This window comes from Perissodus microlepis, chromosome 8, assembly GCF_051167445.1.
Source record: "Perissodus microlepis isolate ML-2025 ecotype Zambia chromosome 8, ASM5116744v1, whole genome shotgun sequence".
NCBI classification, from domain to species: Eukaryota; Metazoa; Chordata; class Actinopteri; order Cichliformes; family Cichlidae; genus Perissodus; species Perissodus microlepis.
In genome coordinates, this window is record NC_140468.1 from 29,046,703 (window position 1) to 29,101,473 (window position 54,771).

At 41.8% G+C, this 54,771-nt stretch overlaps 2 protein-coding genes and 1 pseudogene across 2 annotated transcripts in view; 1 reads left to right on the forward strand and 2 right to left on the reverse strand.

Annotated features, from left to right (window-relative positions):
* Positions 1–3,297, reverse strand: part of naglu (N-acetylglucosaminidase, alpha) — an 11,581-nt gene extending 8,284 nt beyond the window's left edge. Inside the window, exon 1 of the mRNA XM_084938522.1 lies at positions 1–3,297. This exon is cut by the window's left edge and continues 474 nt beyond it. The gene's annotated coding sequence lies outside the window, so the exon portion shown is untranslated.
* LOC146382170 (serum amyloid P-component-like) lies at positions 546–3,907 on the forward strand (annotated as a pseudogene).
* Positions 3,908–5,982: 2,075 nt separating this feature from the next.
* LOC146382171 (signal transducer and activator of transcription 5B-like) lies at positions 5,983–46,919 on the reverse strand. The gene is made up of 19 exons (XM_084938521.1): positions 46,719–46,919; positions 41,398–41,532; positions 40,980–41,136; positions 38,585–38,674; positions 37,534–37,711; positions 30,743–30,873; positions 29,512–29,663; positions 27,056–27,211; positions 25,819–25,998; positions 25,634–25,721; positions 23,741–23,863; positions 23,527–23,619; positions 22,824–23,030; positions 14,817–14,911; positions 14,464–14,606; positions 14,034–14,189; positions 13,885–13,936; positions 12,626–12,733; positions 5,983–11,198 (listed from the first exon to the last, which is right to left on the reverse strand). Exons 2-19 carry the CDS (start codon positions 41,523–41,525, stop codon positions 11,075–11,077), a joined length of 2,361 nt encoding a protein of 786 aa, XP_084794647.1. The 5' UTR covers positions 41,526–41,532; positions 46,719–46,919; the 3' UTR covers positions 5,983–11,074.
* Between the last annotated feature and the right edge of the window lie 7,852 nt (positions 46,920–54,771).

Consider the following 54,771-nt stretch of genomic DNA (forward strand, 5'->3'; position numbering starts at 1 on the left):
CTATTTGCGGAGAACCCGGAAGCGTTGTTTTACCACAAGCCTGCTGGCCAATCAGAGAAAGCGCTGCGGCCTCCGTTGACTGTCAGCCAATCGGCGAGTGTTGTTTCCTTAAAACTTTTTGGCACGTGATCAGTTTGTCACATGACCGTAAACTTAGAGAAGTGTGCGAGTTACTGTTAAAGCCAGTGTTACCGACGGCACCGACGCTTTAAACACAGCTCAGCAGAATCACAGCGGTCATAGCAGCAAATATACAACAAACATCAAGCACTCAGAAAATCAGTGTAGAAACAGACATGCTGGATAAATAGGTACAGAGATAAAGGTGTAAATATAAAAAGAATAGTATGTGTCGTGGTGTACAGTGACAGTGGGCATTGAGGTGTTCTTAGTTCTGTTCCAAATGTGTGGATCTGACCCAAGTGGGTGAATGAAAGAGTCTGATAGCAGCAGAAGGAACGACTTCCTGTAACGCTCCCTCAGACAGCCAGGCTGAAGGAACCTGCTGCTGAAACTGCTCTTCAGGTTGTCCAGTGTTATGGAGGATGGGAGTCATTGTCCATGATTACCAGCAGTCCTGTCAGCAGTCTGTCACTGATCACCTCCTCCAGGGTGGAGAGCTTCACGCCAACAACAGACTCGACCTTCCTGATGAGTTTGTTCAGTCTGTCCTTTGCTTTGATGCCTGCGCCCCAGCACGCCACAGCAAAGACGATGGTGCTCTCAACAACAGACGGATAGAACATATATCAGCAGCCTGCTGCACCATGCAGGGAAGAGCAGCGTGTTGTGATTCATGAGCTGAATCATCATGTGTACATCCTGAACACTGAGTTGAACTTTCCATAATGATTAGTCAACACAATAAAACATGCTTTTCATGCAAACTACTGCAAAACAAAAAAGCAGCATTTTTGAATCAGAGTGCAGCATCAAGGCAGTTAAACGTCTGCGATACTGCTCTGCTCAGCAGAGGCATCACCTGTAATGGTGTAACAGGTGGAGGCCTGACACGTTTTCCCTTCATCTTTTCTGACATAGAAATAAATAATCACCAGTTTTGCATTTAGCTAAACAGTGGGCCCAAGGATATTTCAGCAAAATAGTCCACGTCATCAGCTGTTTACTTTTCTTTTCAGGATGACTTTGAATTCTCTCTGTAGGTTCATCATTTTCATTTCCATCAGTCACAGCCAGTCTGCATCAGCATGATACAGACATTGAGATCTGATGTGTTGTCAACGTGTTCCTTTCATTTTTTTTGAGCAGTGTATTTAGAAACTGGGTGTTCTGGAGACCCACATTTATAAATGTGGGTCTTTCAGCTGAATGTTTTTGTGATTTCCTGCCTCTGTTTAGTACATCAGGACTTGGTAGGGTAGCTCAAATAATTCAAAACATATCGACCAAAAAGTCCATTACAGAGGACATAAATGAACAGGCTGGGTCTCAGGGGCTCCAGCACTTTGGGTCAGCTTCTGTTTTAAATGTGTTATTTAAATAAAACTGAGTAATAACAAATTCTAATGTCTTTCTATTCAGACAATGTTCATAATTCCTGTTTGAGGTATATTTTATTAAACACAACTTAGTGGGCTTAATATAATATCTGAGTGTATGAATATCGTCTAAATGTAATCGAGTCGTGGTCTTTGACTCAAGTTCAAACACAACAGAATCATTTCCATATTTGACCGTAATATCTTTCAGAACATGAGCTGCCAGCTACTGTTGCTTGTTGTTTCAGTAAAGTTCAGCTGGTTGACGTCCTAGCTTGGTGATACTAGGAGGCTAACATATGCTGATTAGCTTATGAAACAAGCGTAACTTTATCAACCGCCAGCAGGCTAACACTCAGTTACTATCACTGTTCAAAGGTTTGTTATCATCACACAGCCATCAATGATTCTCCAGTGTTGTGTTTGACCTCAGCTCGTTGTGTACTTCACACAGACACACATGGACAGCTCAACTCTGAAAGAGAAAACAAGGTCAGATTTGAAGTCGTCCATTTAAAAAGAAAGAAGTCGTATGAACTCTGGTGAGGATCAAAATAAACTCACCTTACTTGTGGAGGTGAAAAGAGGACGTGCCAAACAGTCAGGAGCCAATCAGGAGAGGGAGAGAGGTTACAGACGAGTAAATGAATAAGTCTTTACTTCGATCACTGTCACCTCAAATATGACTCATACCCCGTAGTTTTCCTTTCTCTCATCATGACTGATGTAACAAAAAGTTTGGGGATAACTCAGACGTGGGGACGAGCACAGCATCTGTCTTACCTGAAAAGACTGATTGTTGTGTCATGGCTGACTTTTGATCCCAAAAGCAGGTCGAGCAGCCACAACATGTCACTATGACAGTAACACAAGTACACACAAACAGCTAACCACACACATCCACAAACACTTGTGCAGCTCTGGTCCATATCAGGGAATCTCTTGGTGAACTGAGTCATTTGACTTGTTGTAACTGCTCAGAATCAGTTCAGACTTTTTTAGTCTCCAAATTTTCTCCAACAAAAGCAAATCTTGTGAGATTGTCCAACAGCAGGAGACGATGGAGGAGCTCAGTCTGCACAGCTTATGCTCAGCACCAAGGTGAGAGAGCCGGTGACTGAAGGTAACGAGGACACAGGTTCTGACTTTGTACTTTTAGTGCTGCACAAAATAATGAGAGTAAGAATGAAGTAAGTATGATGTTTGAAGAATATTTGTAACAGGTTTTCCTCACTTTACAAGCTACAGTTACCACTTTAGATTTTTATCTACAATTTATTTCTTTTTATTAGAATCAATAAAGAAACAAAATCTCCATCAGACTCAAACAAACACAAAAAGGACATAATGATGTACTTCAAATGCTGAACATTGACAGTGCAACATAGAAAGCTCATCACAGGTTTAACAAAATGTACCGTTTGAAGCAAAACATTTAAATCTGAGGGTCGGCAAACAGCAGGCAAAGACATCCTGGCAGCGTTGAACTAACCCTCTGAAGTAGTGGGTAACGTCTAACAGTAGCATTTGTCTGGGTAACATTTCAGTCCTCTGCTGCATCCCAGTGTGCGCCTGAAGTTGGTTACCATGGTCCCGTCGTTACCAAAGTCAGACTCCGCCCCACACACATCACAGATAAACTGAAAAATGTGGATTGACACATCTGAGAAAATTCCACAGGAGCCACGCGTGTTTGTTGCTTTGAAGACTGCACAATCATCTTTTAAAAAGAAATGCTAATTATTATAGACACGAGTCCTGACAGGGTCTCGTCTCTTCTGTGATGTCTGAGGTCCTCCTGTTCCTTTGCAGGTCTTTCACACAAGGTTTTCACCTCCCACTGGAGGGAGAAACTTCTTATGTCAAACTCACCACCAGTCCGTCACAGCTTTGTCTCTGTGCATGAGATTTTATTCTTCACTGGACTGAGCGCAGACTCCGTTTTCCCTCGCTGTCCCGTCTGAAGCTAATGGCTTCTTCCTTTTAAAGCCCTGTGAGGGCGCGTACAGGCTGAACGATAAAGGGACGGCGCCAACTATGGTCGGGCTGCCTGACAGTGAAAATGAATGGAACTCCACTCGCTCTACGTGGAACTCAAGCGGGATGACAACAATGTGGGTCAATGGAAAGCACAGCGACCGGAAAATCCTTCAGCATCACTCTGACCGGCACTCCGAGTATCATTCTGGGTCAAGATCAAGACACTTGCGGTGGAGGCTTCAATGCAAAACAGTCCTTTGTAGGAGACCTGACAGATGTTCACCTCTGGGACAAGGAGATGTCTCTGTGTGATGTCAGCTCCGGTATGCAGGGTCACTCCTTCACTCCTGGTCAACTGGAAAAACCTGCAGGATCTCATAAATGGCACTGTGTGTGGACCAGAGATGGGCAGTAACGCGTTACTGTAATCTGATTACTTTTTTCAGGTAACGAGTAAAGTAAGGGATTACTATTGCAAAAACGGTAATTAGATTACCGTTACTTTCCCGTAGGAACGCTGCGTTACTGTGTTACTAAAACCGTGATTTTTTTGCAAGAATGTCTCATGACAGTGACGTAAGCGAGTGCGACGTTCGTGACAACAGCTGTGTGCAGATCAACAATGGATCATATATCGAGTGCGGGAGAGAGTATGAGCGTGCAGCGTTTAAAGCGTGGAAGTACTGACCTTACTTTGAGTTTGATTCCATAAAAAGTCACAAAAACATTAGCGTCCGTTGTGCGTGGGAAGAAAACTTCTTTTTAAAGCGAAAAAAACCCTAAACTTCCGAGCAAGCACCGAGTAGCTACGACGTAATGGGAAACTCACAGAGAAACTCGCGGATTCTTCCACTGACCGCTGCGGCTCACCTGCACCAGGGTAAACCTCCACCTACCCCACTCCTGCTTTACAGGTGAAAACAGAGCAACAGGACCACTGAGTCTTTGACTTTATTTATTTTCTGCTGTGTTTTACTTGCATCTATTTGAAAGACTGAGTGTAAACACACACAAAAAAAATTTTATTTTATGTGCTGGAATGTGCAGAAAATAGGTTTAAATGTTAAACTAATTTCTTCCAGTCAGAGAATGGTGCATGTAATTTAATTTTTGCTTGATGCATAAAGTTAAAAGATTAAAACTAATAAAACAAGTTTGAAAAAGAGACTTTTCCATCTGATTACATTTTGTGATGGATTATGCAGAAAAAGTAGAATTGGGCTGAAAGATCTATTTATCACCTATTCAGGTTGTAAATCGTGTTTTTAAAAAGTAACTAAGTAACTAAGTAATTAATTACTTTTGAAAATAAGTAATCAGTAAAGTAACGGGATTACTTTTTTGGGGGAGTAATCGGTAATTAGTAACTGATTACTTTTTTCAAGTAACTTGACCAACACTGGTGTGGACTTTGGTACCCTGTCCTGTTAAGAGTGCAGTCAGCCTGCACAGACGTGCTGCACGGTGCCTGAAATCCAACCAACCCCTCGCGCTCTCTGTCAGGCTGTACACGAGGAGCTCTCGCCCAGCTGGGACAGAAACCCTGATACGTGGAAGAGATGGACTGAAATCTGTCATCAAACTGCTTTTCATCAGTTACCAAGAAGTGACGTGTCATTTAAAAAGCAGTGTAACATTTCTAAATAACACATGATTAAAAATGACTTTCTTCTTATTGTGCAAATCAATTGCATTATTATACATAAAATTTTTTCTGTTTCTGTGTAGCTCGAAGTTCCATTGAGAGGTGGAACATTAGAGTTATTGTATTGATTTATCAATAATCACGATCCAATACTACAAAGTACTGAATATAAATTTGAAAAGGGTCTACATAATAAATGCATGTAAAAATCCCGTGATTAGTTCATTATCTCTGGAAACATGAGACATGTTAAGGATGTCATTTAGCCGTTTAAATCGGCTGTGTTGGATCATCATCTAAAACCTGCTGGACCCTCGAGGCCTGGAGTCCCACATCCCTGTTTGAGAACAACACGAGAGTCAGAGGGAGACAACCAGGCCACATTAAAAAGTCAAGAATCAATGTTTTAGGGAGAACTAAGGCTAATAACAGAACCTTGGGTAACACAAAGTGTACAAATTCAAGCAAGAAAAGTATGAATGCATCCCACGTGAAACATGCAGAGGCTCAGTTTAAAGCACGGCGACTTTCTCCTCTGTAAACTTCAGATCTCTGTGAAGCTTGAACACATCTAGTGGTAATGTCTTTGCTGCTGCCATTGGATAAAACAGATAAATACAGTCAGATCTACTCCACGCCCTCGTCTTTTCACTGTGATCCATCTCGTAGTGACTGCGCTCATGTTTCTGTCATTTTTCTCCACAACAGAATCAAACAAGAAGCCACAAACACTTTTTATTCCCCCAACAAACATTTTGGTCAAAAAACACTCGTAAGAGGCCAAATCATTTCATCAAACCTGCACACAAACATCTCTGATGTGTGCCAGGACAAGAACAGAAAAACACAACGGAAAGATTCATTAAAAAAGTTTATTGTCATATTTCCAATCCCAACATCAAAGTTCCAGTAAACTGTAGGAGAAATTCAGTAAAACAGACGGAGCACAGAGCTAACAGAAGCCAGCAAACACACAGACAGATACACAGACTGATTCAGGACATTGGAGAGACTGCTGCATCAGTGATCAGGCTCAACCACACTGACTCACGTGACTGATCCACAGCTAACGTGGACTCGGCTGAGGTTCAAACCGTTTCAAGAACAGCTCGGTGTGGCCGGTATTTCTGCAGAATTATATAACAATCTAACACAAACTAAGGTACGACTCAGTGCGAGTTGAACATACGGAGTCGTACCTCACACTGTCGCCCCGTAAAGAAAATGAAGACTTCCCAAAGCTACCTGGAGTCGGACGTTTCGATAAAGCAACAGTAGTCCAAACTGAAGAGAGGCTGCAACAAAACAGTGAACCAAAGCAAACGAGTCAAGAAAAGAAGAGCGACCTGCGACGGCCCGAATGCTCTCCGCACATTTTAAACACCCACAAACACCCAATTTGTTCTTGAAGCTTGAAAGAGAAATCCAACATACGAGAGCTACAACATCTGACCAGAAACTACGCACACGGTTAAAACTGCTTAGTAACAATCAGAGCAGTTCTTCATCATCTACCCGGGCCCACATTCACAAAGCTCTCCTGCTCCCAAACCTCTAAAGTTTATCTCTTTAAAGTTTGGACTGAAATCTGGGAAGAAGTGAGAATAAACTGTGACAAGGCCTGAAAGAAGAAACACTTGGGAGTGGAGGAGACACGGCATGAAGATGGAGCGCACACCTACACTCGACAACATTCTGCACGTTCTTCCCTCACAGGGGAACATGTATGCATTTGGTATAATCTGGGTTACTCACCTTTTTACACTTTAGAGCACTCAATAATAACTGAAGGACGACATGCCAGAGAGCAGTCTCGAAACGTTGGACGTGACAGGTTGGAAGCAGCTGCCGATTACCCGCCAGCGCCACGGGGAGTTTACTTCTTTCTGCGGCGTGTACAGCGGCTGACGGACACGTGGATACACTGAGGACTTGTCTGCTTGTCCGTCTAACATTTGACTGCGTGCTTGTAGCCTATACAAACTTCATACGATAAAGGCAGCGATTAACTGTAACTGTGCACGCATGCACATGGTTGCTGCACAGGTCCGATATTTACTGGGATAACATTTCTTGGGTTCTCATTCTAGATGCAGTGAGTTAGAGAAATGACAGTGAACGCCATGTCACTGACACGCCACTGACACGCCACTGACAAACAAACATGAAGAATGGGTCAGCGTGAGAAACGGAGCGATTTACAAATAATCAGCTAGACGAGGTGATGGTGGGTAAGCAGTAGAGAACTATCAGCCCTTTTCAGTGTGCAAGCTTAGTTATGGCTTTTTAGATCATTGTACAGAGACGCGCATCACATCAGATAATATTTAAAATTATATGCCTAAGAAAAGTTTAACAGTATGAAGAGGTCGGAGAATTTCACCATCCATCCTTCTCATTGTCACAAATTTATAATGAAACAGTACATCACACACACACACACACACACACACACACACACACACACACACACACACTCTGAGGTAAAAGTAAGTTTTGTCCCTTCTTTGCTTTCAGGTCCTCGGTGAATGTTCCCAAATCTGCGAGTCGTCTAATAGGACGGCTGTGATGGTTGTGATTACGAGCCGTGGTCGTAACAATCACTACGGTGGCTTCACTCTCTACATTGGTACCGTTTAAACAGAACTGAAAACACTATTCACGTGAAAACATCAGATATGCAGAGAGCAGGCCTGGGTACCAGTTGCTGAAATAGCCCTCATAGAAATGCTGTCCAATCAAAAGCCGACCAACACCTTTGACACGGCACAAAAACGTCCGTTTTCTTCGTCCACAGAAACACAGGACGTCTCCACCATGGAAAGTTTTTGAATCGCTGTTTTTTTGGACGCGGCTTCAAGGCCACCACACAGAAAGCTGCGTTTAGCACACATTAACATGTGTCACTGATTAAACTTCAGATGTCATTAGTTAAACATGCCAACGTGCTCTAAGGCTACAAGTTTGTTACAATGAACAGATCCGTGCACACCTCCAGATATCAGGCCCAGTTCACACACTGTGAGAACTTTATCAGCTGTAAGAAAACATGTCGTGTGACTGCCTACATGTATTTTACAGCCAGAGTGCTATTCAAACCCATGTTAAATGGCACAACTTGGTTTATAATTAGACAAAGGCACTGGTTAGACTTGAGTGTGATCAGCCCTCCAGTTTGAAAAAGGTGTCGGGCTGGAGACTCCAGCTCATACAGCCAACATGTGGTTTGTGTCTCTCACCGTGGTATCCTCTGTGTGTGACAGCACAGTGGCCATCAGATCACTCAGAAATATGGACAACTGTTTCTCTGATCGATAACTGATGAATGCAGAGTGTGGAGAAGCTGTGTTTGTGTGCAGCAGTCTGTGATGAAGTTCACTCAGGGAGACGTTTCCATGGACAGAGCACATTTTGCTTGCTGATGCTGATGGTTTAAAAATAGTAAATGGTCTGTATTTGTAAAGCGCTTTACTTGGTCCTAAGGACCCCAAAGCGCTTTACACTACACACAATCATCCACCCATTCACACACACATTCACACACTGGTGATGGCAGCTACATGGTAGCCACAGCCACCCTGGGGCGCACAGACAGAGGCGAGGCTGCCGGACACTGGCGCCACCGGGCCCTCTGACCACCACCACCAGGCAACGGGTGAAGCGTCTTGCCCAAGGACACAACGACTGAGACTGTCGGAGCCGGGGCTCGAACCGGCAACCTTCCGATTACAAGGCGAACTCCCAACTCTTGAGCCACGATCGCCCACGATCGTTTAACATACATGCCAGGTGTACTTTTGATGAAAGTCAAGCTGAGCAGATGAGGAGGCACAAAGTGAAACAGAGACACACCCACACATCCAGTCCACACCAAAGACTCGCTGCTATTCGCTCACTTTGTGAAACACATGTGGCTGCTTTAAAGCCTTGATGGACCGAACCTGCATCCCAAACATGAACCCCGCCTGTAGGCTGGACTAGCGTCCTGTCATTAAATCCACCAGCCTGGAGGTGTGGAGATGCTAACAAGATGTTTTGGAAAGTAATTGTTATCACCCTTTAAATATGAATGAAAGTGGAAATTACCACAAATGAATTTGTACTGTTGAAGCGCTTTGGGTAAACAAACTGTTTCTTATTCAAATGGCATTAAAGTTCTCAGGGGTCTCAGGCCACTCTGTACAGTTAAAACAACAACAAAAGATCATAAAAAATAAAATCTGTCTGTGTTCATGTCATTGCTATAATATAAAACTCCCTCTGAGAAAAGACAAACAACAAAATTCAAATCAGTGAGCAGTTATAGTGATAGCACCTAAGTGCGCTGTGCTGTAAGGCAGCTCGGTTCAACGTCGTCACAGAGAAACAGATGAATTGGTAGAAATGTTTTAAACACGGCTCTTACAGTTTGTTGTCAGGACTTAGAGGAAGACCAAGTAACCTCTGAGGGAAGAGATACAACAAACCGCCGTGTTAGCCAATCGACATTCACAATTTAGAGTCGGTGCCAACAAGCCCTACATCCACAGCTACCTCACCCTACACGGTCACTTTACTAACGTTCAGTCTCCAGCTGCTCTCAGGTGTGTAGCATGTTACAGAAACAGCAGCTGTTACAGGTTCAACCAAACACTGAAACAGCTGCGGCCCACAGACGCTGGCTCACACTGAGCCAACAGGGAGCTTTAGCCTCCTGAGACCTGAACTCTTCCACAGCAGCATTTTTAATTTCTCTTTGATATTTGGTCACATTGGGGCCCGATCAATGTAAAAACAAAGAATTACCAGATTTTAATTTTTTTTTTTTACCTTATTTTTGTTTTTAAGAAAAATGAGAGCCACGTATGAGGATATTCGTTTAAAATGTTGATAGAAGAGTAGCAGGATAATGTCCTCGTGAGTAGATATCAGGCCCATGTAGAGCACAATTCAATATTTTGGTCTAAATAACCCAAAATGTGATGTCCACATATGAGGACGGCAGGTCCTAGGAGGGTAAACCTGTCCTCAAGCTTAGGCCACAGCTAAGCTCAGGAGCTAATTATAAATAGGTACCTTACTAGGAGACAAGTTTGTTTCCTTCTGGCTGTCCTTTTCTACTTTAAGCTATTACTCAAGATTTGGAATAAGTTACATCGTCTTTCTTTAAGTCTTGATTGGAAATCTTCTCATTTTTCTTGACAATAATAAAGAAAATCATCTCTGTAATACAGAAAATAATACATTTGTTAACTATGTGTCACAGTAACCAGTACTGCCTGTGTACTGGGAGAGAGAGCTCCTCGCAGTGATATTAAGGCCCTTTCAGACACGCAGTGAGGTGTAGCTGAACTTCTCCACAGTGAGATCAGTGTGTGTGACAGCTTCAGGCTTCCTGATTGGGAAATGCATCAGTCTAATCATACTGTAAAATAGAAACAGGCGAGCAACAACAAACAGGTCCAGGACACAGAGTCATTCCTCCAGCTGTGCCCATGTGCATTCAGACGTTATTGTAAATGAGCCGGCCCTTACCATCACAGCTGCAACAGAAAAGTGAGTGCGTGTCTGAAAGGGACTTAAGCTGTGTGTTATCTGTGTCGTGCACGTCTCCTGATGCTCAGCGGGCGCATACAAAGGCAAAGCTTCTGCTGAGAACGACCCGTCTCAGTTTTTAATAAAAATCCAACTGAAGCAAACTACCTCCAGATAGCAGCAGTGAGAAACTACAGGACGCAGGAGAGGATCTAAAGCTTGTTGAATGGCAGTAACATTGACTTTACTTCTTTAAAAAGTCTTGGGCGAGTAGACAAGGATTCTCATTTTGGACACAGCTAAAGAGAAACCTGAATAACAAAATGTGACGCAGATCTGCCCGACTTGCCCTGGTTGCAGTCCAGTTGGTTTTGCAGGCGTGAGTGTTTCCAGATGGAGATGACCTCGGGGCGTGCCGCAGGTGCGGGTGTCTGGTTTAGGACTGCTGGCTGTTCCACTGGTTGGCCATAGGCCTGCGGAGCAGCTCCTCCACATGACGAGCCACATCCATGGTGTCCTCGAGATCAAAGTCCCCATCGGGATCCAACATGCCGTCAGCCCTGACAGGACAGCAGCGAAGATGGTCAATGGAAAACAATGTTAAAGCATCTTCATGGATGGTTTACATTCCTGAATGAAGCAGTGACAACAAAGACACCCAAAACCAGTATTGATAGTTTGCATTGTTTACTGTCTGGACTAGGCTGCAGGCTGCGATTCATTATTATCAGGAAGTCCTAAAAACTCCCTGAAAAGCCTTCAGTTAATCCAAAATGCTGCAGCAAGAGTCCTGACAGGGACTAGAAAGAGAGAGCAGATTTCTCCTGTTTTGGCTTCCTGTTAAATCCAGAATTCAAAATCCTGCTCCTCACATACAAGGTCTTAAATAATCAGGCCCATCTTATCTTAATGACCTTGTAGTACCATATCACCCTATTAGAGCAGCGGTCCCCAACCTTTTTTGCGCCACGGACCGGTTTATGCCCGACAATATTTTCATGGACCGGCCTTTAAGGTGTCGCGGATAAATACAACAAAATGAAACTAGTACCGGTACCGAAAAAAATAAGATTTATTCATAACACACGTGAAAAGACCCAGGGAAAGCGAGTAAACGATCAAAACGATAACAAAATAACGCTGAAAACCGATAAAAACCCTGAAAACTATACATTTCACACCTGAGCCTCAACTCTCGCGGCCCGGTACCGAACGACTCACGGACCGGTACCGGTCCGAGGCCCGGGGGTTGGGGACCGCTGGATTAGAGCACTTCGCTCTCGCTCTGCAGGCCTACTTGTTGTTCCTAGAGTATTTAAAGTAGAATGGGAGGCAGAGCCTTCAGTGTTCAGGCCCCTCTTCTGTGGAACCAGCTTCCAGTTTCCACTCCTGCCCGAGTTATGCTGCATTATGCGTAGGCTGTTTCTTCTTCAGTCACCTTTCTCACTCACTACGTGGTTACATGCCACTCTGCGTTTAATCATCACCATTATCAATCACTGGCTCTTTTCCACAGCGTGTCTTTCTCCCGTCTTCCTGTAGATGGCGCTCCTCCCGGAGCCTGGCTCTGCCACACAGGTTGTTGGTTCAATCCCAGGCTGCTCCAGTCTGCATGTTGCAATATCTTTGGACATGACACTGAGCACCAGCTTTCCCCTGATGCATTTACTGAACGCCAATATTGATCATGTAAAATATATGCATTACATCTCTATTATAAATATTATTGTTTTAAATATGAGCATGATGATTATGACCACAGAATTTTGTTACATGAAGCAATGATCATGTGTGTACATGCTTTGCTGCCAAACCTCAGAGTTCTTGGTGAATCTGACTTAAGAAGAACAAACCGTTTCCTGGATTTGTGAAGGTTATGAAGTACTATTGCACAAATGTCAAAGGCATTCTGACTAATTTTGTGTTTTCACATGTTTATAAGAGTTTTATTAAACATATGCACACGTGCAAAAAGAAAGCTGCTTACATGGGAGGGTAGACATTGAAGTTGTTGGGGTGGGTCACAGAGGGAGAAGCAGTCTGGTCCATGAATGCAGTAGCTCCTGCACTGGGTTCAGGGTTCGGGGTGGTGAATCTACCAGAGACATGCCACACTTTACTTTAGCCTACTGCAGCATTACTAGAAGAGCACATTTTACAATGATATTCATTTTTATTTATATTACTAATATATTTATATTCAGGTTAATATTCAGATAATATTGAGTTGAGTGGTTTATAAGTTTTGAGTGCAGATATCAACATTATTCTCATTTTGACTGCAAAAAAAGAGCGAGAACAACATGGTTAAGAAACAGCTGCTGCACATCAACTCTCTTCCACCATCTTCCCAGCCAGCAAGCTAACGCCAAGCTAGGAAACCAGTGATGTTACTGGTGCAGTGTACATTTTCACCACTAGGTGTCAGCAGACTACAATCCAGCTATTGTAGCTGCTGTTCACCTGTAGTGAGTGCAGGCTGTCAGTCAGCTGTCAGCATGTCTGTTTACTGTGGTGGACGCTGTTAATGTAAGAAGTTTGATACTGAGGTGAGCTGCTGAGGATATCCTGAACTTCAGGTGTTGCTGTTCTTGCTTCTGCTGAACATGACAACCGTGCTCCAAGGTTACATTTTGCTGTTAATGCAACTTTTTTTGATCTAACATAGTTTGGCTTGGACACTTAAACAACAAACTCTCATACGAGGTGAACGTAATCATTGTCTCGTTGCCAGCTGCCCAGAAACAGCAGGGCCGCATGTCTAAACTGGAGGTAATTAACAACAAGTAACGGTAACGATATGAAGAATACATGTTTCTGCACGGTTTCATGTGTTAGAGCCTCAGGTAGGCAGGAATAACACGGAGGTGTCAGTGAGAGAGAAGGCAGGTGAAGGTGAGGAAAACAGAGACATGGTGTCATAACTATCACTGGGATTTGTGCAGAACTATAACTTATATTTAAACCTAGTTAAGTAACGTAATGCATTAAAGGAACGTTTAAGAAGATTAGTTTTACATTAAATTATAGTGTTAGTGATCTTTATAGCTGCTAGTAAAGTTATGACTAACACAGAAATACTCAGAAGCAGAAACTTGCTGGATCGCAACGTTTTCTGCTTGAAATTTTAATCCTGCTCAACAAAAATAAGGAAAACAAAAGAGATGTAAAGCTTCACATGTGGGTGTGACAAACTGACCCCATGGCAGCAGATTTCCTGTGGCAGTTTGACACAGAGACACTTACTCTGGCACGACTTGTTTGATCTGTGGTTTCACATATCCATCAACTGCTTTTGCTGGTAACAACAAAACAAAAGACACATTAAAATAAAACAGTAGATATATGTTATGGTAACAGTGAAGTGTTGATGTTAAAAATGGGCTGACACATACAAAGTGGGGGGGTGTAGTACTTGGCGAAGACTTCGTCTTTGGGCCGGTCAGGATACAGATACAGGAGGTGGTTCAGGTCACTGATGCGGTCAGCCAGCGAGCGAATAGAGAAGTCCTTGGTTGTGTAAGGCAGCAGATTCCAGACCAGCCTCTCACCTACATAAAAGAACTGAGGATTGCAGTGATCGCATGCAAAAGGACGGACGCAGAGACAGCGTCTCGTAATCATCAGTGGCCTTTGTGCCACGCTGTGTGTTTCTGTGTGGACATGTCACTCAAGGACAAGTTCACAGGCTGTGACTGACAGAAGAAAATCCAACCTGTGTCTCCAGCAGAGCAAAAGCTTTATGTGGACTTTTTAAAAGTGTGTCTTGTGTGGCAGCAGTGCATTGTGTATGTAACAGAGCCAGAAAGCAGAGCCACTGCGTACCTGATTTGTTGGGGTTTTCTGCCACCCAGGCGATGGTGATGCCTCCAATCTCAGAGTCGCTGAATCGCAGCAGGAAAGTGCCGTTGGGTTTGGACATCAGCATGTCCTGTGCCTGCTGCTTGTTTACAAAGCCCAGAATGGCCCTGCGAACACACACAGTTACACACTAAAACACCACCGGTGCACTGTCACAAGTGCACAGTGCTGCCCTCACCCCACCAGCTCTGCTACAGCACAAAGCTCGTTTAAAGCTGACAGTCCTGACAGCAGAGATCATTTTTCAATCTATCATACGAGACAAATAAATCTTCATTCCAGATTCTCGCAGAAGGAACATAAATAAAAGTGATTACCCATCATTCCAGTGAGGCTTCAGGTGTTTCTTCATAAGCTCTACTACTCCATCAAACCACTGCCAGAAGGTGAAGTTGCGTCCAGGTAAGCTTTCCTGTGCAAAACACATTTCTTCAGTGGGTTCATATGCACACCGCTTATGACTTTTATGTTTCCAGTGATATGATGCTGCTTCCTGATTGTCTCTGCAGCTGTAAAAAAGGAAACCTCTCCAGTCTAAAACTATGGAAAAGTCCACTTTTACTTAGGAAGTAAGAGAACAAGTAGCAACCAGGTGCTGCTAATCAAATGTACGTGATTAAGTGATGATCAGAAAGTGTGAGCACCTCGACAAAAGCAGAAGATTTGGACGTATGCTGGTCTAGAGCATCAGGGTGTGTGCTAATACAAACACAATCTTCCCAGGAGTGGACGTCCAATCAAATTCACACCAAGCCCAGACCACGCAAGAATCACAAAAACAAACAAAACAAACCCAGAGCTACGTGTCCGTCAGCTTGTTGCTCCAACTCTTTTATTTACACGTAGTTTACACTGTAAATATACTTTTATTCTTTGATTTTGCTCGGTTGTGTTCTCATTCGTTTTGGCTTCTAAACAGAACCTGAGTGTTTCACCTTGTGTGAGTACGTGTGCTGAAATTATAATAAAAATCCTCGTATCCTTGAATCATGATGGATTGAGGCAGCTGTTCCACAAAAGCACATGCACGCACACTTTAAAGCATGCTGAAGTCTGTGCACAAACGAGGGTTGTCTGCAGACCCATGCATGCCATGACACGTGTGTTGCAACATGAAACTACAGATTACATTTATAATGACGTTAATTTATTAGAATAAATGGCCAAAAAAAAGAATCACCTTCATTGCTGAGCAACCACCATTACCTTTGACCCCCATCGTCCATCAGCACTGCCCTTGGACAGAGTGGGGAACACCTGCATATAACTGCCATTTTATACATATTGACACGTCAGAGTGCACTGATGCCTGCAACCCATGTCCTCAGTGTCTCAAACAAATACGCCTTACTAAGGTCTGTGGCTGAGAAGTTACTACAAACTGCACTAAAAACATTTCTTACTTTGTGCACATGGGAGATGCTAAGTAATTAGCACAGGTGGCTCTGTGCTGTGAGCACGGTGCCAGGATTCTGGCTCTGTGCTGCAACTCACTGTGAGTGTTCAGAGCCTCACAGTAATACTGGGATTACACCGTGCACACAGAATGACCTTTGTGTTTCTCTCTTTACCTCCCTCAGTAGTGCTATTACATAACATGACAGCACGCAGCTATCAGCAGGACTGTGTTGGTGTGTTAGCTTCGTGGCTGAACGTCACAACGTGTAATATGGACTTAAGAATGTAAAGTTTCATCCAGCCCGAAGAAAAGAAAAATAATGAGACACGGTATTATCTTGTCTACATCATTTACGCGTTACAGCGTTTTGGTGAGCTTTGGTGTGGGAACACGGCTTCACAACAAACATGCGATTTAAGAGTCAGAGGAGCGATTTTTTTTTTTTTTAAAGATGGCTGACAGTGGAAGAGAGTAGACGTGTATTCGTGAGCTCGGCTGTAGGCCCAGGAATCTCTTTATCCTGACTTGCCCTCGTATAACTCTGGACCATAGCAAGAGGCAAAGTTACTAAGGAAACTTCTGTATGGCAAGTTATAATTTGCGACACTCAAAACGAAAGAAAACGGCTAAAACTTCAGGGCACCTGCACATATTAGCAACAAGAAATATGGCGGCTGGGGAGGAGGAACTGCCAATTAGCAAACTACTCAATGCTATCAAGGAAACTAAAGAGGACCTCACGAACCACGTTGACAAAAACAACCGGCCGACATACAAACAACCCTGACGAAAATTGAATCCTCTCAATGCGCTTTCTGAGCAGGTTGAGGCGCGAGTGAGCGCAAACGAAGACGACATTAAAGACGCACACAACCGTGTCGATAAAATGGAGAAATTGACAACGCAACTCAAAGACAAAATTGAGGACTTGGAGAACCGCGGTAGGAGGTCCAACCTTAATGAACATCCCTGAGCAAGCAGAAGGAGAAATTTATACCACAAATCCTGGGGAATGCTAACTTCACCTCACACGTTACCCTTGAAAGAGCGCACCGCGTCGGGGAGAAGTCTGACAGACCGCGGCCCCTCATCGCTAAGTTTCTGGACTTCAGAGACAAAGAGAAAGTCCTCCGACTGGCTAGAAGTAGGGGAGAGATGACATACGAGAATAAGAAAATATCTTTTTCCCGGATTACAGCGCAGACCTGCAACGCAGACGAGACGAGTTCCATGAAACAGAGGCTGCGAGAGAAGGAGATCGAATATGCTCTGATGTACCCAGCTCAGCTTCGCATCAGGCACCAGGGATCCATCAAAGTTTTCCCCACTCCTGCCGAAGCACAACGTTCTCTGAAAGATCTTCCGAGTCAGTAGACTAAAGTGATCTAATGTGATTTCAACAAAGCAATTCACTCTTATACTCTCAGATGAGAAGCCCTCCACTGTTAACTTTGGGGGTGGGGGCGACATGAAGGAAGAAAAGACTATAACATCAAGCATTGGCATAGAAACTCTCCATCCTCTATTTTTCAGACGAATTGGAGATACGACTTGTGGTAATCCGGTATTTGATAACTAATAGAAATAATTGCTCGTTAGTCAGTTAAAATAATGTGTACGATTTCATAAAAGTACAGATTTTGTGAGCATTTATGACCATGACATTAACCCCCTACTGGGTGAGTGTGATCACATCTTGATCAACCAGTTTGTCTCTTATACAGTTATGTTCTATATCTGACTGTAAAATTCAGTGCTTTGCTGTAAATATTTCACTGAGAGTGGCTAAAGTTTCGATCTCAGCCGCTGCCTGGGCCTCCACTACTCACCTACCTAATGTGGTTTTGTCACAGGGGTTTTATTTTAACGTTTTGGGGTTATGTTTGGTCTCTTACCAAACATTTTACTCACACTTACACAACTGTTCACACAGCTCCCTGGTCTAGGCTGTATCTTACTATTATGCCCATGTGCAGAGCTCCACCACATCGAAACTCAGGACAGCAGGAATGTGTTCAGAAATCCCCAGAGTTGAATACCATGACACTTACCCGTCCAGGATATTCATATAAAAAACTTAAATTACGGTTCATCTAACTTGTATATCTTGGAATAGAGGATCAATTCACCCATTAAGAGGAAGAAAATGCTGACATCCTTAAAGAGGCAGAGTGTAGATGTTGCGTTTATCCAGGAGAGTCACCTCACAGACGCTGAACATTTAAAATTACGTAGACCTGGGTGGGCAATGTTTTTTACTCGTCATATACTTCCAAAGCAAGAGGCGTCACCCTGCTTATTAATAAACACCTGAACTTTCAACTAAACTCAGTTGAAATGGACAAAAATGGCAGATTCTTACTCGTAGATTGTGAAATAAATAGAAATAAGATAACTTTGGTAAATATATATGGGCCCAACTACGACGACCCTTTATTCTTTAACAACTTAATAATGAAACTGGCTACAATTGAGGGCCAGTATATTGTGGGTGGAGACTTTAATTTGGTCCTAAAGCCTTCTCTGGATCGGTCCTCACCCAAAGCAGCTTCACTCTCCAAGGCAGCAACAGCACTGAACCAGGGTATGAAGGATATCGGCATAACTGATGTGTGGCAAAACCTTCATCCAGGCCAGAGGGACTTCTCCTTTTTTCACCAGTACATAACACGCACTCTAGAACTGATGTTTCTTGTACCACAACATATGACGGCAACAGTGATAGATTGCTCCTACTTAGCAGCTACTTTTTCAGACCATAATCCCATCAAACTCTCCTGGGCTACCAACATGTCACAACCTGCAACCCACAGGTGGAGGTTTAAAAATTACATGCTAGGGGACTCTGACTTTATTTCATATATGAACATTAATATTGAAATATTCCTAGATGCCAATTCAAATTCCTCTTCACATGCCAATGTCTGGGAAGCTCTCAAAGCCTATATGAGAGGTTTGGTTATGTCATACGGCGCCAATAAGGTTAAAAAAGTTGGAGAGAAGATAACTAAATTGGAGATTGACATTAAAAACCTGGAGCAGGAATATATTTCCACCAAAAAGGAAGAATACTTCAATATATTAACACAAACAAGGATGCAATATGATCATTTATGCACCAGCAGAGCGGAAGCAGCCATGGCAGGAACTAGATATCACTACTACGAATATGGAAACAAAACAAGTCAACTACTGTTCTGGCAAATTAAGGAAGAAACAGCTGATAAATTTATACGGACAATATTAACGGAAGATGATGAACTTCTTGCCCATAAATGCAGAGTTTAAACGGTTCTATGAAGATTTGTATAAATCTGAGCGAGGGGTCGACAGTACTGCTGCAAAAACATTTATAGATGGAATAACTCTTCCTAAATTATATAATGAGGACAAAGAACTGCTTGATGCAGATATATCTGAGATGGAGGTACTTCGAGCCCTCAAGTGTTTACAAATTAATAAGATTCCCAGTCGATTATTATAAGGCTTTCTCTAATAAATGATTGACACCACTTACAAATATGATTAAAGAAGCTTTAAAAAATAATAAATTACCAGAATCATTGGAAATCGCAACAATCACATTGCTCCCGAAAACCAGGCAAGGACAAACAGATGTGACTCTTACAGACCCCTCAGCCTCTTAAATGCAGATTATAAAATATTATCTAAAATACTTGCACTCAGATTGGAAGACATCATGCCTAAGATAATACACGCCGACCAAACAGGCTTCATTAAAAACAGGCACGGAGCAGATAATGTGCGACGTTTGCTCCACATACTGAACACTGCTCAAAAAAACCAAGACCCCCTGCTAACAATCTCCATGGACGCTAATGAAGCATGTGACAGGATTGAGCCAAACTTTCTATTTCAGGCGATGGAAGCTATGGGCTTCGGAGAGAAGTTCACCCGCTATGTTAGGACACTTTTTAATGCCCCCAGAGCCAATATCACAACAAATGATGTGCTCTCAGGCACTTTCTCTTTAAGCAGAGGCTGCAGACAAGCTTGTCCAAGCTCCCGTTGCTCTTCGCGATTGCGATCGAACCACTAGCCGCTGCCATTCGTACTAGTGCCTCCATATCTGTAATCAAATTTGGCACAAGTGAACATAACCTTTCTCTATACGCAGATGACCTCCTACTGTATATAACGGACCCTCTTAAATCAATTCCCGCCTTAATGAAGTGTCTCAAAGAACACAGTGCAGCCTCAGGATACAAGTTAAACTACACCAAAAGTGAGATTATGTCATTAAATATACAAGACAGCCGTATTAGAGCTCTTACTGACCCATTACAGTGGCGTAATAATGGCTTTACATATTTGAGTATACAAATTGATAAATCCGAGGATCAAATATTCAAACTAAATTATATCAAACTGTTGGAGCAAACCAAACTGAATATTCAGAGATGGATGGATTTTCCATTATCTCTCATAGGCAGAATAAATGCTATTAAAATGAACACTTTGCCTGAGTTCATTTACTTATTTCAATGTCTCCCTACAAAGGCTCCTAAAAGTTTCTTCAAAGAGCTTAACAAACTCATAACTTCTTTCATATGGCAAAAGAAAAATCCAAGAGTCAAACTCTCCTCTCTGCAGGCCCCATATTCAAGGGCAGGACTTCATTTACCAAACTTTAGGAACTATTATCTTGCCTCTCAGTATCGATCAATTTGGATCTGGCTGCATGCAGAGAGCAGTGAGGTTCGATGGGTTCCAATAGAACAACATGAGGTGAACCCCCATTAAAAGATGATCCATTTTTAGGTACAAAAAAATGTCTATCCAAGCTCACAAACAATTTGCTAATATTAAACACCTTCTGCGTCTGGCAGGAATCCCACTCGCTTCTGAAAATAAATATCTCTTTTCTTAGAAGGGCACCCTTATGGGGCAACCCTGACCTCTCTCATCACATTGCTGACCCAATATTGCGGGGATGGAAGGACAGAAATATTCAAACTGTTGCTGACTTATACAATAATGACACATTTATTGACTTTCAACAACTAAAGGAAGAATTCAAACTCCCAGGACAAAGTTTCTTCAAATTTCTACAAATAAGAGAGCGGGTCAAAGAGAAATCCAAAGGGTTATTCCCCGAGATACCTAAAGAAACTCCTCTTGAAACGCATCTTTGCACCAAACCATGGAAGTCAATAAAAGGAATAGCATCTTCTATACATGCTATTATCAATGAAAAGTTACCTGACCATAACAAAGCGTCGATAAAAAGAAAATGGGAGACAGACCTGGGCCATGTCTATGAAGAGGTAGAATGGCACCATTTATTGGAACAGGCACAGACCATGTTAATTTCTACAAAACAGGCAAATGCAATTTAATATACTTCATAGGATATATTACACCCCTTACAGGCTACATAAAATTGATAGTAATTACTCCCCCAAATGCTTGAGATGTAAGGTGACAGATGGTGACCTCCTGCACATGCTGTGGACTTGCCCAGTGATAGAAGAGTTCTGGAGACGGGCCATTGAAACAATCTCGAGGGTAATGGGGACCCGAATCGAACTGGACCCAAAACTATGGATTCTAGGTGACACAGGTTCTATTAATGTGAATTACCATAAGAAATATTTTATTTTACTTGCGAGTACTGCAGCGAAAAAATGTATTCTGCTACATTGGGAAGCTGAAAATTCCCCAACACTGAGACACTGGATTAATGAGCTACTGCACACCTGAGAAGATATCGCATAGTGTAAAAGGGAAATATGGAACCTTTGGAAAAATCTGGGGCCCCTTCCTGGCAGTACTACCGTCTCTGGACCTAACAGATCATGGAGGTGACGCAAATCCCCCTGGGTCTGCCTTGAGTTGATCCCCGGTTGGGCTCTCCTGACTCGACTTCCTGAATGCTGCAGTTTTATCGTGGGGGGTGTCGATTCCTGTGCATGAGAGTTTCTATAGATAGGTGTAAATATGGGCTGTCTGGATACATGAATGTGATGAGGTTGAGAGCCATACAGGGGTAAAGGGGTGGGGGGATGGTGGGAGGGGTTCACATGATGCGTTTCCTGTTTTGCTCACTTTGTTTTGTTTTTAAAATTCTTTCTGTAATTATCATTATTATCATTATTATCATTATCATTATTATCATTATTATTATCATTATTATTATCATTATCATTATTATCATTATCATCATTATCATTATCATTATCATTATTATCATTATCATTATCATCATTATCATTATTATCATCATTATCATTATTATCATTATTATTATCATTATTATCATTATCATTATTATCATTATTATCATCATTATTATCATTATTATTATCATTATCATTATCATTATTATCATTATCATTATTATCATTATCATTATCATCATTATCATTATCATTATTATCATTATCATTATCATTATTATCATTATCATTATTATCATTATCATTATCATCATTATCATTATCATTATTATCATTATTATTATCATTATTATTATCATTATCATTATCATTATTATTATCATTATTATCATTATTATTATCATTATCATTATCATTATTATTATCATCATTATTATCATTATTATCATTATTATCATTATCATTATTATCATTATCATTATCATTATCATTATTATTATTATCATTATTATCATTATTATCATTATTATTATGATGCTTGTATTTTCTGTGTTTGGTTTTCGGATGTCTGAGGTTATCCTTGAAAGGCACAGATACACTGCGTGCACCTGGGACTGCTTCTGTGGTCACAATGACCTGCCATGTTGTGGTTATTTGTTGATACTTGCTCTGTCCCATAGTTGTGAGCTTTCTGTTTGTTTTTGTTTGTTTTCCCATTTAAAAATGAAAATAAAGCTTAAGAAATTTTTTTTTTTTTTTTAAAAAGAGTCAGAGGAGGGACTCACCCTGTTGAACTGGGCCCAGGATATGGTCATGCTGCGGTAGTCGTCAGAGTTGTTGCTGCTGCTTGAAAAAGCCTTCTGTGCAAGAAAGACCAGGTTGTCGTCTGACAGGCCACGCCCACTGTGCATCTCTGCCTTGTATTTCATATCGAGGGCCTCGCACAGCTGGGGCCACAGCACCTTCTCTGGCACAATGAACGGCACTCTGCCCTGATGAGAGGAGGAAAAAAGTTCAGCTTCCAACTGCATTTTATTTGTCTCCACATATTCACTGTTTATTTCAAAATATGTGGATTTATTCCAGGTCACAGAATAACACTGAGGCTGCGTGAGGACACGTCCGAGTATTTGGACAGCAGTGGAGCTCTATGGCAGAAAGAAACAGGACGAGATGGGTTAATGGTCAGCCTGGCACAGGTTCCATAGCATCATTAGTCTGTCCAGAACATAGTTCTGTAGGCGTGAGGCCTTCCCTTCAGCAGAACCCCCAGTTTGTTGGCATTTCAGCTAAATCTTATTCAATATACAGGCTGTAATTCTTAAGCTGTTCATGTGAATTTTTTGTAAAATTCATTTGATCACAGCTCAAAGCCTGCTCTTCAATCACAAGTCTGCTGTCGTGGCCTGCAGAGGAAAAACAACAAATTGTACTCAAACATTAAAGAGGGCACTGAGGTCACCGGCCAACGAGGGGCGACCAACCTACCGGCTCAGCAAAGGCGTTGTCCCACAGGACCGTAGCTGTTGCGTTGTTGTCCTGGCTGCCGTGCACAATGACGACTACAGGCAGGGACAGAGTCTGCAGGTTACAGAAACACACCACAATTCAATCATGAAAGCTGAACTCCAGTTTACTCTAGCAAATGTTGCTCATGTTTAACTCCTAAATATAAAAGATCAGACACGGAGACGGGGTTTACTTTGACGTGGAAGACCAGCTCGTTGCCCCCAATGCTAAACTGGGACTCAAACAGAACGGTAAACTTCTCCTCTGTCACGGACTCTGCACCTCGACGGTCCGAGCGTTTGATCCGCTTCAGTGACTGTGACACACACACACACACACGAACATTTAACCAGATTATCTGATTATAGTAAATGTTGTGACTCATAATCACATTCAGTCTGTCATTATTTATTTTGTCAGAGTGGATCTGTTACAGATGGATTTCCTCTATGCAGTCACACTGAAGAGACAATAAAAACATGCATATATCACATTTACATCTTCTGTTATGTCCGAAGTCATCAACATTTATGCATACTCTAAACTTCACAGCACTGTGCCATAGCAACTGTGTTTAGTTTGAGAGTAACATTGGTCAAGAAAAGGAGACGTGTACCATCTTTAACCTGTGCTGTGTCGCTGTGGTTGCTGCCCACAAGATTTCAGACCGACAGATGAAAAAATTATCAACTGCAAAGGGCCGCTGATGGAGAGCTACAAATCACCGGGAATCAGCAGCTACAATGGTTTTAAAGTGCAGTAAGGCAGCGGTCTCCAACCTTTTTTGCGCCACGGACCCGTTTATGCCCAACAATATTTTCACGGACCGGCCTTTAAGGTGTCGCGGATAAATACAACAAAATAAAACTAGTACCGGTACCGAAAAAAAGAAGATTTATTCATAACACACGTGAAAAGACCCAGGAAAACCGAGTTAACGATAAGAACGATAACAAAATAACACTGAAAACCAATAAAAACCCTGAAAACCAAACATTTCACACCTGAGCCTCAACTCTCGCGGCCCGGTACCGGTCCGAGACCCGGGGGTTGGGGACCGCTGCAGTGAGGCACTCAGCCACCAAGACTCCACTGCTGAGGACAAACATGTTGAAGTGTGTTTAAAGTTTGCTGAACAACATTGAGACAAGTCTGTGTAATGCTGGGTGAATATAGTTTGGTCACATGAGACCAAAACTGAACTCTTTGAATGCTGTAAACACACCGTGTTTGGGTGGCTTCACCCCAAAAACACCACAGCAACACTGAAGTCTGGAGGTGGGAGCATCCTGGTGGGGGGCTGTTTATTCAGCGTACAGCACTGAGACATTAAGTATAACTCCAGGAAGGATGAATGGAGACATTGTTGATTAGAATCTGCTGCCATCTACCAGGATGATGAAGATGAAACAAGGATGGATGTTTCAGCAAGACCATGATCACAAACACAGCCAATGGAAACTGTTGGTTTCAGAGAAATCAAGTAAAGCTGCTGGAACGGCCCAGCCAATCACCTGAGCCGAATCTGTGGGAAGGATCCACGGAGCATTCGGGATCTATAGACTGTTTGTGTGGTGAGTGGGTCAAAGTCATGAGCAATGATGGGACTGGTTTCTCCATACAGAAGCTGTCATGAACTGTCATCAGCAACATTTGTGTAAAGTAATAAATAAATGTCCGTGTGTCACTTTGTATTATTACACAACTTCATCTGTGGTTTGATTCCTTTGCACGTCTGGATTGGAAGTGTTGTTACCGACATCTGGTGATAATTTCACATCAAAGCACCTTTAGAAATATATTTACTTAGAGAACTGCTGACGTGTTCAATACTTATTTTACCTGCTGTATATATATATATTAGTTGAACTACGTAATCATGTCTGCTTCTTTTCATAAATCACTAAACCAACGTGAGCCTTTTTCAAAACGATCAAACGTTGAATTATTTTCAGGACTTTTCAGGACAGATTAAACATTTGAACTACTGCATTATTTTTTTTACCAAAGTTAAAAGCTTGAACAAAAACGTACAAAAATGCCCGATAAACGCACAAGTGTAACAGCTTTATTTAAAGAGACTTACCATGTTTCTGAAGTGAGCACTGAGGGTGCCCGTGGCCTGGTGATACTCCATCACACAGTTGTTATTGAGGATTTCTCCACTGCTTTCACTGTTTAGGATTGAACATATTCTCACTGACTGTTCTTCAAAGCAATCACTGATGATGACGTTAAAACAACATGTTTATGTCACCTGTACAGCCTCACCTGTGTGTACTCTCGTTCTTCAGCAAAGCCTTGGCCTGCTGCTCACTAACAATGACAGCTTTGACCTGCGGTGGGTTCATGTGGACGTTGAGCTTCCCGCCCACCAGGAGGCGAACTGTGGCTGCAAATTTGGTCTGGGTTTTTAACACTTGGGGCGGCTGCTTTTCGATGATGAAGGTGCTGTGAAGAAGAGCGATAATGACATTACAGACACCATGCAGGACAGGCAAAGGCATTAAGTGACACAAACTCAGTATGTAACCGTGGGTTATGTTTCAGAAAGTCACTGACAGATGGTGAAGTACGAAGGTCCCAAACACACGTCAGTCTTCTGTCCTGAGACGTGCTGTGTTGCTCCTGGAGTCAAGCTGAGCCTCTCTTCCTCTTTGGGCCTTAAGGCTCGTGACGCTCCCCTGAACATGACGACCGCTCTGGGCTATACTCTGCTTCAGGCCTTTCAGCCTCAGATTACCCAGCTCCTTACTGAAGCTGACGTTGGCATGTCTGTCACAGCGCTGAGTCTTGTCAACCATCAATATGTCTGGTTGACTGGCAGTGTGAAGCTAACACTTTCACAGGTGGACCCTACGCTATGTGACACATCATGTTGTGGAGAGACGCGTATGACTCTCCAGTAGTCAGCAGATGTTTTACCCGTGTGTGGATCGTTCACTGTTAGGATTCTTTGTTATCATTTTCAGCTTCTAGATCATTAGTTTCAGACGTCCTGTTGTACATCTTTTCCATCCAGGACCTCTCTGTCAAACTGCCTTTCTACACCTGTGAGCCAACCAACAGTCTTCCAGGTCACCCACTAACTGGAAGGCTGGTGGTACGATCCCAGTCTACTCCAGTCTGCATGCCAAATATCTCTGGGCAAGATACTGAGCCCATGTTGCTCTCGGATGCAAGCATCGGCGTATGAATGTTAGCTAGGAAGCGCTGAGAAACAGTGTAGAGTGCTCAGAGTAGAACACCACTACAGAAGAAACGGTCCATTTACCAATGCTTCATCTTGCCTACCAGCCTTTTTCTCCATGGACAGCTCTCTGCAAACATTCTTTACACAGTATACTTGGACATATTTTTTTATTTTAATTAGTTTGAAAGTGGTGTTAAGAGTCTGCAACGCCAAGTCTCCACCTCTTACAATTGTCACCATATCAAGCTCTTAAGTTTCTCCTGACCACATCTGAAGAGGATGCAGCCTCTGTAATCTGGTTTGAATTTTCCTCACCTGGTAACCAGGGCAGAGATGATGTCAGTGATGTCAGCATTCAGTTTGCTCAGCAGCTCTACCATGGGCCCCGGCAGAGGAAGCTGCTGGGTGAGATGTTCACAGCGTCGGATCTGCTGTCGGTTCTGCCAGATCAGATCAGCCAGCTTCTCACACCTGAGCAACAAGGAAACAGAAGGATCACCAGAGATCACCGGCCACATACATCGAGTGGGCCGAACCGCTGATACTGTCCTTTACATCAGCGTAAAGGCATTTATCATAACATTTAACAGATGTTTGTAACATCAGAAAAATAAGATCAATTTCAACAGTTAGTTTCTTTCGTGATAAATGTGTAAAAAGACACAAGTCTGAGCCTGTCCTGTATTCATTCATACGTTTTTGTGGATTCACAGATTTATTTGTAACTGTAAACGGTAAATATACAGAATCTTATAAAACATATTCTACTCCGCCTGAGCTTTGCACAACATTCACCCATGCAAGCACGTTTAAGTGCTCATTCACACACAGTCACACTCCAACAGATGCACTAGAGAGCAACTTGGGGTTAATATGGACAGAATGTCTTTTATATCATGATGACTAGGGCTGCCACGATTAGTCGACTAGTCACGATTACGTCGACTATCAAAATCGTCGACGACTAATTTAATAGTCGACGCGTCGTTTGAAGCTTTGTAAGATCCCAAAAGACGCAGGAATAAGTAGTAGGATTTAAGAGTGTAATAACGGACTGAAACAGAAGATGGCAGCACTGCATGTACAAGGATGCCAGCTATCATCCCAGAATTCATAGCGCGGCCCTGCTCAGTTTCCAACAATGGCGGCAGCTAGTTAGTTTTAATATTACTGTTATTATTCTTTCTGGGTCACAAAATAAACGTTTAACATATTTTCAGGCGAGAATGTAGCTGTGTAAACCTCAAATATCTGCTCAGTTTATCAAGACACCACATATTTTCAAAAGCGCTCCGACGTTTTTGGAGACGTCTGTTACCCACTAGCTCGATAGCTAGCCGGGGGCAAGGCTCACTAGAGCCGTGAGAATACCGGACTCCCGGCAAATCGTTTTCAAACCCACCGCCGTCTTTCGCTACTCAGGTTAAACATATATAAGTCACTTAGATAACTTAAAAATGTTATTGTTTGGCTTTTTTTTTAGTATTTTATTTGTTCCTGAGTAAATCGGTTTGGCTGAGATTAAAGTTATAGTTTTTACACAGCTGAATAAACGTCAAGCAGACAGCTGATTATCAGAAGTGTGAGATGCTCCAGAATTTACTCCGGTGTCCTGTTATATTTTAGATAGCAAGGAGTTTATTAAACTTCACCGAAACAATCTGCAAATTTCATTAAAATTTAATAAACTATCATCTTGTCTTTATTTTTAGTTAGCACAGACCTGAAACACTTAAAGCTGTAAGCTAATGATAGTTATATAAGAGCAGATGCTGCTGGTGCAATAAGCTGTACGTTTTACGTCCAATGGATGATGATCTGATTAGTCGACTAATCGCAAAAATAATCGGTGACTAGTCGACTATCAAAATAATTGTTTGTGGCAGCCCTAATGATGACCTAAAAGACCTGCCTGACGAAATGAAACAGGTCACACCACGATCCAAAGAAACAGATGAGAGCCGATCTATGAGTCTGGAAAGAGTAAAAAAGCCGTCTCTAAGGCTCTGGTACTTCACTGAACCATGGATAGAGCCATTATCCACACATGGAGAAAACGTGGAGCAGGTGTAAACATTCCCAGGAATGGTTGGCTAACCAAAGAGCACACCAATGACTTATCCAGGAGGTTACAGAAGAACATCATCTAAAGAACGGCGGGACTCACTGGTCTCAGTGAAGGTTAGAGCTCAACAATAAGAGACTGCGCACAAGTTGGAGTGGCCTAATAAATAAAATCCAGTCAAATACGACCAAGATGCTTTAGCACGAACCATTCAGCCATTCATGCTGAAGAAACCCTCCAGTGTGTCTGTATTAGAACAACTCCAAAACTCCTCCACAGAGATGTGAAAGGTTAATTGGCAGTCAGCACAGACGCTTAACTGCAGCTCTTGCTGCAGAGGCTGGACAGCCAGTTATTAGCTTTAAAGTGCCAGCTACTCTTTTCCTACAGGGTCAGGTCAGTTTGGATCAATCGAATCATCTCTATTTTGTACTTACTTATTTTCTGATATATATCTGATTATATTTGTCTAACATCAACATTTGTTTGATGACCTGAAACATTTATGTGACAAATATGCATAAAACTAAACAAAGTAAAAAGGGGGAAAATCCTTTTCCACAACATGATGTTTCTAAACTCGTGTGTTACATCCTAATCACTGTCTTTACTGAACAACAACTCTCCACATGTTTACACTATTACAAAACAGCTGTTGGAGTTGGTAAAATTATATTTTAATCCGTGAATGTAAAACAACAATTACCAGGACTGCAGAACATCCAGCCCCCCCTCATTAGGACCCCCATTGCCAGCCAGCTGTTGCCTCCTCTTCCACTGAATGAGCTCCTCATCCAGGATCACAGTCTGCTGTTTCCTCAGCAGGCCCAAGGTCTTCTGGTGCTGTTCTGCCAGGTCCTGCCAAAGTACAGCCACACACTGAGAAACAGGTGCATATGAAAAATATAACTCTGTAAATTACAGATTAACATGGCACCAATGTGTCTTTTATAGTTGTGTGCTAAAAGCTTGACCCTTCATTATTCCCCTGTTTTGCTTTTAGGAAGCAGACTTTGAAAGGTCTTTAAACAATTCTTTCAAATGTGTTCTTTAGACTGTTTTTTCACTGATCTGCATCATTCAGAAACACTCCTGACATAAGAGATGAACAAGTGTTGTCTCTACATATAACAGACAAACAGTGTTAAATTCTTTCTTTAGGTGCTTTGCTACTGGCAGCCAAAGGTGGTCCTACCAAATCTCAAGCATCGTAAAGCTCAGTTTTTGCCTTATAAATTGTATTAGGCTGATATTTATTGATGTAGAGTCACACAGGCCTAATGGAGTTATTTTGTAATTTTGGCTTAAAGTTTAAAAGACAATTGTTCCTTTCAGGAACACTGGAGTTTTCCTTCTAGCCCACAATGGTTGAGGAGTATGATCGCGCTGAGCGCACGTGGTCAGATCTAAGCAGAGATCTGACAGCAGCTGAATGGGCCGTGGGAGTCGTCTTCAAACCAGAGACAGCATTTTTTCCATTGTTGTTATTTTTTAACTGTAGAGATTATCACAGCACTTACACAACCTGTATAGAAAATGTTGCATTTGGTCAAGTATCAACTGTATTTTATCTGCATGTGTTTCTTGTGCTTTGCTACAGGCTGCTGAAGCAGAAGCTGTTTTAGGTAGTAAAAGTCACTGCAGGGATGTGGCTGCTGCAGCTCTTTCAGACGCGCCCCAGCTCGTCTCCTCGCACCGCGAGATATATCAACGATATCATGGTATAACATTTTATATCAGGGGTATTTTCATACTGGCATTACCGTGGATGTGACACAGCACGACCCTAGCTTACACAACTAAATGCACTGAGCTGCTGCCAAATGATTGCCTGATTAGATACCAAGAGCAACAAGAAATGGAGGGAGGGAGGGAGGGAGGGGGAGAGAGATCTTCTGATACCCATTCTGAAGTGCATGTGTGATGTGTCTCCATACAAGCCTGTATTTCTGTAGTGTGCTGGCCTCTCTGGCGAGCCAGGCCTCCACAGTGGCTCGCTTGCTCTGCAGGGTTGTTTCCCGCTGGGTGCGCTCAGTTGGAGGCAGTGAAGACAAGCTGCTGAGCTGGGCTGACAAAGCAAGACGTAGGAGATGTTAAACACGATCACAATTAATCAACACATGCAGCTTTGTACAAATGTCTGTGTGACGCAGCATCTGTTTCCATAAACCTGCTGCTACTTAGTCACTGACAGCTGATTAAGATTTAAGTCAATTTATGACCACAAATCATAGAACAAATGTTAGGACACTTTATCAAATTTAAATGAAAACAGAACGCAATGTTTTGGAAATCTAAATCCACATTTTATTACAAATAGAACAAAGAATATAAATCAAATGTTTCAACTGAGCAAATCCATGAAAAAATTAGCTCATTTTGAATTTGAAAACAACAAAAACAAAACAAACCACCAAAAACAAAAACCACGCTGGACTTCAGAGAGAGGACTGTTGTCCCTTTCTTCTCTGACAGAGGCTTTTCGCTGCTTTGCCATATTTTTCATTTCATGGTGTATCAGATGTTTCGGGTCAGTCAAAGGTCTGGACTGCAGGCAGTTCAACACCTGCACTCTTCTATGAAGCTGTGCTGCTGGAACAGCTGCAGTATGTGGTTTAGTGTTGTCCCTCCCGCCTTTATTTCAAAGGCCTCGGTAGAGCAGCTCATCTACTAATCAAAGGTTGGTGGTTCAACTCCTGGCTGCTTCAGTCTGTATATCTAATATCCGATAATATCCTTAGAAAAGATACTTCAATGTACCCATCATTGAATGTGTGCAGATGTTAGCACCTCAGGACATGTATGAATGTGTGATGCCTTGCAGTTCTCCAGAGGCCTGGTAATGAACTCCTCATTTGATTCAGGTGTGTTGACCCAGGGTGAGATCTAAACCTGCAGGATACTGGCCCTCGAGGCCGGGAGTTGCTCACTCCTGCTTTAAACCCTAACCTGTCGCCGGCGATGGGTTGGGGTTTAAAGGGGTATAAACATGCTATATAAGAAACAACCAATAGAGTCAGAGACAACAACACACAGACAACTTCTGCAAGTGTTCCTGAGTGCATGACAGTTTTATGACAGAATCATGTCTGTTTTTAATTCAGTGCTGTCTGAAGATCCACCACCCGTCTGATTGGCAGACAACCTGTTCTACCACCTGAGCCGAATCATTGACAATATTATTACTAGAGATGACACGATACCACTTTTTAATGTCCGATACCGATATCATAAATTTGGATATCTGCCGATACCGATATGAATCCGATATATTTCGTGATCAATAAAACAGTTTTTTATAAATATCTTGCTGCATTTTGTATGAGTTCATACTCAAGTTTTAAAAAAGAAGAGACTGAAGCTATTCTGTTACACCTGTATGCAAAAAATACACCCAAAACATTTTATAGTTCAGCAACACTGATCAATCTAATAAATTTAAACCTACACCATCCTCCCTATTCTGGTATTTTAAAGAGTACTTACCTACCTAACTAATAGGGTTGCCAACTCCCAGCAAAAATATTAGGGAACCACCCCCGCCCTTAATCGATGTAATCAACTTTAATTTAATGCAAGTGTAAAACAAATGCACAGAAATCAATTATTTTTCTACAATAATTAAATAGATTCAACATCTTTCTTCAACAGAGCTGCAGACTGCACAGATGGTACCTTCCCAAAGGAAAAAGTACTATAGCTTACTAGGGTATATTAGACTTAACAGTTACTATATACACAGTAATGGACTTCTATACATTTAATCAGATGACCACTTTTGTTGTAAGATTCAGATAATTATTTATTCAAAGTTTTTAAATGACATAACAAAGAAAAGTATTTCTTTGTGCCCCCCTCTCCCTGTTAATGCCCTACCTGCCCCCTGGCAACACTTTGCTAGACCCGCCCCTGCACAGCTACCAGCTGTCAGCTACATAAAAAAGGATCCTGGTGTTATTAGTCTCTCAGAAACAGTTCATAACTTCAACTCATCCATGTCACCTAAAAGGTGAACCTGTTTCTCCATCACCTGTTCAGCTCTGATGATTCAGTAAGGACATCTCCTGGTTTCATCTTCATGTTTCTCACCACATATCCAAACCGACATCATGACCAGCAGCTTTACAGCTGTGGCTCCAGCAAACATCAGCTGATACTAGAAAGTAATATTAAATAAAGTCTAACAACAGCTGATCAAGCTTAAACATGCTGCTGTTTTTTTAGCGCGACAACCGCTGGTTTCCTCTTTCTGGCTCAAAGTGGGCGATAAACAAACAAGAGAGAAAAGACGATCAGCTGATCATTGATCAGTTTCATGTTTGAAGTAATAACAGGAGAGGGAGGGGGGAGGATGAGAAAAGTAGATGCAACTGCGCAGCAAAGACAGAATAACTCCAGCTTTGTGTCCATTTTTTAATTCTAGCTGAAGTCCAGGACAAATCGCTTCCTTTTCACCTGAATATGGAACTCCGATGGCCAGTCCAGCTGTGGCTCCATATATCAGTTGTTAAGCTTAACATGGAAATACTCTGCAAACATTCAGGGATGAACTTACACACTTGCTTTACTTCTCTGGGATAGTTTTCGCCGAGATGAAATGCCCCGGTTAGGAAGCATGTAGCGAGGCTCCAAATGCTCCAACAGACCGCCGTCTCGCAGACAACAGCCGCTCTATCACGTGACACATACTGCTCCGATGCGCCGAGCTGGGTTACGCCAAGTAACGCGTTTTGTGAGAGGATTCCATTTTTTATTTCTCTCCGATATCCAATCCAGTAATTTAGGTCAGTATCAGACCGATACTGATACGTAATATCGGATCGACCATCTCTAATTATTACTGTAGATCAGGGCTGTCAGACGTGCGGCCTGCGAGATAATCTTATATGTCCATTTTTAATATACGGCATGTGATGTCAGAACCTCATCTTCAGCCCTGCTGAGAATCCATGCAAACAGGGACGGGACTTCATTTTCATGGTCACACCATGCAGCCAATCACACGCAAAGACAGACTGGGATCATACCATTATGTGAAAGAAGGAAAGGTGGCAGACATTTCAAGAAAGCAAGTGCAGCGGTACGGGCCAGGCACACAGAGAGCCAGATTTAAATGCTCGCGTGTCGGAAAAAGTGAAGAAACGAGCGAAAATGTAAAATGAGCAGCATCTGGCTGCATTTCTGTGATAATGGAGACTGTGTGGGTGATAACATAGCGATAAACACCTCACTTATGACCGAAGGAGCTTGGAAAGAAAAGCATCTGAATTCTTTAAGTTGCTTGAAGATGTTTCACCTCTCATCCGAGAAGCTTCTTCAGTTCTAAGGTCAAATGGTGGAGAGTCCCAGATTTAAACCTAGTGGGAGTTTCCCCCCAAAGAGGGACAAAGGCCCCCCTAATGATCGTCTACCTAATCACATGGGCCAAGGTGTGAAAGCGGGTGCGGGTCACAATCAGCCAGGGTTCCAGGTGAGCTCACTGTGAAACCTGGCCCCACCCTATTATGTGATTTCCTGAGGTCAGAAGGCCCAGGATGTGAGTGGGTGTTAAGGCGTCTGGGAAGGATCTCAAAACTGGATTATAGATGGCAGACAGTTGGTGTCATAAGCCCCGCCCTCTGTTCAAAGATGGTCGCTCACAGTGGTCATAGATGCTTTTTTCACTCCTCTTTCAAACCATCTGTCCTCTCTGTCCAAAATGTGAACATTGGCATCCTCGAAAGAGTGACCTTTGACCTTTAGATCAGCAGTCCCCAACCGTCGGGCCATGGAAAGAGTCGTTTGGTAGAGAGTTGAGGCTCCGGTATGAAATTTACGTTTTTCAGGGTTTTTATTGTTGTTGTTTTGTTTTTGTTTTTAATCATTTTTATCGTTAACTCACTTTCCCTGGGTCACGAATAAATCTTCTTTTGTTGGTACCAGTACTGGTTTTATTTTGTTGTATTTATCCGCGACACCTTAAAGGCCGGTCCGTGAAAATATTGTTAGACATAAACCGGTCCGTGGTGCAAAAAAGGTTGGGGACCGCTGCTTTAGATGCAGATGGGCCTCCGAGTCTTGTCCCATGTCTTATGAAACATTCATACCACACAAAGTAATTAAACAATTAACTTGTTGGAACCCAATGGCACCGATAGCGAGGCGAGAGGGAGAACATGTGGTTTAACAGGATGTACCGTCAGATCTGTTATTCCAATATAGACGTGTGATATCCTCAGAAACATCAGAATCTCAGCTAAAAGCCCACAAAACCATGTCAACATCCGCCAAACAGCTAAACCAGCAAATGATTAAAGAGGAGGTACAGATTCCACAAGAAGATGTAAACACAAAGCACGGCAAGGTGTACATGGCCATGCAGTCAGGCTCTGAGAGCCGACATCTGACAGATTCTGAAACTGCAGATTTCATCACAATGACCAAAATTCACTGAACCAGCAGCCAAAGAAGACCAAAGCCTCATTTTGCCTTTGAAACCCACTGTAATGAATTCATTCTTACCTTGGCTGTCTTCCTTTCAGCTCAATAAATTCCTGCACAGCTCTCTCTCTCAGTTTGTTTTAATTTCCATCAAAAATCTCTTTTTTCTGCATTATTTACTTGCTTAATACGTACCAATCCACTGCTGTGTGCAGTGTTGTCGGTCGCGGTTTCTTTCCCCCCCAAATTACCGTATTTTCCGCACTATAAGGCACACTTAAAATCCGTTAGTTTTCTGAAAAATCGACAGTGCACCTTATGTATGAATTCTGGTTGTGCTTACTGACCTTGAACCGATTTCATGTGCTACACGGCGCTCAAAAATCTGCCAAAAAGGTTTTAGTACGACTTTGGTTGCTACGAAGCCGCACCGCTTGTTGGATTGTTGGAGCATTACGGCTGCCACAGTCAGGAGGTAGTCAGGAGCCTCGCGGAGGAATCTGGGTCCTAAACTCCGTAAGATTCAGGTCCCAAAGTCAAACGAACACTGCGGCATCACTGAGAGTTAAAAACTGACTAAATTATTTCACCTTAATAAAATGATCAGCGTTGCTGCTTTACCAGGTGTAACAATTAAGTTTAACATCCAGGCATCCATGAAAACAGGATTTATTACATTTAACAGAGTTAGAAGTTAGCAGGAAGTTAGCTCGCTAGCTTCCACCTAAACATGATATAGCATGTTCTGACTGAGAGATTTCTGAAAAATTCAAACGTACAGCTCTGCTGTCACTTCAAACATAAATGAAGACAGAAAACTAAACAGTGACGTTTGTAAGGTTACTGAAGTTGGGCTAGCTGGTATATAATGTTGTGCTACGTGATCGCTAGCGACACAGCTATGTTAGCATAACATAAACAGTGAAGCTGCAGGATGAACGCTAACACTTTTCCACTCGATAAAAGTTAACGTGAAGGTTCCTGATGGTTAGAGACAAATGCAATCGCATGGCAGGATGCGGACCAAACTTCATTCAGGAGAACAACTGAGATAATCCATCCACAATACCAGGTTAGTCATTAATATACTGCAACAACATGGGAATAGAGCGGCTGTGATAGAGTACAGCATTAATGAATCAATGGTACAGAAGTGGAGGAAGCACGAAGAATGAGTTGAGGAAAGTTTGACTTATCTGACTGCTTTGTTTTGCTTAATGCGCCTTATGGTCCAAAAAATACGGTACCTCTGACAAGAAAGGCTCATTTCTGCTATTCAACACCGAAGAAATTTCAACTTTCACAAAATAATGCCAAATTGCAACACTTAGCTCTGTCTCTAATAAAAACAATGTAACTTTGTGAAAAAGAGAAAAGTTTCTATTGAAATTTCAGTTTTTTTACAACTACAAAAACAAAAAAACTGGACAGTCAGTGAGCTACCAGAACATTTTCTGTAATTTTACACGTTTATTTCGTACAGTCCAAAGAGTCGTGCTGACAGATTTCCTTCTTTGTCACAGCAGATTTACCTTCATCATGTAGAAAAACAGTTAAATATGTGACTTCTTTACACTGACAGAAAACAGAGTCACGAGTCCGGCCCGCTTCAGATCAAATCGAGCTGTATGTGGCTCTCAGTGTAAATCCTGACAGCCCTGCTGTAGATGATGAGATATGAAAGTCTTTACAATTTTACACTATTTGTGACGGGTTTTTTGGCGTGGCGCTTCCAAGATCTGATTCTGATTCTCTCAACTTTAAGAATTTCAGCTTAGCACAAATTTAATATGAGGTCAGCAAGTACACTGTAGGTGTCCTGTTTTAGGATCATATATTAAATTTTAGAACTAGAATAACAAAATTTATCACTGATGTGAAAGAGACTTTGGGCCCTCCTGTTATTCACGGAGGTCAGAGCGATGGTCCAGTAAAGGTCATAGCTGCTCCGGAGCAGGTTAGGTTCAAGTCCAAAGAGTCTAATTAAAATGAACTGATATTTTTTTTTAATTACACATTTTCTCTGTTTAAACATCTGATATGCTGTTTATGTTTGATTGAGAAATGTGGTTGTAGTTTTCTTTTGTCTTCAGTAAATTAACTTTTTGTGCATATTGTCTAAAGAGAGAGAGACAGGGATAGGGAGAAAGAGCTCCGAGTGTGATGCAAACAGTTACAGGTTGTTGTGTTCTGGTGGGAAAACCAGCAGAATTTAAAGAATAGATTCAAATCTAAAATGGTTGCGGTTGTACTGGTGGGCTTATTTTCTTCTACTATCTTACCACTTGTGTTTCTCTCTCCTGCTTACCTTGAATGCGCATGTTCTCCTGGTACTGGATGATGAAGTACTCCTGGCTCTGCTGCAGCTTTCGCAGTTCATTCTCAGTTTCCTGTGTGGCTAGTCGGAGCTCCTCAAAGGCCTGGTTGATCTGCTGGTGGCGCTGTGATAGCGTGTCCATGGCCTGGCTCCCACTTCCACTGCTGGCCTACACACCAAACAGATGATGAGGGCTTAAAACAAAATCAGGACAAAATCTGCTCCCAAAACTCTTATTTACACCTTCTGTGTATGACAATAACTAAAGATAACTGAATATGAACACCTGCAAGGAAGACACATTGAGTGGGGTGAGTAGGATGTGGGATGGCGTGCTTTCTGGTGAAACTGTATGTACCAACTACAAACCTTTCCCCATAAATTTGCTATTTATTTATTTTGCATGAAATAATGCAGTCAGTATGATGCTATTGTTTATTGCTCTACTGATGAACTTAATGTTACTCCTACAGAGTAAGTGCACATACAGATGTTTCTGCACTCCTCTGTATTTTTGTTTGGGGACGTATGCTTCAAACTGAAAACACCTTTTTAATCGGATCAATCGACCCCAGGACTGTCAAGTTTTCATATCACAGTCAAACTGTCTGCACATGTATCATTCTGCTCTGTCTTTTGGCGTGATTTCCATCTTGAACATACTAATGACCAAAACAAAGCGAGAAGCGCTTTCACATATTATTAGTTGGCAACTGAACTGTGCATTAACCTGGTAACTTCAAACATGCTGGTTTAAAGACTGAGGTTAGGCACTCCAGACTTTGTGCTTGTCCCGTCCTCCTGCTCCCTCTGGGCTCCACCGTGGTTATCAACCTGCCCCTATATCTAGAACAAATGGGGATACATATCCTCTTACTACTCAGGAGGACTTGTTTCCTCTTGTGCTCCGAGTTGTTGGTATATGCAGCCTAGCAAGCTGCAACAGGCCAGATAGACAAAAGCTGTAGCTGTTATGTATGGTTCCTAACCTACCCACAACCCTGATTCCTGCAGTATTAACGCAGCAATTTCTTCGACTTACATTTGTAGCTTCTTGAACGAGCCTCTGCTCTGACTGCAGGATGTGTTTAATGCAGCGGACCAGTTCCAAAGGACAACGATCGTAGGTGCTCTACAAAACAGACACACACACACACTTAATCACATCAGGATGCAACGTTCTTTATGTGTAGCTGATTCATGCCTTTGCTTATATTAAAGTAATACAGGCTTGATTTTTGACATTATCGTTTAAATATATCATTTGCAAAGCATGAAAGACCCAAAATCTTTTAACTACACATTAAAAACCCACCAAAAACAAAACAAAAAACTCCAGACACAGAGTCAAGCATACAAACTCAACAAACTAATGCAAGTTCAACCTCTTCAACCCTCCATGGTCGTGGCAGATAGCTGCCCTTCCCTGGGCCTGGCTCTGCTGGAGGACAGGTCAGAGTGCTTTCTCAGACTGTGTGACTGATTAGTTTTCTCCTGTTGGGTCTTTACCTAACAGCATAAAGCCTCTTTATGTGGTCGTTAATGTAATTTAATGTTATATGCATAAACCCAAATTGAGTTTATTACAATAGTTATTATACACATCTTTCATTCTGAGAACAACACATGCAAGGCTTCTTTGAATTAACTGGTTTGACAAAATCTGACGCTCGAGTCAGAGATAACAGGATAACAGGTGTCACAACTTTTTCTGCTTCAGCTTTTATATGAGCTCACGTAACGAGCAAATGCAGCACACACACACACACACACACACACACATATATATATATAGTGCTATCAAAGTCTTCATAATCTACAGTGATGATATCAAAAGATTCAAAGACTCTGGAGAAATCTCTGTGTGCAAGGGTCAAGGCTGAAACTCAATATTGAATTGAATTTCAGAAGTAGTCGCATGTGAACATGATGCAGACACTCTGCTGTCTTGTCTGGACCAAAGTTCATTTAAAATGGACTGAGGCAAAGTGGGAAACTGTTCTGAGGTCAGCCAAAATGAAATTTGATGTTCTTACTGACAAACACGGCTGCAGCGTCGTCCGGACTAAACAGGAAAGACACCAGCTAGCTTGTTATTTGTGCTCAGTTCAAAAGCCTGCATCTCTTAAATGGAGGTAAAGTTATTCTCTATTAATCAGTGATGAAAAGTATGTACAGGTATATACAGATACTACCATCCAGACAATGTGGGGTCAAGGGTATAACTGACCATTTTCACTATTTCACCTTTAAAAACTGTTTACATTAAGATGCAGTCTCTGTGGTTTTTGCACAACTATTTGCAGATCAATCAGGAATCGCTCCTGTCAACAAAAGACAGAGAAGCACCTCACATGTCTGACAAACACGAGGGCGTATCACTCCTGTGTCTACCTGAAGGAAGCGTTTACACTGCAGTCTGCTTTTGTTGACATTCCATAGTCGTCTTATTGTGTTGACACACAAAAATGACTACACAACGTGCCAAATGTCTTAAATTTCTAAAATCTCAAAACTCGCTGCTGATATCGCCACTCTTACTTTTGCCATCGCTCCCACAACTTCCCCTTTTTCTCAGTAACCAAATGCCTCGTGACGTGGTGCATTTTTCCACCAATAGGAACGGGACAGTGTCCACAGTATAAAGCATTAACACTAGCGATCCATGGTACCGATTATGTTGAGGACATTTGTATATGTTCAGATAACTCCACCATCAGCTGTTTTTAGGTCATTCTTTCTAATACTTCCCGAAAATGAAGTGCAAGCTCAGGAATAACGGTTTTGACAGACCGTAGAACATGGAGCAGCCATCAGAGACACAAGGACAACTGGGCATGATGAGACTTGTACACAGAGATAAAACCACAGCTGTACTGAAAATTGTGAGGAGGTGAAGAAGAAGAAGGTCTTTACTTTTATTCAGGTCATGCTTTTGATTATTTTAAGGGCTGTTCCTGGAGCTTCCTGACCACAATTCATACATATTCTCCAAGAAGGCTTTGGAACCTAAAACTAAAGCAGCTGTTGTTCTTACCAATTTCATAAAGATGCTGTATTGTAGTAAGAAATATACACATTGTAACTTAAGATGTGAGAAGCCAGAAAACAGTGTGCACTTAAACACAATCATCTATTAAACATCAGAACATTAGATTAACATTAATGAAAAAAGACAAACCGACAGGAAAGAAGCGAAATGTTCTGCAACCCAAACACACATGTAGACAAGAAACTCTGAGGGCTTCTCCTCAGCCGTATTAGAAAAGACTGAAGTTTAATAAACATGACCCAGGGTCTAGATCAGAGCTGTGGAGATGTGCTTGTATAAAAACTAAACAACATCAGCACAAGTTTACACAAAATATACGAGGGAAATGTTGGGACAAAGGTTCCAGTAGTGACACACGATCATTTTTCTTGTAGCCAACACGTACCTTTAGCTGGCTAGCATAGTGACCTAGCTTGATCTTGAGCAGAAAGCCGTCCTCTCCTCCCTGGACCTGGGCTTTCTTTTGGAGCTCGGCCACCAAATTATCCAACAGACGCTTGGCTTTGGTTTCCTCTGCTGGGTTATCCAACTCCACGGAGTCCCTGTGAACAGTACCATTGTTTTTAAACTGTTAATAGAATGCACAGCCTTCACCAACACCGCTCACTGATCCAGGTCTGGTTTGTTATATAAACACACACAGAAACACACTGATTACAGTTAGTTTTTATTTATTTATTTATTGAGTATCGTGTGTGTGACCCTATTTTATGTACATGACGTTGGTTAATATTGCCGTTTTAAATGTGCCATCTAAATAAAGTTGGGCAGGACTGGAAAGAGACTGGTGTAATTCTGCATACCAGAGTTGGCTTTCAATCCACTGGGCCAGGTAGTGCCGCACCTCAATGGGGAAGTGCTGGCCGTACAAGGCCTGCATCTGGTGCAAGGCATCACCCTGCAGCTGCTGGGCCTGGATCCACATTGCCATGGTTATCCTGTGAACCCAGGAAAACAGGAGGAAAAAAGGCCAGGTCAGCAGATTAGACAGAGTGAAAAGAACAGCAATTAGCAACTAGAAAAAGGTGCATTTCCTGCAAAAATGCAGTGTGAATGCCGTGTAGTGGAATCTGCTGAAAAAAGCTGAAAAGCAGAATTATCTGCTGAAAAGAGGTGTAGAAGCAGAAGTGCTTGCTGAAGATGGCTGTATGTGAAAGGGTACACTGAAGAGTGTCAAGAAAGCAGATTACATGCAAGCAGGGAAGATGTGCAGCAGCTGTCACATGTAGGACTCGAACCCTTGCTACCAGATCTCACAGCAGCTGCGCATCCCACTGCGCCAAACCAGTTCTGGTCTCAACCAAAGACATGATGAGAGAAAAAAATGTGCACTGTGCAGAAGAAGCTAAATTGTGCTGAAAAGAGGTGAAAAAAGCTAAAACTTGTTCTGAAAAGAGGTGAACCAGCAGAATTTTTTTGCTGAAAAGAAGTGAATTAGCAGAATTTCTGCTGAAAAGAGGTAAAGAACCTGAAGTTTGTGCTGAGAACAGTTGAAGAAGCTGGAACTTGTGCTGAAAAGTAGTGAAAAACTGAAAACTTTGCTAAAAAGAGGTAAAAAAAAAGCTGAAAAATGTGTGGAAAAGAGTTTAAACAGTTGAAGTATTAACTGATAATGTGGTCCCATTCAGCAAAATGGGCCAAAAAAAAAAAATGGCATAAAAAGCTTAATATCTCAAAAAGTATAAAAGTTATGAGCACCAAAAGATATAGCAGGCATTAGCAGAAGGAGCAGAACAGTTTAAAGTTTGAATGGTGAAAATCGGCTGAAAACTGAGGGAGGAGTTAACCCGCAAAGGTTGGAGCAACTAGAATAAGGTAGAAGAACAAAGAACTAGAAAAAGCCGCATTTCCTGCAAAAATGCAGTGTGAATGCCGTGCAGTGGAATCTGAAAACAGCAGAAGAAGGAGAACCTGCTGAAAAAACACTGTGTAGAAGCTGAAGTCTTTGCTGAAAATGGCTGTCTTTGAAAGGGTACGCCAAGCAGCGTCAATAAAGCAGAGTACATGCAAGCAGGGAAGATGTGCAGCAAATGTCACATGTAGGATTCGAACCTTTGCCACCAAATCTCACGGCGGCTGCTCAACCCATTGAGCCAAACCAGTTCTAGTCTCAAACAAAGATATGATGAGAGAAAAAATGTGCACTGTGCGGAAGAAGCTAAACGGTGCTTAAAAGAGGTGAAGAAGCGGAATGTTCAGCAAAAAAGAGATGAAGAACCTGGAAATTATACTGAAAAGAGCAGAAGAGGCTGAGATTTCTGCTGAAAAGAGGTGAAGTTGTTGAACTTTATGCTGAATAGAGGTGAAGAAGCTGGAAACTGCTGAAAAGAGAAGAAGTGACTGAAATTTGTGCTGAAAAGAGTTGAACATCTAAACTTTTGGCTTAAAAGAGCTCAAGGAAATCAAACTTCTTCTGAAAAGAGCTGAAGAAACTGAAAAGAGGTAAAGAAGCTGACGTTTGTGCTGAAATTAGCTGAATAATCTGGAATTTGTGCCGAAAAGAGGTGAAAACACTGAAAATTATGCTGAAAAGTGGTGAAGAAGCTGACATTCTCGTTGAAAAGATTTGAAAAGGTTGAACTATTAACTGAAAAAAATGTTGCCATAAGCGGGATTTGAACCCCGGCCTCCCGCTCTGAGAACAGCTGCTCATCTCACTGAGCTAAAACATGGCTCAGCCCGGCAAGCAAAACTGGTGATCACGGCATTCACACAATAATGACAGAAGAGGACCGGGTGAACAACATCAGCTGATGCCATATGACAGATACGTTACTGATTTTCACACAATGAAATGCAAAACATATATCCTACAAATAATATGAGTTAAGTTGGACAATAATACATTCCATGTTATTTTGCCTCTGTACACTGTAGCAGTGGACTTTAAATCAAACAATTATGACGCGACTCAAGGGGGTTTGACAGAAGTATAAGAGTTCCAAGGAAGAGGATAAAAAGTAAAACGCTTTGACAAACAAGCACGCTAATACTAATAAGTCAGTGACTACCCTAAGACCCATGGACATCAAATGGTAAATGGCCTGCATTTGTATAGCGCTTTACTCAGTCCCTAAGGACCCCAAAGCGCTTTACAATACATTCAGTCATCCACCCATCACACACTGGTGATGGCAGCTACATTGTAGCCACAGCTGCCCTGGGGCGCACTGACAGAGGCGAGGCTGTCGGACACAGGCGCCACCGGGCCCTGTGACCACCACCAGTAGGCAAACATGGGGTTAGTATCTTGCCCAAGGATATTTGGCATGCAGTCAGGAGGAGGCAGCCTGGGATCGAACCACCGACCTTCTGATTAGTGGCTGACCTGCTCTGCCACCTGAGCTACAGCCACCCCAAGTGCTTAGTCTCTGAGATGCTCTGTCAGGCCTTTACTGCAGCCACTTTCAGTCTGTGCTTGTCTGTAGGTCTCTCTGCCCTCACTTTGGACCACAGTAACTGAAAAGTATGCTCTACTGGGTTGAGATCAGGTGGCTGACTTGGCCATGGGAGAATATCACATTTCTTAGACACTCTTACGTTGCTGTTGTGGTATGCTTTGCTATGCTTATCCATTTGCATTATACAACTAATCTAGTAGCATCCACCCTTCCTGTTCTTGAGTGTAACCAGTGGGTTGCACCTTGTTGTAAATGCTCTATATTCACATTCATGCCAGTGTCTAGACCTGTGTGATAAAACCAAATAATTATTCAGAAAACATGGTCAATATATATAGTCAATAGAGCCCATCCCATCCCTGTTTTGACAGACAACATGAAAGCCCAACGACAATAGTGCTGCACAAATCATTCATGTGTTTGAAGTAGAATTGGAGCCCTGTGAGAGTGGAGGAGGAGCAACCGGCAGCTAAAGTTGCTAATGTTTGGGCTGCTACACAGTGGTATGTTAGGACTGTGAGTGACTGAAGTTTGTTTCCCCAAAGCCAGGTAACGCCGTTATAAGACAAGAATCGCAAACATCGGCTTTATGCAGCTCATTAAAGTAACTGACCTGCGTAGCTCTGTGATCATTAACATTTCTCTCACTGGGCTTTTCCCACACACATGGAGGCTAGAGACGCTGCTGAACAGCTGTTTTCACTACAACATTGGATCCATATGAGAGTCTCACTGCCCACGTCATTAACCACACTTTATGTTCTCTCTGTTCCCCTTGGAGAATAACTGGAGTGTCTGTTTTGTTTATGTTTAAAGAGTTATTGATTTTCTACTGAGGAGACAAAATATGTTCTTTTTCCTCCTTTATCTATTTGTGGAATTGTTCCCAGCAACTTCAAACTAGCTGTTTTTACACTAAAAACAATACACTATCAGGTTTTTTGTTTTAATAGCTACTTTATTTTATTGGAAAAGACCAAAATACTCTGTTTTCCGGTTCATTGGTGTTCTTCTGAAACACATGAAACTTTTACCTAATCACAATAAATAATTTTGTTTATTATATATACACACCGCTGTTATTTATTTAAAATACAGTAGTACAACATTACAGTGGATTTATGTATGTTCATGTTCAACCTCTGACAGAAAATAATGTTTAAACCAAAATTAATCTTAGATCTTCCCATCTCAGGAGTAAAAAGGGACCTTTAAGTGTGACAGAAATGATGATTTTTTTTTTTTATGTAAAAATAAAAAATACATGATGATTTTCCACACAGGCCTTCCAGGCCATTCGCTGAGGTGCCAAATGCATTTATTCTTTTTAAGAATTTACCAGATCGCTGATTTGGCCACTCTTAAAGTTTTATCTGCCTTTGATTAGGTTTATCTGTTCTTCATCCTCCCTAATGATGGGCTCCTTCACTTGCACTGACAACTGTTTGGACTTCATATTGAAAGATCCAATGTAAAGATACTAAAAGCAAGTTCAAAAGTGCATTCAACTCCAGATATGGGTTACCTTATATAGCGACCAAATGAAGGTGTTGTGTCAAAAAGTGATCTACTGCCAAAAACTGATTCCTGGTAAGTGACTGCCCATATTTAAACTGCTAAAAATATTTTGTTGGCCTACAACATATGAAATATGTGTCAAATGTATCCCTCATGAATGATATGAAGTAGGCACAATCAGTTTTTGGCATACTGGCTTTTATATATCCTTTATTTACTCAGTTAAAAAAAATAAAAGTCTCATTGACATTAAAAATGACTTTTTTCAAGATTGGTCTGTCAGAAATTGCAACAAATATAACAATACTTCCATAAAGATATTTTAGGTGGCCAAATGTATAATATGGGTGAAATAACACATAAAAACATTTGAAGAACAGGTAATTTTTCAATTTGATATATAACTGCTTTGTAAATCCTGTTCACTTAAGTCTACTTACCAACATAAGTAAAGACATCACACATGGAAAAAAAACGTTGGAAATCAGTTTTTGGCACAACAAAGGAACAGGCCTTATCTGACCATGAAACTGCTAATCAGACAGTTTTTTATGAGCTTTGCAGATGAGCTGTTAACAACTCTGGGGCATGCATTCCCGAAAAATAAATAAAAACTACGATTCCAATTTTCCTCAAAGAAAATGACAACATTAAAAAACAAAAACCTCTTTGATGTAAACAATATCAGCTCACACCCCCAAATCAGTCTGACTGGAACTTTCTAAGAAACATATGACTAATTTATCAGTGAGGCATTGCCTTGTATTACCAACCAATGTGACGTGGACGACACGCTAATGAACCAAAGCGTGTGTTTAAAAGATAAAAACAAGAGTCAAACTGAGCGGAGAACAGAGGTGGTGTCGACAGAGCCATATGTTTACATCCTTGGCACTTGACTAGCAAGCGGAACAGGGAAGTTTAACAGATAGCTTAGCTTGCTAACTTAAGTGTACATTTAAAGCGGCTCGCTGAAAGCCTGAAACTGTAAATATGGCGCGAGTGTTGCTGAACAGATGTGACTATAGTGAATGAAAAGGTGTTGAGTTTACGTTGGCTTCGTTATTTCGGTGTGGCCAACGCTCTATTACTTTAGCTAGCTAGAAAAGGTAAGCTACTAGCTAGCAAAGTAGGGAAGCTTGCCGCTCCACCAAAACTTCGCTCTCATGCGCTACAAGTAGTTAACCGCTCCGACTATAACTCACCTTTTACAAGACTGCAGCACTCCTTACCGCAGCACCATTTACAACACCGGACAACACACACTGAAAACTTTTCAACCGTACGCAGGTTGGCTGACATACATGTCACATCGCCAAATTACGTTACTTTATCACCTTCTGCTTTCTGGTAAAGCAGCAGTTGTTGACCCGTATAATAAACGAATACGCATTTAAAACAACTTCCGGTGTCCTTTTTCAAAATAAGAAAGTCCATAGTAATATGTCTAAAAAAAAATTCAGATTTCATTGTATTTCCTGCTGTAGTTTATCATTAAGTCAACAATTCATTTTAAGCCTAAATACAGCTACAGCATTCATCATTTCCGGTTGTATTTACGCTAACTTCAAACATATTTGCCAACTCCTGCCATTTCCAAGAACAGTCCCACCTGCATCCCGCACGCGGTTAGGTGTCAAACACGGCTGCGCGAGCCTTAAAATGGTTTTAAGGATTAAATCTGTAAACGGAAAAGAGGAAGGCGGCACTTTGGGGCAGTGGCGTGAATGTGCGTTAATATTCACCTTTATTTATTTCACCTACAATTTAAGGTGAGCTAATTGTACATAAATACCTCTTACAAGAAAGCTGCAGTTAGTCTATTAGTTCCATTACCGAGACTGGGACATGATATACAGAACATAAACAATCCTTGTTAGCCAGTAAGCTGAGGCACCTGGTTACGTGTATAAATGTTCAAAAGAAATGTTTTCCACCACTGTAAGTAAGTAAGTAAGTAAGTTTATTTATTAAGCGCTTTTCATAGACAGGTAGTCACAAAGCGCTGCACACAGAGATTAAAATAAACAGTACGATAAATAGCAAAATGCACAATATACACAATATAGAGTTTAAATGTAAATTAAAAATATAAAAATGTAAAAAGCATTGGTCAACAGAAAGCTTGTTTAAACAGTAAAGTTTTTAACTGTTTTTTAAAGGATTCCACAGAGTCAACCAAACGTAGTTGTAGAGGTAGACTGTTCCACAGCCTTGGTGCTGTGGAACAGCTCGGGCTTTTGTGTGGCCATGTAGAGTCTGAAATTATTACCTTTCATGCTGTTATTTGATTAATGGCAGATTATGTAAATACCTAATTGTGATGTTTACTTTTACTCCGTGACCTTTAGTACTGAACGTCCTCTTCCTGGCATCATTTTGACATGTAAAAATAAGGAAATGTGTGTTTGGCCAATTATGTCTTTGCTGTAACGATGCTTCTTGGCATTAAATCTTACACTGTTGGAAAGCCTGTTTATTTTTTTAACAGGGACACATTTGTGGGTTGGTCCCATAAAAAATTGCCAGCTCTTCTCTGCCAGTACAAAACAGCTAATTTTTTGGCTCATGTTTTGAGCTTCTAGTACCTCATGGGCTGACAATCAGGTGCCTGACTGTCAGGATCTATGAGCATGGACCCTGCTACAGTGGTCAGGTGGTGTCTGCTGGTGGATGCCACGTTTGACTGATGTGGATAGGGCGAATGCCACAGGGCAACTTCAATATTTTCTTCCAACAAATAAGTTGCTGCATTATTTGGAGTGAGCCCTAGTGCCATCTACAAATTGAAGGTCAAGTTCCAATGGGAGATGTCAGGGACAGGCCGTGACGTTTGCGTCCCAAGAAGATAATTTCCTCCCTGTGTCAGTACTTGGGACCTGTAGGCAGTCTTCTACAGATTTGCAGTCAAGGATTGCAGGACAATATGGCCCACAGTCAGACAATCCAGAACAGACTACACGGAGCCAATCTTTGGCCTCACAGTGCTGCCAGGAGGCCTGCCATGACTGCCCTTCCTAGTCAGGCCTGTTTGCACTGGTGTCAGCAACATGTCACTGGAAGCTGGGATGTTATGTTCAGCACTGAGCCCAGATTCTGCCTACAGCAGTTGGATCACAGGGTCAAGGAGTACAGATGTAGAGACTATGCTGATCGCTGCATCGACACTTGTGGGACCAGTTTGTGCGTGCTGTTTGTGCCAGAGCGACCAACACAACCACACTGGCTGAGTCGAGACAAATAATGGATGAAGAATGGGATGATTAAAGGCTGACCAGCCTGCACTCAAAAAAGTCAACTAAGGCACGTGTTTGGATATAAAAACGATTGTTTAACATTCTTTCTCATTGCTTGTATTTGAATGAAAGAAATTAAGATCAGCTATATCTCTGTGTTCACCCAATGAGAAGCAAGTACTTCCAAACAATGACTCTTTTATTGCTAACTATTGTGCACTCTCCACACAACAGCGGAAGGTCAAATCAAAGCAAGCAGGAACAAACATTGAAGGTTGTTAAGCTAACAAATCTTTAGAGATACTCAGAACTACTCTTTTTTGCATCCCTAATATCCAGGTGTGGAGGTATGTAAGGACGACACGAGCTCGTCACATTTCTCTCCAACTTTATTCTCAGCTTACTAAACTGATTTCACAAGGAGGCAAAACATCCCTTAGAACCCAGAAACATCATTCTTCCCATTTCCCTTCTCGCTGGGTGTGAGTGGAGTCCCCTGGTGGTCCGCCACACAGATTAAGCAATACATGTGTGTAAATATAGACCAGAATGTATTTATTTCTGTAGGAGTGATGAGTTAATCTAGTTATTAAACTTTTATAAGTTTATTCTTAACAAAGCTGCCTCAACCCTGTGCTGTGCTTTTGTTTCCTAGAATACTTCAGGTACATTTTGCTGTCTCAAAGTGAGCGTGCAGAGAGGGTCTGACTATGTGTGGAAATCTGCTTGGGTTCTATTGTTAGCCAGGCTGCTGTTAGCCTCTGTGCTATAACTAAGCTAGACTATTACACTCCCCATGAGTGTTATATTCTAAATTCATTTAGCAGATGTGTGCCAGTCCTCAGTGCCCACAGACAACTGTTTGCAGTCTTAAATCACCTGAGAGACGGCTTATTTCATCATTTCAGAAGGTGGAGCAAACTGCAGTTCTCAGAAAGCAAAGAGTCCTGTAATTCCTGTCTAACTTATCTGCCACACCAGGGCTCTAGACTAACTTTTTGCTGTGGTTGCACTGGTGCGTCTTTCTTTTTTTCTGACACGCACCAGCACCAGTTAGGCGCACCCAAATTTTTCAACCACATTGCTTAAAACCACAGTTTTACATGTGCACTTTTTGGGGGGGAATTGCTGTCCATACAGACACTATTAATTTGTAAATGGTTAACTAACAATCTTGTCAACACAAAGTTCTTTATTTGGAGCACATTTCTACAAGAAAGATAAGTTACTGAAAAAGTGCTTGTGCTTAAAGAGCGTTGGCACTCTTTGGCAATATTGTAGACAATGTCAAACTTAATCATCACATCGGCCTCTGACGACCTGTTTGCTGCTGCCTGCTGCTGAAAGGCAGTGTTAGAGGGGACACTTGGGCATTTATCGCAGCATATAATGTGTTTTCTGGATACACTGTGCTTTTTCAGCGCTCAAAGATTGATGGCTCTGTGTCAGAGCTGGCTATGAACTTCAGACGGATCAGGCCTTAACAAAAAGTTATCAATAGTTCTTTTCATCTTTACTATTACCCACAGCTACATCCACTTCTGTCGGGCCTAGGCTGCTCACTAGGGCTGGGTATCGTCACTGATTTCTATAATCCATTTGATTCCAATTCACGAGGTCCCGATTCGATTTGATTTAGCCCCAGACAGTCAGAAATATTATAATTCTGATGATTTATCAGTACTGACACTGTGAGACTTCATCAGAGGTGTGAGCATCACAGCGCATGCCTTTGTGTGAAAGTAACTGAGGATAAAACAGAAAAACATGAAGGAGATTTTCCAGGCCTGGCTTTTTGTAGCAGGTAACCTTAAAAATATTCTGCAAGTTTGCATAATTTTAAAAAGTTTAAATTTCATCAGTATTGAACGGCAGAAATTAGGATTTCTTGTCCGAGGTCATTTAAGTAAAGTTAAAAAAAAAAAAAGACAGCGGCCGACAGCGCTGTAAACAACGGTAGACTGATGGGTGATAAGCGAATGATTAATGCAGAAAACAGAGATTTGAGATGAGAAACTGTTCTTGAAGTACAGAGAGAGAGAGCTGTGCATGAAGTGTGATTTTTATCGTGCTGGAAGTAAAACAGCGAAAGTCAGAGGGAGTTCATGACGATGTTTATCAAATGTGAAGCGTAGTTTGGATCTTCTTTTGCTGCTGGTTCAGTGAGTTTTGGTTGGAGAGAGATAAAACCTGCACTATAAGAAATGTGCATAAAAATGACAGTTAATAACTGTAAAATGGCAACGGTAAATTACCATTAAATCAAAAAGAGTAAGTGATTGTAATATGTACATTACATTTCTGTAAATTGAAAAACGGTGATTTGCTTTTATTTTTACACTGCTAATATGTTGAAAATATATTAATGTACTGTAATATGGCACATTGTCTTTGAAAACAACAGGAAAAATCTGTAACATTATTTACAATTAATCACCCTACAATTTACATAATAACTCTGTATGAATGACAGTCTTTCTTGCTTTTTTCATTTGAATTTACGATTTACAACTGTATATTAATTACCTAAAACATACCATACTTTTAATTTTAACAAAATGTCAAAACATTGTTAGAATTATTGTGAAAACTACGGTGAAATTGTTTTAATATTAACAAGCTCAGGCTGTTTGATAAAACAGTATATGTTAACAGTACATACAAACAATTACTAATAATAAAAAAAATGTATATTTCTTTAAGTTCTAGACTCTCACCAAGTATAACACAGCTATTTACAATGAAAAAAAGCATTTTGTGATATAGGGAGGTTTAAATCATGGATTTACCACTGTTCAGTCCGTGTTCAATCTGTTTGAGTGTGATACCACCTGCTAAAATTAAAATTAATTGATCAAAATGAAATACAAAAAACAATGTATTAATGTTAATAAATTGGTGTAGTTTGCAAGGTCAAGAGCAGTCAACGAATGTATTATAAAAGCTGTAACAATCAGTTTCCTTAAAGTCCATGCACGTTTGGGAGACAATGCATCACGTGTCTAAACCGTCACATATATATATATATATAAATATATATATATATATATATATATAAAACCCATAACGGCAATGCTCAGTGGCTAGTGGATCTGAGGGCAGACCACAGCGACCGACCTCCAACTACTGACCAATAACCTGCCTCAGTACTACATGGAAGCTCCTGTCAGGCATCATAGTGGCTAAGATGAACAGGCACATGGGTCAATACATGAGCGAGGCACAGAAAGGGATGGGCAAGAATACCAGAGGCGCAAAACACCAGCTACTGGCAGACCAAGCAGTCAACCGAGACTGCAGGACCAGACTGGCCAACCTGTGCACTGCCTGGATTGATTACAAGAAGGCCTATGACTCAATGCCCCACAGCTGGATCCTGGAATACCTAGAACTATATAAGATCAACAGGACCCTGAGAGCCTTCATCAGGAACTCAATGGGTATGTGGTGTACAACACTAGAGGCCAACTCCAAGCCCATAGCACAAGTCACCATCAAGTGCGGGATCTACCAAGGAGATGCTCTGTCCCCACTGCTGTTCTGCATAGGCCTGAACCCCCTCAGTGAGATAATTGACAAGACTACGGAGTGGAGCAGTTGTCAGCCACCTCCTGTACATGGATGACATCAAGCTGTATGCCAAGAGTGAACGAGACATCGATTCACTGATCCACACCACCAGGATATACAGCAATGACATCGGGATGTCATTCGGGCTGGAGAAGTGTAGGATGATGATAACAAAGAGAGGGAAGGTAGTCAGAACTGAGGGGATCGAGCTACCAGAAGGCAACATTGCAGACATAGAGGACAGTTACAAGTACCTGGGGATCCCACAGGCGAATGGGAACCATGAAGAGGCCGCTAGGAAAGCTGCAACCACCAAGTACCTGCAGAGGGTCAGGCAAGTCCTGAGGAGTCAGCTGAACAGTAAGAACAAGATCCGGGCTATCAACACCTACGCCCTGCCCGTGATCAGGTACCCAGCTGGCATAATAAGTTGGCCAAAGGAGGAGATAGAAGCCACTGACATCAAGACAAGAAAGCTCCTTACCATGCATGGAGGGTTTCACCCCAAGTCCAGCACCCTGAGGCTGTACGCTAAGCGGAAGGAAGGGTATTCGGTATCCTAGGGCACGAATGTACCGGTCTAGTGAGGACGGTCTTTGTCTTGGAATAATTGCAAATGCCATGTCTGTAAGCAGATATGAGCAAATCCTGAGATACCTGCACTTTGTGGATAACTTGACTTACCAGCCAGCAAACACAGACAGGCTCTTCAAAATAAGACCAATCCTATGTGCTCTTCAGGAGACATTCAAGGCAGCAGCAGACCCTGAGGAATTTCAGTCAGTTGATGAGCAGATAATTCCTTTCAAAGGCCTACTGTCCATCAAGCAATACATACCAAAAAAGCCCAAACCCTGGGGAGTGAAGGTATGGGTGAGAGCAGGAACCTTAGGCTATATGACAGGCTATATGGTTCGACAGTTCTGTCATCCACATGGTCTCGTCCTGTGCTGGCCAATCCCCTGAAGATGTTGCCGACAGATGGGTCAAGAAGGAAAAAAAGATGACGATGATCCAAAAACCCTTCTCTGTGGCCCTTTTTAATCAACACATGGGTGGGGTTGATCTTGTTGACCAATGTCTGGCAATGTACCCCCACAGACGTCGAAACAAGAGGTGGTATATCCTAGTGTTTTTTCATTTTTTGGATGTGACCATTGTAAATGCCTGGCACTTCTACCAGATGTCTGGTTTGGAAAATATGAGACTCCTCCTCTTCAAAGCATCTGTGGCTCGTGCACTGATAAATAGTGGCACCCTCCAGCAATGCAAAAGAGGAAGACCCAGTGGGACCCGTGAAGCGGAGAGCAGTCACCAAAGTAGCCAGTGAGGTCAGGTTTGCCACAGGATATCACTGGCCCCAACTGACCAAGGTGAAAAATGCAAACAGATGCCATGATGTTGCGTGCACACGGAAGACCAAATACATCTCCATGCAATGCTGTGTGCCATTGTGCCCTGGATGCTTTGCAAACTTTCGCACAGCCTAGGTGTGATGAACATAGAAGTGTTCGGAGATGCAGAGACTAAGATGTCAGTTTGTGTTTTCTTCCAGCATGCTAATAAGGGCTTGGTAATACTGTCCTGCATCGTTATAGAACTGTGTAGACTCAAAAATGTTTCTCTTGTTGGAGATAGTTTGCCATATTCAGGTGTAGGATTCACAGCTAGGACTGTTGATTGGTTTTGTTATTTACGTCTAAACATTGGGGCTATATGAGTTGAAAGTTCCAAAACATTGCTGAGATGTTTTTCAAAGGATACAAGCAAACAAGTGTTTGTATATTTACAATAGAAGACAAGGTAATTCATTTTTACAGTAAATTCACATGCTAAGTGCTCGGGCGCATGTAGTCCACTGGAGTGGACAAGTTTATAACTTTATAAAAAAAATAAAGTATTTTTGAAAAAAGAAGAGTTGAACATTTTTTTTCATGTCCTGAGAAGAATAAAAGCACTTAAGAAAAAAATCTTGACCAAGGCTTTCATAATTCATGCATCAGAGGGTTAAAAAAAGCACTTGGGACAATTGTGTTGGTGACAGCTTTTGTTATAATATCAATAATATTTATATGAATATGGGATACTGTTACATGTTTGCATAGACTTTTGTGAAATATGGAGACACTCCTGGCATTATACAAAGTGAGACTCATTTTTTAGGGTTGGTGGAGATGAGTGTGAAGATCCAAACAATCCCTGTCAGTGATGGAGAAGCTTTGATGAAAATATTTGGTAAAAAGTTCACCAGCATGAAGGAAATGAAGTTTCAAACTTTCCTTAGGAGGAGCCCAGCACGCCTGCTTAAAGAATAGTAAGTGTGCCGATGTGGATGCTTGCAGCGACTGCTGTATAGAGGCCATCCTGCTACACGTGAAACACATCAGAGTCATAATTGTTATTTTAGTCACGTGCTTGTTTATTATCCTTATTGTTTTATCTGGGACTGTTT

Bases quoted from the DNA above. Each gene is read 5' to 3' on its own strand.
- LOC146382171 (XM_084938521.1), bottom strand. From the start codon at position 41,525: ATGGCAATGTGGATCCAGGCCCAGCAGCTGCAGGGTGATGCCTTGCAC. The intron at 30,874-37,533 runs GTAAGCAGGAGA...TTGCTTTGTCAG, and splicing joins GGAGAACATGCGCATTCAAG to CCCAGCTCAGCAGCTTGTCT. The intron at 23,864-25,633 runs GTAAGTCTCTTT...TGTGTGTCACAG, and splicing joins GTGCTCACTTCAGAAACATG to TCACTGAAGCGGATCAAACG.